Source organism: Ceratotherium simum, chromosome 21, assembly GCF_057802395.1.
Source record: "Ceratotherium simum simum isolate JZ-2026a chromosome 21, ASM5780239v1, whole genome shotgun sequence".
Lineage (NCBI taxonomy): Eukaryota > Metazoa > Chordata > Mammalia > Perissodactyla > Rhinocerotidae > Ceratotherium > Ceratotherium simum.
In genome coordinates this window covers 28,175,661-28,247,749 of record NC_141920.1, presented here as the reverse complement: position 1 = coordinate 28,247,749, position 72,089 = coordinate 28,175,661, and the positions used below count along the sequence as shown (strand labels likewise).

The 72,089-nt window shown below is 36.9% G+C and overlaps 1 protein-coding gene and 1 long non-coding RNA gene across 2 annotated transcripts; one reads left to right on the top strand and one right to left on the bottom strand.

Moving 5' to 3' along the window:
• Window positions 1-16,714: 16,714 nt before the first annotated feature.
• On the top strand, window positions 16,715-64,647 carry LOC147914252 (uncharacterized). Its single transcript, XR_015555610.1, has 3 exons — window positions 16,715-16,864; window positions 39,248-39,363; window positions 64,498-64,647. It is a non-coding gene; the product is annotated as an uncharacterized LOC147914252 (long non-coding RNA).
• On the bottom strand, window positions 33,692-37,599 carry DEFB126 (defensin beta 126). The gene is made up of 2 exons (XM_004442505.2): window positions 37,542-37,599; window positions 33,692-33,977 (listed from the first exon to the last, which is right to left on the bottom strand). Exons 1-2 carry the CDS (start codon window positions 37,597-37,599, stop codon window positions 33,724-33,726), a joined length of 312 nt encoding a protein of 103 aa, XP_004442562.1. The 3' UTR covers window positions 33,692-33,723.
• Window positions 64,648-72,089: the final 7,442 nt, after the last annotated feature.

The window sequence follows — 72,089 nt, the reverse complement described above, 5'->3', positions numbered from 1 at the left end:
TTTGTGTATGATGTAAAATAAGAGTCCAATTTTATTCTCCTGCATGGGAATATACAGTTTCCCAAATCATTTATTGAAGATACTATTCATTCCCCATTGTGTATTCTTGGCACCCTTGTGAAAGATAAGTTGATCATATATGCATGGGTTTATTTATGGGCTCTGTATCTGTTCTGTTGGTCTATATGTCTGTCTTTATGCCAGTACCATACTGTTTTGATTACTGTAGCTTTGTAATATATTTTGAAATCAGGAGATACAAGGCCTCCAGCTTTTTTTTTTTCCCCTTAAGATTGGTTTTGCTACTTGTGGTCTTTTGTTGGTTCCACATGAATTTTAGAATTGTTTTTTCTATTCTTTGAAAATACCATTAAAATTTTGATGGGGATTGCATTAATCTGTAGATTGTTTAGGGTAGTATGGGCATTTTAGCAATATTAGTTCTTCCAATCTATGAACACAGATGTCTTTCCATTTGTTTGTGTCTTCTTTAAATTCTATCATCCATGTTGTTTGTAGTTTTGAGTATACAAGTCTTTCACCTCTTTAGTTAAGTTTATTCCTAAATATTTTATTCTTTTTGGTGCTGTTGTAAGTAGGATCGTTTCCTAGTTTCCTTTTCGGATAGTTCATTGTTATTATGTAGAAATGAAACTGACTCTCATATGCTGATTTTGTATCCAGCAACTTTACTGAATTTATTAATTCTAACAGGTCTTTTTTGGAGTTTTTAGGATATTCTACAACAGTTTCACTTGTTTCTTTCCTATTTTTTTCCCTATTTTTATTTCTTTTTCTTGCCTAATTGCTCTGTCTAGGACCTCCAGTACTATGTTGAATAGAAGTGGTGAGAGTGGGCATCCTTGCCTTGTACTTGATCTTAGAGGAAGTGCTTTCAGTTTTTCACCAGTGAGTTTGATGTTAGCTGTAGTCTTTTCAAATGTGGCTTTATTATGTTGAGGTGCTTTGCTTCTATTCCTACTTTGTTGAGAGTTTTTATCATGAAAGGGTGTTGAATTTTGTCAAATGCTTTTTCTGCATCTATTGGGATGATCATACGATTTTTATCTTTAATTCTGATAATGAGGTGTAATTGATTTTTGCATGTCAAACCATCCTTGCCTGTGAGGGATAAATCCCATTTGGTCATGGTGTATGATCCTTTTAATGTGCTGTTGGATTTCACTTGCTATATTTTATTGAGGATTTCTGAATCTATATTCATCAAGGATATTGGCCTGTAACGTTTTTTGGTGTGTGATGTCTTTGTCTGGCTTTGGTATCAGATGATGTTGGCTTCATAAAATGAGTTTGAAGGATCCCCTCTCTTTAACTTTTTGGAAGAGATTGAGAAGGATTGGCATTAATTCTTCTTTAAATGTTTGGTAGAAATCACCAGTGAAACCACCTATTCTCTTCTGGGAGGGTTTTGATTATTGCTTCAATCCCCTTAGACATTACCGGTTGTTCAGATTTTCTATTTCTTTATGATTTAGTCCTGGAAGCTTGCATGTTTCTGGGAATTTATCTGTTTTGCCTAGGTTATCCCATTTGTCGGCATGTAATTGTTCAAAGTTGTCTCTTATGGTCCTTCATATTTCTGTGGTATCAGTTGTAATGTCTCCTCTTTTATTAATAGTTTTGTCTATTTGAATCCTCACTCTTGTTTTCTGGTTTAGTCTATTTGCCTTAAATTTTAGATGCTCCAATTTTGGATGCATATATGTTTACAATTGTTATATACTCTTGATTAATCGCTCCCTTTTTTCACTATATAGTGATCTTTTTGTCTCTAGTGACTGATTTGGAGGGAATGTCTATTTTATCTGATGTAAGTATAGCTACTCCTGCTCTCTCTTGGTTACAATTTGCATGGAATGTCTTACTCCATCCATTCATTATCAGCCTGTGTGTGTTCCTAAAGCTAACATGAGTCTTTTTAGGCAGTATGTTGTTGGCTCTTGTTTTTTAATCCACTCAGCCGCTCTGTGTCTTTGACCAGAGAATTTAGTCCATTTATATTAAGTAATTATTGAAAGATAAAAACTTACTATTGCCATTTTGTTAATTGGTTTCTGAGGTTTTATAGATCCTGTGTTCCTTTCTTCCTCTCTTGCTGTCTTCCTTTGTGATTTCTTCTTTGTATTTGTATGCTTTAATTCCTTTCTCTTTCTCTTTTGTTTACCTATCATGGGTGTTTTCTTTGTGGTTAACATGAGGCTTACTCGAATCATCTTAAAGATATAACAGTCTGTTTTAAGCTGATAACATCCTACTTTCAATCGCACACAAAATCCTACACTTTTACTTCTCCTCCTCCCACATTTTATGCTATTGATGTCATGCTTTACATCTTTTTATACTCTTCATACATTAACAAATTATTGTAGCTATCATTATTTTTAAACTTTTATACTAGATATAAAAGTGATTTACACACCACCATTACAGTACTAGTGTATTCTGAATTTGACTATATATTTACCCTTACCTGTGAGTTTTATACTTTTATATTTTTTCATGTTGTTATTTTGCATACTTTCATTTCAACTTGAAGAACTCCCTTTAGCATTTCTTTTTTTTTTTTTGATGAGGAAGATTGGCCTCTAGCTAACATCCATGCCCATCCTCCTCTATTTTGTATGTGGAATGCTGCCACAGCATGGCTTGATGAGTGGTGCATAGGTCTGTGCCCATGATCTGACCCTGCGAACTCTGGGCCACCGAAGTGGAGCATGCAAACTTAACCACCATGCCACCAGGCTGGCCCCACCCTTTAGTGTTTCTTATGAGGCGGGTCTAGTGGTTTTGAACTCCCTCAGCTTTTGTTTGTCTGGGAATGTCTTTATCTCGCCTTCATTTCTGAAGGACAGTTTTGCCAGCTATGGTATTCTTGGTTGGCAGTTTTTTTCTTTCATTACTTTGAATATATCATCCCATTCCCTCCTGGCCTTCAAGGTTTCTGCAGAGACATCCGTGATAGCCTTTTGGGGCTTCCTTTATATGTGATGAGTCATTTTCCTCATGTTGCTTTGAAAATTCTCTCTTTGTCTAGAGTATAGGGCTCTTTCAGGACCTCTGGGATGCAGACAGGAGTGTGTCCTACTGGGTCCCTGGACCCACAAGACTGCCAGCAGACTGTAGCTATGAAGGGGCTGGAGCCAAGTATAGAGCCCTGTCAGGATCTCCAGGGGCACATAAAGGAGTGTCTCCTGCTAGGTCTCTGTGCCAGTTCACGGACTACGGCTGGGACGGCTGGAACCCAGTTACAGGGTCCTTTCAGAATCTACATTCTGACTGAGTTTGGCAGGCTTAATTCCAGGGGTTCCCAGACTGCTGCCAATAGGAGTTGGAGCTGGTTCTTGGGCCACTTCTGGATCCACAGCCAGGAACAAGTTCTGTATGCCTATTACCATATGTACGGGTGGGTGTGACTCCTCCTGGCCCCTTGGTGTATGGTGCTGCTGACAGGACCAAGCCAAATGGTAGCTGAGTCCTTAGGTATATGGAGCTTTTTCTGGGTCTGTAGCTGGGACCATGGTGGTTGAGTCAGCCTCCTGGGTGTGTGCCTGCATTCTCAAAACAGCTCTCCTCAGTCTTAGACTGCACTAGGGTTTCACAATCTCCTGCCTGGATCCCAAAGCTTCCACAAAGGCACTTTTATCCATAGATGATGCCAAATTATTGTTGTTCAGAGAAGATATGAGAGGGGGACATCTTATTTGGCCATCTTGTTGATGTCACTCTGTTTTCTTATTGTTATGTTTTAAGAGTTCTTTGTATATATTGGATAAAAGTCCTTTACCAGATATGTGTTTTGCAAATACATTATCCTAGTCTATAGATTATTTTTTTATTCTCTTAACAGTTTTTTTCACAGAGCAGTGGTTTTCAATTTTAGTGAAGTCCAACTTATCAATTTTTTCTTTCATGGATCATGCTTTTGGTATTGTATCTAAAAAGTCATTGCCAAACTCAAGATCACCTAGATTTTCTCTTATGTTATCTTCTAGGTGCTTTGTACTTTTGCATTTTGCAGTTAGGTATATGACTCATTTTGAGTTAATTTTTGTGAAAGGTGTCTGATTTGTGTCTAGATTCATTTTTATTTTTTGCACGTGGATGTCTAGTTGTTCTAGCACCATTTGTTGAAAAGACCGTCTTTTCTCCATTGAATTGTCTTTGCTCCTTTGTCAAAGATCAGTTAACTGTATTTGTGTTGGTCTATTTATGGGCTCTCTATTCTGTTCCATTAATCTATTTGTCTATTCTTTCACCATACCACGCTGCCTTGACTATAGCTTGATAGTAAGTCTTGAAGTTGGGTAGTGTAAGTTCTCCAAATTTGTCCTTCTTCAGTATTGTGTTGGCTATTCTGGGTCTTTTGCCTTTTCTTGTAAACTTTAGAATCGGTCTGTTAATACCCATAAAATAACTTGTTGGGATTTGGATTTCATTGAATCTATAGATAAAATTGGGAATAACTGACATATTAACTTTGTCTCTGCATCTTGTGGAAACCTCCAGGCTTTGTTGGCTTTTCCTTGCCTGCACTGCAGCTTGGAAAATCTCTCCAGGTGGTTAGCTGGAGCAATTGCAGGCTTCATCTTGTGAGTTTTCCTTCTCTCAGAGGTCACTGTCTTGAGCTTCCTGTTTCTCAATGATTTAAAATTGTTGTGTCATGTATTTTGTCTAATTTTTTACTTGTTTGAGGTAGGAGTGTAAATTCAGTCCTTTTGATTCCATCCTATGCACAAGCAAAAATCTTAACATTTGTATTAAAAATAATTCCATGGGTTTCCATATCATATTTTTGGTGGACTAGGTTATTCAGACCTACCTTTTAATTAAAAATAACTGAAAAGTATAGTAATACTTTTTACATTGTCTAGAAAGCATTATGGAGCTGACAAGTGAGTAAAGAAGTTTCTGGCCAAAAGTGAAGGAAAATTAATACAGAGAGTAAGTTGGACATATAAGTTATTTTTGATCTGATGGCCTGCTAATTGTGGTTAATTTAAAAAAATTTTTTGATGCTATCCCCAGGTTAAGGGGATAGAAATCAAAGCTCAACACATACACGACTGTTTTCTAATGGGAAATGATTTTCACAGTAACTGATACCATAGAAAATACAAAGTAATATGCAAATAAAATATTAAATTTAATAAATGAAGTTATATAATACAAAAAAAATCAATTTTGTTTTCCATATACTAGCAAATACAAGTAGAATCAGAAATTTAAAAAAATTACTATCAAAATCTAGGCACAAATTTATAAGAATATTGAGGCAAATTAAAGAAGGAATACACCATGCTACAGGATTGTTAGATTCAATATTGTAATGTTGTCAGACTATAAATTCTACAAATTCAATAAATCTATAAATTCAATCCCAAGCTGTTTAAATTCCATTAAGTTTATTTTTCTTTAACAGGAATCAACAATCTGATCATAAAACCCATATGAAAATTCAAATAGTAAATAATGCCTAAGGTAATATTGTAGGAAAGTACAGAGCTGGAGACTATACATCCAATAACAAGATATAAGGTTGTAGTAAGAAAAGATATAGTTACACCAGTAACAGGGTCACCTATCTTCGTGTGCAGTCACCTAATTGTTGCAAAGCTGGCACTGAAGTGCACCGAATAAAGAATGTCTTTTAAAATAAATGGTTCCTGGTGATTTGAATATTCATATAGCAGAAAATTAACCTTGACTCTTCTTTCACGCATTATACAAAAAATTACTGCCAGATGGCTGCAGACATAAATGTGAAAAGTAAAAGAATAAAGATTTTAGAAGACAGTAGAGGAGAAAGTCTTAAATATATCTTAAATAGGCTATAGGAAGCAAAAATCATGAAGGAGAAATATAATTTGAAATTTATTAAAATCTAGAATTTGGGGTCATAAATTTACAATAGTAAAAGAGAGAAAAGACATAGAGTGGGAGAAAATGTTCACAATACATATCGATCTGATGGAGGACTAATGTATAAGTGTTTTAAAAATGTTTACAAATCCATAAGAAAAAGATCAACCCATTAAAAAAGTGACCAAAGGTTTGAACAGACACTTACCAAGGAGGATGTGTTAATGGCCAATAAATATATGAAGAGGTGGCCAACATCATCAGTCATCAGGGAAGCTCAAATTCAAACCACTGTGATATCCTATTACACATCCAAGAGAATGACTCAAAAGAGAAATATAGTAAATAGGAAGTTTTAATAAGGCTATTCAGCAATTATAAATAATATACATTGCTTGTGCAGAGGGAGTAGGTATAATTACATTGGGAAACTGTTTGGTAGAATCACCTAAAGCTGAAAAGGCAAAATTCCACCAAGCAGAAATTATACATATATTCATCAAAAGGCCTGTTTAAGAATAGTCAATGCTAATCTATTTTGAATGGCTATAATACTTTAAATCTGGAAACTACCTAAATGCCCATCAACAGTATAAGGGATAACTAAATTGTGGTATGGTTTACTTTAAAAATACAATATTGTAGAGCAATGAAAAGGAAAAATTTACAGCCACTTGTGAAAATTTTCTAAAGAATATTTATTAAAAAATATAATTTTGAGGGGCCAGCCCCGTGTCTTGGGGTTAAGTTCGGCACACTCTGCTTCGGCAGCCTGGGTTTGTGGGTTTAGATCCCAGTTGTAGACCTACGCCACTTGTCTGCCATGCTGTGGCAGTGACCCACATACAAAATAGAGGAAGACTGGCACAGATGTTATCTCAGGGACAATCTTCCTCAAGCAAAAAAAGAGGAAGATTGGCAATGGATGTTAGCTCAGGGTGAATCTTCTTCAGCAAAAAAAATATATACACATATATATGTGTGTATGTATATATATATGTGTGTGTGTATGTATATATATATATATATGTGTATGTATATATATATATAAATTTAAGCCAAAGAACCAGAGAATGATAAGTCCACTTATGTAAAGTACAAAAACAGGTAAACTGAACTATATTGTTAGATAACATGATATTGATTATCTTTGAGGAGTCAGTGATGAGAGGGCAGCAAGCAAGGCTTGTGAGGTGCTGGGAGGATTTTGTTTCTTGATCTGGGCTCTGGTTACATGGGTGCACTTAGTTTATCAATATTTAGCAAAATATCAAGTAATGGTAATGCACTTGTCTGTACATGTATTATACTTCAATAAAGAATTAAAAATGAGTGTGAATTTATGAATTTTTATATCAACAAAAAGTGAGAGACTTCATTATCAGTGAGCCAGCAAACAAAGAAATATTCAGCAGGCTGGCCTGGTGGCATAGCGGTTAAGTTCGCATGCTCCGCTTCAGTGGCCCCGGGGTTTGCAGGTTCAGATCCCAGGCATGGACCGGCGCAGCACTCATCAAGCCATGCTGTGGAGGCATCCCATATACAAAATAGAGGAAGATGGGCACAGATGTTAGCTCAGGGCCAAGCTTCCTCACACATACACAAAAAGATATATTCAAGGGAGTTCTTCAGGTAGAAGGAAATGGAGACCAAAGAGACACAGAACTGCAGGAAGGAATAAATATATTATGTTAATGACTACAGAATGTACAAAAGTACTGGTAATGTCCTGTGGGATTTATGTATATTTAAGCTTACAGTGTATAACAACAATAACTCTATAGTCACATGTCAGGGATACGTTCTGAGAAATGCATTGTTAGGTGATTTCATTGTTGTGCGAACATCATAGAGTGTGCTTACACAGACCTAGATGGTATACCCGACTACACAGCTAAGCTACTTGGTACTAATCTTACAGGACCACTGTTGCATATGTGGTCGGTTGTTAACTGAGACGTTGTTATGTGGTGCGTGACTACACAATTAAAGTGTCCTAAGGAAGCATGATAGGAGAAGGTGTAATGGTATTGTATGAGATGTTTATAGGTCATGGATACATGTTATAATCATAGGATAAATATTAAAAGAGTACTAGGGGCTGGCTGCACAGCATAGTGGTTAAGTTCATGCATGCCACTTTGGCAGCCTGGGGTTTGTGGGTTTGGATCCTGGGTGTGGACCTACACACCATGCATCAAGCCATGCTGTGGTGGCATCCCATGTACAAAAAATAGAGGAAGATTGGCACAGATGTTAGCTCTGGCATAAATATTCCTATAAAGAGGCTAAGTCTACAAGTCTGAATAAAAACAAAATTCTAAACTGCTTAAGAGATGTACCTTATTTACTTGTTTTTTTTTTATGAGGAAGATTAGCCCTGAGCTAAAATTTGCTGCCAATCCTCCTCTTTTTTTTTTTTTTTTGCTGAGGAAGACTGGCCATGAGCTAACATCTGTGCCCATCTTCCTCTACTTTATATGGGTCTCCACCACAGCATGGTTTGACAAGAGGTGGGTCAGTACACTCCCAGGATCCGAACCTGCAAACCCCGGGCCACTGCAGCAGAGCGCTATGCCACCGGGCTGGCCCCTAAGAGATGTACCTTAAAGAAAAGTTTGAAGGTAAAATAAAAGCAAAAATAATACTCTGGTGTATCTATGCTAATGTCAGAATAAAGTACACTTTAAGGCACAAAATATTACTTTCGATAAAAAGGGAGAAAACATTAATATAAAGAGGGTAAATACACTAGAATATAACACAATTTTAAATCTATATGTACCTATCAACATGGCTGTAAAATAACTATAGAAAAACCGAAAAGAACCAAAAAAAGAAGTAGACAAATCCAAAATGATAATGAGTTTTTAATAGATCTCTCTACAGTTGATAGAATAAACAGGTAGAAAAGTACAGTAGATCTGAGCAATGTGATTAAGAAATTTTACCTAATTGGCATATAAAACACACAGCAACGATACAACTAACCCCTTTTTTATATGTGTGTGTGTGTGTGTGTGTGTGTGTGTGTGTGTGTGTGTGTGTGAGGGAGATCAGCCCTGAGCTAACATCCGTGCTAATCCTCCTCTTTTTGCTGAGGAAGACCAGCTCTGAGCTAACATATATTGCCAATCCTCCTCCTTTTTTATTTCTTCCCCAAAGCCCCAGTAGATAGTTGTATGTCATAGTTGCACATCCTTCTAGTTGCTGTATGTGGGACGTGGCCTCAGCATGGCCGGAGAAGCAGTGCGTCGGTGTGCGCCCGGGATCTGAACCTGGGCCGCCAGTAGCGGAGTGTGCGCACTTAACCACTAAGCCACCAGGCCGGCCCAACAATTAACCTTTTATTGAAGTATATATTGGACATTACTAAAAGTGACCACATGTTGGACCATACATCAAGCCCATCTCAACAATTTCCTGTGATTAAAATGATGTAATCTATGCAGAAATAGAAGTATAATGATGTACACCTGAAATTTGTACAATGTTATAAACCAATGTTACTGCAATAAACACAAAATTAAAAAAAAAATAGGCCACAGAACCAGCTATTAACCCCAACTGTTCAACAGGGCTTATAAATTTATGAATAATGAATAAAAGTAACATCTGCAAATATACCAAAAAAAAAAAATCAGATCAAATTTCAAACGATTTAAATAATGTAAACCGTGTGTATATTCTCTAGTCACAATGGAACAATGTTTGAAATAAAAAATAAGAAAATAACTAGAAAATACCCAACTGCTTGGAAATGAAATTTATTTCTACATAATCCGTGTATTAAAGAAGTTACAATTGATAAAAGAAAGCATTTTGTGCTGAATACTAATGAAGCCACAACATATAAAAACTTGCAGAACACAGCTGAAAGAGTATTTAGAGGGAAATTGAGAACTTTAAATGCATATGTTGGAGAAAAAGTGGAAAAAACAATGATCCGAGTTTCCATCTCAAGAAGTCAGAAAAAAAACTACAGTAAATTAAATGCACAAATTGTGGAAAAAAAGCAAATAAGGTAAAATTAGAAATAAACAAAAAGCAGAAACACAACCAATAATAAAGTCAAATTTTTTTAACAGAAGAATAAAATTGATAACCCCCTAGTAGGACTGAGAAAGACAGCGACAACAAGACAAGACAGAGAAAACAAAATTCCACATAACTGTAACGAAAATCAGGGCATCGGTAAAGATACTTCAGACATTATGAAGATTAAAAGCAAATTTATGAGAAATTTTACTTTAACAAATTGACAATGTAGATGAATTAGGCAGTTTCCTCAGAATGCAATTTAAGAAATCTGTGAGAAGGAAAATATAAAATTTTCACACTTTAGTACTTTAATAATTACTAAAACCTGTCAATGATATTGTAAGAATGAGTCATTTTATTTTATTTTATTTTATTTTTTTAGCCCAAGAGAAAGCATTTATTGAACACAACGTATATCAAATATGTTGTAGGCCCTGTGGGCATACTTGTAAAATTTTATTTTTTTTTAAATTTTTTGTTTATTGCAGTAACATTGGTTTATAACATTGTAAAAATCTCAGGTGTACATCATTATACTTCTATTTCTGCATAGATTACACCAAGTTCACCACCCAAATACTAATTACAACCCATCACCACACACATGTACCGAATTATCCCTTTCACCCTCCTCCCTCCCCCCTTCCCCTCTGATAACCACCAATCCAATCTCTGTCCCTATGTGTTTGTTTATTGTTGTTATTATCTACTACTTAATGAAGGAAATCATATGGTATTTGACCTTCTCCCTCTGACTTATTTCACTTTGCATTATACCCTCAATGTCCATCCACATTGTCACAAAAGGCTGGATTTCATCGTTTCTTACAGCTGAGTAGTATTCCATTGTGTATATATACCACATCTTCTTTATCCATTCGTCCCTTGATGGGCACTTAGGTTGCTTCCAAGTCTTGGCTATTGTGAACAACGCTGCAATGAACACAGGGGTGCATGTACCTTTACAAGTTGGTGTTTTCAAGTTCTTTGGATAAATACTCAACAGTGGAATAGCTGGATCATATGGTAGTTCTATCCTTGATTTTTTGAGGAATCTCCATACTGTTTTCCATAGCGGCTGCACCAGTTTGCACTCCCGCCAGTGGTGTATGAGAGTTCCCTTCTCTCCACATCCTCTCCAACACATGTTGTTTCCTGTCTTGTTAATTATAGCCATTCTGACGGGCGTGAGGTGATATCTCATTGTAGTTTTGATGTGCATTTCCCTGATAATGATTTTGAACATCTTTTCATGTGCCTGTTGGCCATCTGTATATCTTCTTTGGAGAAATGTCTGTTCAGGTCTTTTGCCCATTTTTTAATTGGGTTGGTAGTTTTTTTGTTGTTGGGATGCATGAGTTCTTTATATATTTTGGAGATTAAGCCCTTATCAGATGTATGGTTTGCAAATATCTTCTCCCAATTGTTAGGTTGTCTTTTCGTTTTGTTGATGGTTTCCTTTGCTGTGCAGAAGCTTTTTAGTTTGATGTAGTCCCATTTGTTTATTTTTTCTATTGTTTCTCTTGCCCAGTCAGACATGGTGTTTGAAAAGATGTTGCTAAGACCAATGTCCAAGAGCGTACTGCCTATGTTTTCTTCTAGAAGTTTCACAGTTTCAGGTCTTACATTCAAGTCTTTAATCCATTTGGAGTTAATTTTTGTGTATGGTGTAAGGTAAGGGTCTGCTTTCATTTTTTTGCATATGGCTATCCAGTTTTCCCAACACCATTTGTTGAAGAGACTTTCTTTTCCCCATTGTATGTTCTTGGCTCCTTTGTCAAAGATTAGCTGTCCATAGATGTGTGGGTTTATTTCCGGGCTTTCGATTCTATTCCGTTGATCTGTGTGTCTGTTTTTGTGCCAGTACCATGCTGTTTTGGTTACTATAGCTTTGTAGTATATTTTGAAATCAGGGAGTGTGATACCTCCAGCTTTGTTCTTTTTTCTCAGGTTTCCTTTAGCTATTCGGGGTCTTTTGTTGTTCCATATAAATTTTAGGATTCTTTGTTCTATTTCTGTGAAAAATGTTGTTGGAACTTTGATAGGGATTGCATTGAATCTATAGATGGCTTTAGGAAGTATGGACATCTTAACTATGTTAATTCTTCCAATCCAAGAACATGGAATATCTTTCCATTTCTTTGTGTCTTCTGCAGTTTCTTTCAGAAATGTTTTATCGTTTTCGGTGTACAGATCTTTCACCTCTTTGGTTAAGTTTATTCCTAGGTATTTTATTCTTTTTGTTGCAATTGTAAATGGGATGGTATTCTTAATTTCTCTTTCTGCTACTTCGTTGTTAGTGTACAGAAATGCAACTGATTTTTGTATGTTGATTTTGTATCCTGCAACTTTACCATATTCATTTATTACTTCTAAAAGTTTTCTGGTGGATTCTTTAGGGTTTTCTATATATAAAATCATGTCATCTGCAAATAGTGACAGTTTCACTTCTTCCTTTCCAATTTGGATCCCTTTTATTTCTTTCTCTTGCCTGATTGCTCTGGCTAGGACTTCCAGTACTATGTTAAATAGGAGTGGTGACAGTGGGCATCCTTGTCTGGTTCCTGTTCTTAGAGGGATAGCCTTCAGTTTTTCACCATTGAGGATGATATTAGCTGTGGGTTTCTCATATATGGTCTTTATTATGTTGAGGTACTTTCCTTCTATCCCCATTTTATTCAGAGTTTTTATCATAAATGGATGCTGGATCTTGTCAAATGCTTTCTCTGCATCTATTGAGATGATCATGTGATTTTTATTCTTCATTTTATTAATGTGGTGTATTACATTGATTGATTTGCGAATGTTAAACCATCCCTGCATACCTGGAATAAATCCCACTTGATCATGGTGTATAATCTTTTTAATGTATTATTGTATGCGATTTGCTAGTATTTTGTTGAGGATTTTTGCACCAATGTTCATCAGTGATATTGGCCTGTAATTTTCTTTTTTTGTGTTGTCCTTGTCTGGTTTTGGTATCAGGGTAATGTCAGCTTTGTAGAATGTGTTAGGGAGCCTCCCCCCTCCTCAATTTTTTGGAAGAGTTTGAGAAGGATAGGTATTAAGTCTTCTTTGAATGTTTGGTAGAATTCACCAGGGAAGCCGTCTGGTCCTGGACTTTTATTTTTGGGGAGGTCTGTGATTACTGTTTCGATCTCCTTACTGGTGATTGGTCTATTCAAATTCTCTACTTCTTCTTGATCCAGTTTTGGAAGGTTGTATGATTCTAAGAATTTATCCATTTCTTCCAGATTGTCAAATTGGTTGGCATATAGCTTTTCACAGTATTCTCTTATAATCTTTTTTTTTCTGAGGTGTCTGTTGTAACCTCTCCTGTTTTATTTCTGATTTTACTTATTTGTGCCTTCTCTCTTTTTTTCTTGGTGAGTCTAGCTAAAGGTTTGTCAATTTTGTTGATCTTTTCAAAGAACCAGCTCTTGGTTTTATTAATTTTTTCTATTGTTTTTTGGTCTCTATTTCATTTATTTCTGCTCTGATTTTTATTATTTCCCTTCTTCTACTGATTTTGGGCTTGGTTTGTTCTTCTTTTTCCAGTTCCTTTAGGTGCATTTTTAGATTGTTTATTTGAGATTTTTCTTGTTTGTTGAGATAGGCCTGTATTGCTATAAACTTCCCTCTTAGAACTGCTTTTGCTGTATCCCATAAATTCTGGCATGTTGTATTTTCATTTTCATTTGTCTCCAGGTATTTTTTGATTTCTTCTTTGATTTCTCGTTAACCCAGTCGTTGTTCAGTAGCATTTTGTTTATCTCCACGTATTTGTGGCTTTCTGATTTTCTTCTTATAGTTGATTTCTAGTTTCATACCGTTGTGGTCAGAAAAGATGGTTGGTATTATTTCAGTCTTCTTAAATTTATGGAGACTTGTTTTGTGGCCTAATATGTGATCAATCCTGGAGAATGTTCCATGTGCATTTGAAAAGAACATGTATTCTTTGGTTTTTGGATGGAATGCTCTGTATATATCTACTAGGTCCGTTTGTTCTAGTTTGTCGTTTAAGGGCAATGTTTCCTTATTGATCTTCTGTTTGGATGATCTATCTGTTGGTGTAAGTGAAGTGTTAAAGTCCCCTACTATTATTGTGTTACTGTCTATTTCAGTTTTTATGTCTGTTAATAATTGCTTTATATATTTAGGTGCACCTACATTGGGTGCGTAGATATTTACAAGTGTTATATCCTCTTGTTGGATTGTTCCGTTGATCATTATGTAATGTCCTTCTTTGTCTCTTTTTACAGTTTTTGTTTTAAAGTCTGTTTTGTCTGATATGAGTACTGCCACCCCAGCTTTCTTTTCATCGCCATTTGCATGGAGTATCTTTTTCCATCCCTTCACTTTCAGTTTGTGAGTGTCTTTAGGTCTGAAGTGTGTCTCTTGTATGCAGCATATAGATGGGTCTTGTGTTTTTATCCAGTCAGCCACCCTATGCCTTTTAATTGGAGCATTTAGTCCATTGACGTTTAAAGTAGCTATTGATAAGTATGTACTTACTGCCATTTTTTATCTTTTTTTTTTCTCAGTGTTTTAGTTAGTCCTTCTCTGTTCCTTTCTTCTTCTATAGAGAATTGATGGTCTCTTTAGTTTGGCCTCTGTCTGAAAGCTGTACTCTTCAACGCCCCTCCTCCCTCCTTTTATGTTTTTGATATCATATCTAACCTCTTTTTGTGCATTTGTATCCATTACATTCTTTTTTTTTTTTTTTTGTGAGGAGATCAGCCCTGAGCTAACATCTGCCAATCCTCCTCTTTTTTTTGCTGAGGAAGACGGCCCTGGGCTAACATCGGTGCCTATCTTCCTCCACTTTATATGGGACGCCGCCACAGCATGGCTTACCAAGCAGTGCGTCTGTGCGCGCCCGGGATCCGAACCAGCGAACACCGGGCCGCCGCAGCGGAGCGCGTGCACTTAACCGCTTGCGCCACTGGGCCGGCCCTGTATCCATTACATTCTTATCATGGAAATAGATAATTTTTCCTATTTGTGGTCTTCTCTTTTCCCCTTAAATCAGTCCCTTTATCATTTCGTGTAGCACTGGTTTCTTGGCGACAAACTCCTTTAATTTTTGCTTGTCTGGGAAAATTTTGATCTCTCCTTCCATTTTGAATGATAACCTTGCTGGTTAGAGTATTCTTGGCTGTAAGTTTTTTCCTTTTAGCACTTTAAATATATTGTGCCATTCTCTTCTAGCCTGTAAGGTTTCTGCTGAGAAGTCAGCTGATAGCCTTATGGGGTTTCCTTTGTATGTAACTTGACATTCTCTTGCGGCTTTTAGGATTCTCTCTTTATCTTTAATTCTGGACATTTTGATTATGATGTGTCTTGGTGTGGGCCTCCTTGGGTTTATCTTGTTTGGGGCTCTCTGTGCTTCTTGTACCTGGATGTCTGTTTCCTTCCTTAGGTTAGGGAAGTTTTCATCTATTATTTCTTGAAATAGATTCTCTGCACCCTTGTCTCGCTCTGCTCCTTCCGGGACACCTATAACACGGATGTTAGTGCGCTTGATGTTGTCCCAGAGGTCCCTTAGACTGTCCTCTCTCTTTTTAATTCTTTTCTCTTTTACCTGTTCACCTTGGGTAATTTCTTCTAGTCTTTCGTCCAGCTCACAGATCCGTTCTTCTGTATCCTCTACTCTGCTTTTGAGTCCCTCTAATGAGTTTTTCATTTCCAGTATTGTATTCTTCATTTCTGATTGGTCTTTTTTCATATCTTCCATTTCTTTGTTGACATTCTCACTGAGTTCATCTATTCTTCTCCCCATATCAGTGAGCATCCTTAACACTCTTAGTTTGAACTCTCTGTTGGGTAGGTTGCTCATTTCTGTTTCACTTAGCTCCTTTTCTGGGGTTTTGTCCTGTTCCCTTACTTGGAATGTATTCTTTTGCCTCCTCATTTTGCCTCTTTCCCTGTGCTTGTGTCTACGTATTAGGTAGGTCAGCTACGTCTCCTGCTCTTGGATAGGTGACCTTATGTAAGTGATGCCTTAGGAGTTATGCAGTGTGCTTCCCTCAGTTCTCAATGTTCCAGGGGTGACCCCTATGTGGGCTACGTGTGTCCTTCTGTTGTGGCCTGTTTGCTCTCCCTGTAGGCACCCAGGGAGGCCGAGTTATGCTGCTGTCCAGCTGTTGTAATGCTCAGCTGCTTGTAGTTGTTGTGGGCCCTTCAGTCCCTTTATCAGGTGTGGGGAGCCCCAGCACAGTTGGCTGCAAGTTCTAATACCACATTTGTGTTGCAGTATTTCTTTTAAGTGAGTAGGCCCCCAGCATGGCAGGTTGTTAGGCTCAGGGCCTTACAATTGCTGTAAGCCTCTAGCCTATTAGGTCTCTTGTCAGCTCTCTGAGGATTGCAGCTGTGTGGGGCTGGCCTCAGGCATGGGAGCACCCAATTGTTTCAGGCTTTGGAAGGTGGGGCAAACCCCCTATGTGGGTCTTTGAGAAGCACAAGTCTTCTGCAGCTGACAAGCCCTGCCGCCCACAGGTCCACACACAGTCAACACAGTCCTGGCCCATGTGCATGCCCCGACCTCCCCAAGCGGACCCAGTCTCTCCATGGCAGGAGCCCCACACACTCCACCACTGCCCCACACTCTCCACCCGCTCCTTGTGCACACCCTGCCCTGCTAAAGTCGGCTCAGTTGCCAGGCTGCAGAGAATCCAGTCACCAATCTATGCAGGCCCACAAGTTGCCTGAGGGCTTGTTGTTGGGTGGGGCCAGTCTCTAGGGTGGGCTGCCTGCCCTGGCTGAGCTGCATTAAATCGGTGCTCTAGCGGGTGGGGCAGACCCTGGGCTAGCAGGCCTCTGGGAGGACTCCAATGGCGTCTATGTCAGTACGCCCAGACCAGACCACAACAATGGCTGCCGCCAATGTCCCAGTCCCTGGAGAGGTCTCACCTCTCACCAAGATGCACTCAGGGCCTATTAGGTGAGTCTCTTTTCACCACAGCACTCTGCACCTTTCTTTCTGGTGATTTTAGGATGCTTTCAGAAATGGGTGAGTTTGCGCGTGGGCCCTTTAAGAGCCGGTTTTAGTTTCTTTGTGAACCGGGTTTTCTGCGGGTAGTCCCCAATGTTTTAGTAGCAGGCAAAGTCAGATATTATGCCGCTGGTCTCGATTGTGCTGGGTCCACAAAATGCCCACAGCGGGGGCTCTCCCGGCTCAGGGCCCCGCTCCTCCAGGGAGGGCTGCGGACCTGTGCGCTGCTCCCGGTGGCTGTGAAGCTGGTGGCTTGTGAAGGCGGTGTTTTTCCTCTCCAGAAGGGAGTCTCTGCCTCTTCCACCTCAGTTAGGATTGTCCGTAGTTGCAGGAGTTCCTCTTATCCAGTTTTCAGTTCTGTCTCAGGGGTAATTTCTCCACGAGTAGTTGTAAATTGGCTGTGTCCACGGGAGGAGATGAGTTCTGAGTCTGCTTACGCCGCCATCTTGACTGCTCTCTCCAGAATCAGTCATTTTAAACCCATCTTCTATAAACCTAGGGCCAAAAGTTGTAAACAAAATATTAACAAATCAAAACCACCTGTATAAAAAAAGAATAATACATTATCACCAAGGAGAGTTTATTCCCTGAGTGTGTCACTTAACATTTAAAAATTCATTAATTTAATTCAATAAAAAAGAGAAATGAAAAGAGAAAAATCATGTGATTATCTCAAAAGATGTAGCTGAAACCTTTATAGTTTGATAAAGAGTATCTTAAAAGAACAGAAAGTATAACACTTCATGGTCAACTACTCAAAGTTATTCCTTGACATCAAGATTATTCAGACATTCTGTTGGGGAGACTATGTTGTGCAATAATATGAAAAAAATAATTTAAAGCATAGATTTGGAAAGAAAGGACAAATCTGTCATTATTTCTTTAATGACACGATTATGTATGTAGAAAATGAAAAAGAACTGGAAAATTACTGGAATACAAAAGTGAATTTTGTGAGGTTACTTGATATAAGATCATTACAAGATAAACAACTTCTTTTTTACAGATCAGCAAAAAAAAATAGAAAATGAAAATTTTATAAAAACACAATTTATAATGGCTTCACAAACATGAAATTCCCAAGAATAAATCTAACAAGGTATGTTCTAGATTTATATACTAAAAACAATTATTTTGGAAGGAATATAAAAAGACTTCAAAAATGGGAACATAATTTGTTCATCAATTAAAACACTCAATATTGTAAAGATGTCAGGTTATCCAAACTAACGCCAGTCTAATCATGAGTGTGTGTGTCTGTGTGTGTGTGTGTGTGTGTAAGAGATGGGAGGAGAGAGGGAGACAGAGAAAGAGAGCAAGAGAGAGAGAGAAATTGGTCATGCAGGAAAAAAGAGAAATAGAAAAACAAAAAGAAAACCCAATGTTACACGCACAAAAATAAATAGCAAATGGTGATCATAATTCCAATAATATTGCTATTTACATTAAATTTCAATGGATTAGGCACTTCAGTTGAAAAGTAGATATTGTTGGATTGCGTAAGAAAAGCATGATCCCACTATATTCTGTCTAAAAGAATATAGACCTGTGATGAAGACATAGAACAATTGGGGAGAAACTGTTTTCATGGAAAAGGCTATATCATGCAATCAGTAAGCATTAGAAAGCTGGAATGGCCATATTAATATCTGACATACTTGACTCAAAGACAAGGAGTGTTTCCTAGAGATAGCAAAGGCCATTTCCTAATGATGAAAGGGTCAATCCATCAGACAGGCATGAAGCAGCTGATAACAGAACTTAAAAAGACATGAAATAACAATGAACAAAACTAAATTAAAAATAGACAAATCCATGATCATAGTTGGAAATTTTGCCATTCACTGTCAGTTATTGATAGAACGACTAGACAAAAAATTCAGTAAGAATATGACAAATCTGAATAATACTAGCAACCACTTCAATCTAATTAGCATTTATAGAACACTACATCCAACATCTGCAGAATACACATTCTTTTCACATGCACATGGAATGTTCACTGAGACAGACAAATGCTGATCCTTAAAAGAAGTTTTTATAATTATAAAAATATTGAAATTTTGATATATGACCCATGGGAGCTGGAAAGAAATATTTATTCTGCTGTAGTTGGGTGGAGTACCCTATAAATGCCACTTAGATCCTGTGGTTGATGGTGTTGTTGAGTTCCTCTGTTGATGTTGACGATTTTCTTTCTTGTCAGTTGCTGAGAATGAGTGGTGATGTCCCCAAATATAATTGTGTTTGTGTCTATTTTTCCTTTTCAACTCTTGCGATTATTTCTTCATATGTTTTGCAGCTTTGTTGTTTGGAGCATATGTATTAGGATTGCTCTGTCTTCTTGGTATAGTTGCCCTTTTATGATTAGGTAATGACTTCTATAATCCTGATAATTTACTTTGTTCTGAAGTCTACTTTTTCTGATATTAATATAGCCACTCCTGCTATCTTTTGATTAATGTTTGCATGGTATATCTTTTTCCATTCTTTTACTTACAACCTATTTATATCATTAAATTTGACGTGACTTTCTTGTAGACACTCTGACAATCCTCATCTTTTAATTTGTGTACTTAGATCATATAAACTTAAGTGTAATTAATGATATGTTAAGGCTTAAACATTTCGTATTATTTTTATTTCCTTTTTTTTTTTTTTGGTTTCTCTATCTTCCTTTTCCTGCCATTCTGTGAGTTACTGGAACATTATTTAGAATTCCATTTTGATTTATCTATAGTATTTTTGAGTGTACCTCTTAGTATAGCTTTTGTAGTGGTTGCTCTCAGTATTACATTTGTACTCATAACTTATCAGTCTACTGATGCATCATTTTACCAGTTTAAGTGAAGTTTAGAAATCTTATCTTCCTTATGTCTCTTTGACCTTCCCCATTTCAAACACAATTGACTTAAATATTTCCTCTACCTATGTTGAGAACCACAATAGAGTGTTATAATTTTTGCTTCAACTGTCAAACATAATTTAGAAAACTAAAAAATACAAGGAAAGTCTATTGTATTTACTCATATTTCTGTTCTTTCTGTTCTATCCTCTTTACTGATATTCCAAGATTCCTTTATTTCCCCACTTCCTTTCCACGTGAAGAACTTCCTTTGGCCATTCATTTAGATAGGTCTTCATGTAACCATTTTTTTTTTCTCCTTCAACTGAGAATGTGTTTATTTGCTCTTCATTCTTGAAAGATATTTTCCTGGATATAGGCAGATATCTGGATTGATACTTAATATTTTTTCAGCACTTTAAAAATATTGTGCCACTTCCTCCTGGCCTCTGTAGTTTCTTATGAAAAATCTGCTTTCCTTTGAATTGATTTTCTTCTATAGGTATGAATATTTTCTCTCTGGCAATCACAAAAATTTTTTTCTTTGTCTTGAATTTCAGAAAAGTGAATTTGATGGGTCTTGGGGTGCACGTCTTGGGAGGGTTTTTCCTGCTTTAGTCACCTTAAATCTGTGGGTTTGTCTTTTTTCAAACTGGGAGGCTTTTGGCCATTATTTCCTTGAATCATTTTACAGCCCCACACTTTTTATCTTCTTTTTTTCTGGGTCACATGAATGTTATATCTTTTGCTATAATCCTATAGGTTACTGAGGCTTGGTTCATTTATTTTTCATTCTATTTTCTCTCTCTTGTTCAGATTGAGTAATTCTTCTGCCTTACCTTCAAGTTTACTGATTCTTTCCTGTTTCCCCTCCATTCTGCTGTTGAACTTATCTGTTGAGTTATTTATTTTTGTTATTGAATTTTTCACTTCTAAAATTTTCATTGGATTCTTCTTTATATCTTCTCTTTGCTGAGGCTTTCTATTTGTTTGTAGTCTTCCCTTCCTTTTGTAAAAATTTGTTTCAAGTGTGTTAATTTTTGCTTGTTGAAGCATTTTTATGATGGCTACTTTAAAATCATTGTCAGATAATTCAAACATCTGTACCATCTCTGTGCTGGCATTCATTGATTCTCTTTTCTCATTTAAGTTGAGATCATTCTGTTTATTAGTATTACAAGTGATTTTTTAAGGTTGAAACCTGGACATTTTGAGTATTATGTCACGAGACCCTGAATCTTAATTAAATATTTTATTTTATCAGACCTGTTTTGATACCACTCCACTGGCACCACCTCATTTCTACCTGTTAAGGGTGGAAGTCCAGGCTCTCTACTAGGTCTCTGTGGACATGGTGGAGAGGAGAAGCTCCTCATTACTATTGGGTAGTGGTGGGATTTCAGGCTTCCCATGAAACTTCCACTGATACAACTCTGGTTGGGAGAAATACCCCATTACTACTCCAAACATGGCCTTAACTGACTTTGACTATGTGTGTTTGTGTTTGTGTGTGCATTGGCCTCATTACCTCTAATTCAAATAGCACACTGAGTTCTCTAGGAAAGGTGGCACATCCTGCAGGGCCAAACTAATGATCCCTTTCTTGGAACATCAATATCTAATTGTGCTGGCAGCCTGCAGGCATATCTTGAGCTTTGTGGAACATCACAGGGGTCAGGTGAGGAACTGAACGTTCATTCCACCATCCATGGAAGGAGAAGGCCAGAGATGTGGCAGATAGAGGAGCTCTGTTGACAAGTGATCAGTGCCACTACTGACAATTTAAGTCAGCTGACAGGTAATATCAACCCACTTTCCCTGGAACATACAGGGGCTCCTCAATTAGCCTGCTATCCTAGGATACTATGTATGGCCAGGGCACACTGTTAGTGTTGGTGAGAAAGTATTCAGAGTTAAAATATTTTCATGCAAGCTACCTATTTCCTGGTTCATTCCTCTGGTCTCAAAAAGCCACCTAGGCTTTTTGTTGTTGTTATTTTTTTTATTTTTGTTTTTTAGCAAATAATTGACAAAGACCATCTAACTCGTTCCAAAGTTTAAAATACGAAAATGATTAGCTTAGTTTCCATGCAAGGATACTGTAAGATAAATGGAAGAAACACGGTAATAAACAGAAGATGGTCAAATCTATGTTCCAGAAAAAATAATGCCACCAAATAAAATAAAATGTTGAATGATTGTTATTTAATAGTATTATGCTACTATAATTTATCGACTTTAGACCTCATCTATTATCTTACAGCTATGGTAGATGAGGATTATGTTATCTATACTTTATCTCTGGAACCTTCATTCTTCTTCTATAGTGTGAACTGGTTGTTGCTATGCTGGCTACAGAGCTGTCATCTTATAATTTTGTTTTTCTAATTTCCTGAGTTGGCACATATATATCATATCTTTGTTTTTTCAATTACTCCCTCTTTTTGCTCAAGTGACTTCTTTTAAAGAGAGAATGTGAGAAGTAAACTTCAGTACCATGCGTTCCAGCATATATATTTTTTCTGTCTTCAAAGTTCAAACATCGTAAATCGAAAGCTAACTGAGGACAAGCTTACACATATAAAAATGGCTCACAATTAGCCTTATTGTGTATATGAACTATGAAGGGGCAATCTAGGGTGAGCAGCTACTTGAGAAAAATCTGCAATATAACTGAAAATAAATGCAAAAAAAGGTCACATCAGAATTATTTGGGAATAAGTCAATAAACAGTGACAAATAAACTATAATTAGTATGTTTGGATAGATTCAAGAGTGTATTCTATCCATAAACAACGATATGTATTCCATCCATAAACAACAGTTATGTAAAATGAACAAGGAGAAGGAGCAAACTTTTGGAAATTAGAAATATGATTATTTAAATAACACGCATGTTCAAAGATAATGTGAGGGGGCTGGCCCGTGGCTTAGTGGTTAAGTGTGCGTGCTCCGCTGCTGGCGGCCCGGGGTTCGGATCATGGGCGTGCGCTGACACACCCCTTTTCAGGCCATGCTGAGGCCGCGTCCCACATATGGCAACTGGAAGGGTGTGCAACTATGACATACAACTATCTGCTGGGGCTTTGGGGGAAATAAATAAATAAATAAATAAATAAATTGTTTAAAAAAAAAAAAACAAAGATAATGTGAGGAAATATTTGAAATGTAAATCCAAGGAGAAAATATAAGCAAAATATATGAGACATAGAGTGACAATTAAGGAAAGCCAGTATCTGATTAATCAGATGTCTGATTACTATCTGGTTTTCAAAGGAGAGGACAGAGACAATTAAGGAAAAGGAATTATAGCAAGTTATATGAATTTGAAAAGATAATAGACCTTGTTTTTTTCCAGAAATGCTCTAAATAACATTATTCCATATAATAAATAAGAATGGTGATCTAGATAAAATCACAAAGGAAGAGAGAAGCTGAAAACAGCCAGAGGGAAAACAAGATGTTTACCTTTAACAGAGTAACTGTTACACTGACAGTGATTTTTCACGAGCAACATCAGAAGCCATAATCCAGTGAAATAACTTCTTCAACATATTTTTAAAAAGTAAATGCAACCTAGAAATCAATATCCATCAAAAATATATTTTAAGAATAAAATACAAATACAGCCTCTTCACGTATTTTTCAAAAAGGAAAATTCCTAGAGGTATGGACATCAGCATATCTCATGAAAGGATGAAAAGAAATTCTAAAGGATATACTTTAGTGGAAAAAACAACCACATTTTTCTGTGATGAAAGTCTGTGATGGGGAAGCAATAAAGAATGTGATAAAAGTGGGTATATCAAATTAAGAGCCGGCAGGATTAAATAAAAACTGTTTTGTGAGACATAAAAACATACTTAAAAGAATCAAAATTATGAAAACACAATAAATAGATTGAGAGGGTTGAGTAGAACTAAAATGTCCTATATTTCATATATTATTCAGAAATAGGGAAAATTCATGGATTAACTTTATAGTTGATAGATTGGATGAAAAATTAGATGGTGTTTACAACAGATGTATGTAAAAACAAAATATAGAGAAAGATTAAAAGTGAAAAGATGGTTAAAGACATTATATGCAAATACCAACTAAAGGGAATCAATCTACTTCTTAATATTGAACAAAATGGCATTTAAGGCAAAAATTGTTATCAGAGAAATATGAGTCACTTTATAAGCATAACTTGTTGGATTCATCCAGAAAATAGAACCATCTCTAATTGGTATGCATGTAATAATATTGTCTTAACATTATAACATATGAAAGTAAAATAAAACAATAGGATATAAGTCTGGAATGGAGATTTGGGGGGTATATGGAATTAAAGTGTTCCACGGATTGTCTGAGAAGAAATATGAGTTATTGTTTAATATTGGATATTAATAGGTTAAGAGTTTATGTCCTGATTTCTAGAGTGACAAAGAATAGAAAAAGATAGTATAAGTTGAAAACTAGTGGGGAGGAAAATAAAATAAAATAAACCACTTAGTTTACCCAGAAGATTAAAAGAGAGAAAAGAAATATAGAAAAGTTGGGGATAATAGAAATCACATTCAACCACAGCCAATTTAAAGCCAAATCCAATAGCAGTGAAGTTAAGATTAAATGAGCTGGAAAACTTCTGCTCTTGGGGAGTAATCAGTAAGTCATTGCAGACCAATGCCCTTGATGCAAAACTTAGAAAAATTGAATACTTTATTAAAATAATAATTTTAAAGGCATTAGAGAACCAAGAAAAGCACACATATCAGACGAGTTGATATTCTAGAGAGAGAGCAGGCTTTTGGTTTCTGGAGAAGGTTGATAATTGTCAGCCATTTTCCCCTTGGGTGCATTTGTCAATTTTGGAACAGAATGAGAATCAGGCTTGTCCCAAAAAGAAAGACTTTCTGGGGGTAGCTGAATCAGCAGAACTAGCAGAGCTTCTATCATTTGTGCAGAGGTGGAATTACAAATTGGAATTGGAGGGACCCCAAACACACGTCAGGGTTCCCCATAGAGCATTGGAATACTAGAGCTGTGTGAGAGGCTGAAGAGCTAGGCAGAAGCTTCCAAAAAGCAGAAAGAGATTTCTTGTACTCTTGAGGTACTTAGAAAACAGATATAATAGTGATCTACAGGTTGCCCCAGGCACACAGATGGTCTCTCCCTTAAGACATTACAGAACCTATATGAGTCAGGAGGCTGGAGAGCAGAGATTGGAAACTCTAAAGGGCAGAGCTGGAATGCCCCATTCTTTTAGGGCCGTGGCTATTGAGACCCATCAGAATCTCAAGAAAAAGCCTGGAGGGCTATCTCTAAAAAACAGGGAAAAATTAGATATAGGTGGAGTCATTACTAATATTGAAACAAAGCCGTGAACCAGCAAAATGCCTTGGTAGATTGAAGTGGTAAGATATTTGCTATCTGGAGAAAGGGAGAACATTTTCTGGTTGAAGATAAATAACATCACTTGGAGCCTTTATAATCCATTTTACCCAATATCTGGCATACAATAAAAATTACATACCATAAAGTAAAACTTATGAACAACGGGAAAAAAACCATATAATAAAAGCCATGTGGTGGACAAACCCTAAGGTGATCCCCAATGACCAATAACTCCTGTGTTCAGGCTCCTGAGCTCCTCTTGAGTGTGGGCAGGACTTGTGACTTACTTATAACTTACAGAATATGGCAAACGTGATGGGCTATCATCTGTGAAATAACATTGTATTATATGAGTTCATTTGGAGACTCATGCTAGTGATTCTCCTTGATGGCTTGAGGAAGTAAATGGCCGTGTTTAGGCTGACTCCAGGAGCTAAGAGTGGCTTCTGGCCAACAAACAGCAACAAAATGAAGACATCTGTTCTACAGTTGCAAGGAAATAAATTTTGCCCAGAATATGAATGAGGCTGGTAGCTGATTTTCTCTCAACTGAGTCTCCAGATTGGAATGAAGCCTGGTCAATATCTTGAAACTCTTATTATACACTCTGGAATAAGCAGCCTTGTGAGGCCCTAAGCAGACATTCCAGCTAAGCTATGCACAGACTGCTGAATCACAGAAACTGTGAGATAATAAATGTGTGTGTTTTAAGCTGCTAAAGTTGTGGTAATTTGTTATGCTGCATGGAAAACTAATGATACCAGACACACTGATGACCCAAAAATTGGAGTTAAGAGACAAGGACTTTAAAAACAACTATAATCAGTGTGCTAAAAAAATAGAGGAAAAATATAGATAAGCTAGATGAAAGGATGGGCAATCTCAACAGATAATTGGATCTGATAAAAAAAGAATCAAATGGATATTTTAGAACTGAAAAATATAATATATAAAAATAAGAACAAAATAGATGGGTTTAACAAAAGATTCAAAAGATGACAGCAGATTGGATTAGCAAATTGAACAGATTAATAGAATATACAAAAACTGAAACCTGGAGAGGAAAAAAAAAAGAATAAAAAAAAAGATAAGTGAGCTTGTGGTAGACAAAATAATGGCTCCCTCAAAGATATTCATGTCCTAATCCCTAGAATCTTTGAGTATGTTATTTCCTACGGAAAAAAGGACTTTACAGACATGATGAAGTTAAGCATCTTGAGATGGGAACATTATCCTGGATTATCTGGGTCAACTCATCTAATCACAATGGTGCTTATAAGAGGGAAGAGGTACATGAGAAAAGAAAAAGGAGATGAGGTAACAGAAACGGAAGTTGGAGTGAGGCACTTTGAAGATGGGGGCATAGGCTATGAACCAAAGAATACAGGTAACCTGTAGAAGCTGGAAGTACAATATTCCTTAGAACCTCCAGGATCAACACAGTTCTGCTGACAGCTTGATTTCAGATCAAAAAAGATCTATTTTGGACTTGTGACCTTCAGAACTAATATTATTAACCTTAGGTAATAAATTTCTGTTGTTTTAAGCCACTAAATTTGTGGTAAACTAGCACTAAGTAACACATAGAGATTTTGATTCCTGGAAGTGAGGTGTTGCTATAACAAATACCCAAGAATGTATAAGTGGCTTCAGAATTGGATGATGGGCAGTGGCTAGAAGAATTATAAGGAGCATGATAGATAAAGCCTTGAACAATTGTTAGAAGGAATATGGATGTTAATAACTTTGTTAGTTAGGACTCAGAAGGAACTGAGGAGCATGGTAGAGAAAAACTAAATCATCTTAGAGAATATCTAAATAATCACAAAGAGACTTTTGGTAGAAATACAGACATTAAAAGTGCTGCTAGCAATGGAATATGTTATTGGAATATGTTATGGAATATGTTATTGGAAACTGGAGAAAAGGTGATCCTTGTTATAATATATAGTGGTAAAAAGCTTAGCAGAACTGTGTTCTACAGTTACATGTAAATCAGAACTTGTAAATGATGAACTTGGATATTTATGTGAGGATATTTCCAAGCAAAGTGTTGAAGGTGTGGCCTGGGTTCGTCTTGCAGCTTATAGTAAAATGCAAGAGGAAAGAGATTGACTGAGGGCAGGACTGTTAGGCAAAAAGGAAACAGGATTTGATAATTTGGAAGTTCTCAGCCTGTCCATTTTGCACAAGACATTAAAATTATGAGATTCACTGTCAGTAAAGCTGGCTCTAGAAAGAAAGCTAAGTGCGTGGCTAGACAACCTTTTGCTAAAGCCTTGGAAGGATCAAAAGGTCATAGTAATCAATCACTCAGAGGCCTCTTTGAAGAGATTAGGCATGTGACTAATGGATCCCCTTAGCCACCTAAGCAGAAGCCATGAATAGAGATAGAGTTATCCAGAAAAGATCTTTGGACGAGTCTCTTATCTAATGGAATGAATCCCAAGACATACACAGGAGACCCACAAGGTTACTGGGAATGTTACATCTGCAGAAAAACTGCCAGCTTGGACTAAAAGTGACAGAAACAGAAATAAATGAAAGAAGACTGTTGGACTCCCAAAATTCTACAGGCAGAGAACAAGCTGATAAAATTACTCAACTGTAAGTATATGCTAAGATTCATGAATTAGGAAGGGTGGGTGACACCAGGGAAAATGACAGAGTAGGCAGCTCCAAGTGCCCATTCCTACATGGAAACAGTGAAAAATCAAGAGAAAGTGTCAGAATTAACTTTGTCAGAACTCTGGAAAATAGTCAAAGGTTTACAGCAACCAAGTGAACACTGAATCAAGAAAAAGGAAATTTAAAGATGGCAGGAAAGTTTTGTGGCATTTTTACTTGCCTTTGCTGTAACCCTTTGTTGACTCAACAGTGGTCTTGAAAATGGTAGCCTACATTCGCAGTGTGTGAGCCAGTCCCAGAGCAGACTTTATTCTCAAAGAATTGTGTTTATTTGTTCTAACCAATCAGGGGTATAACTAAGGGACTGGCACAAGGCATTTACCCTTATTTTACCTGACTCAGAACCCACTCAGGACAGGAACTGTGGGTATTCATTGAAAACTTTGAATGGAAAATGAAAAACTTGCTGCCTCCTGGAGGCAGAGGGTATAGCTGAGGCAAACATTAGGGTGTTGAAAGTCTAGAAGGAAAAACTGGAGAGAGAATTGCTTTGGGAAATTAAGGCATTCAAAAATCCCGGTGTATTCTGGGGAATTTAGAAAGCTACACACACGCAGGGGACCTTCACTCTGATGCATGCGCAGAAAAGAGCCTTCTCTTGTTTTAAGGTTGGAATGACAACTTCCAAGTTCTACATGTTGGGCTGAAATAGAAAGATTGACTTGGTATATAATTACTGGGGTGCAACCTTTTTCTCTCAGAAGTGTGTGAGGACTTCTGTGTGCATTCCAATTTATAAATTGTATTCTCCTATATTTTAGCTTCTAGTCTTGCAGATAAGATGTGAATTGTTGGTCTGATTCTTTTTTCCTTTGTTAATATTTTGCTCCTTCCTATTGGAGGCTTGTAAGGTCTTTTCTTACCCCTAGTCTTCAGGAATTTTACCTGGATATACCTAGGAGAGTGACTTTTATCATCAATCTATCGTGGATTCAATGACTCATTTAGATCTGCAGACTTAAGTTTTTTTTTTTTTAATTTCAGAATTATTTTGCTGTTTTATTTTTTCTTTAATCAATTCAATTTTTCATCCTTTATCCATTCTTCAGGTTACTAAATTTGGTCTGAATAGTGGTCATAAATTTTTACATGGAATATTTTATTTGGGAAATCCTGGTTTTAAACTTGTTAATCTTTTCTCTGCATGTGAATTTGATGCAGTTTCTATCCCATTTGGCCAGCTATATATGAGTGAACAGTCTGCCAGTTCTTTTTTGAGTCACGTGGTGGAAACCTTCATGGCTTACCTATATCTACGCACTCTTAGGCTAAAGAACAGGGAGGGCTCAGCATACTCATTCAACTTCCTTTTTAATCTCTTTGGTGGAAGTGAGCCTCATACACTTGTATGGGGCCAATGTTGACTCTTCAAGGGCTCCATAGGTTTCTGAAAGCCAGAAAATTCTTAAAGACCTCCCGGAATTTCTCTCTCAGTCAAGAAAAAAACCTCACAGCATAGAGCTAAAGTCCTTACCTGTGCACCTGCCTAGAAGTATTAGCAGCTCCTCAACACAGGAGAATTAGATACATTAAAGTTCAGAGTAGAGGTTAGAAAGGAAACAAATCAGGTCACCATGTTCTAAGAATCCCTTGAGACACATCTTCTAACATTATAACAGAATTGACATCCTTGACAATGTAAGCATAATGAATAACTGACAGAGTAGACAGATGTGTTGGGTTGAGGAGGTGAGGTATCTTCAACACCATGAGCAATCTAAAATAATGTCTAACGTTAATAGATAGAAATAAAATATTTTCATATATTATTTCATATTATAAAGCCAATAATAGGAGAACTAAAGAATAATATTACTAGCAAAAAGTGGGAAGAAGAACAGAAAGTGTGGGGATGTAGCAACTAAGTTAAATCCTCACCAGTCAAATCAAGGCTTTCTAGGTACAATTTTAACTTCAAAAATAAAGAAATGGGGTTACACTATTTAGACATGAAGAGAACCATTAGAATATCAATCTTCAGAAATATTTCCCTTTGGGGGATATTTTAGGGGATTTTTACTTCATGTTTTATTTCGTTTTGTAACATTTGGAAATGTTTCAATCATATACATTTATGGCTTAGAATTAATAACTCTTTATGAAATAGTTACATAATAAAATGTAATGGGATAGAGCATTTGGCTAGCAAGAGGCTCAGTTAACACTAGACTGGATTTTGTTTACTTTTGATTGCTGGTCTGCTTTTCTTTGAATGTGACGTTGCAGCAAGACAGAGTGAAATAAGGGATATTATATAACTTATGGTTTAGTATAATAAGGACCATATATTCATATATTTTCATACACTTGGCCTGCTTTATACTAGCCATTGTGAATTAATTTCTTGTGTAATGATCACTTTTTGGTCTCTGTAATTTCTGTGTGCCCAGATATCATTTCAGGAGAGGAGTCAAACTCTTTTTTACTTTCTTTGTAGAAAATTTCTTTTGTATTTTGTTGATTTCTTCTCTTCATCTTTATTATTTATCAGATTTGCTGTATTTGAGTTCGCTGTATTTGTATTTGAGTTGATGTGCTAACCTTTGTCTACTGTTTCAATATGAATCTCTAATAATTTATTTTCAACTTACCTCTTTTTCTAATATATGGATCAAATGGCTTACATTTCCCTCTAAGAACTGTTTAGTTGATATGTTACATCTCTAATATAATTTAGTTCAGAAGATTTTATTTTATCAGCTTTACTGAGACATGGTTGATAAATAAAAATTGCATATATTTAAGGTGTACAACGTGATGTTTTGGTATATGTAAACGTTGTGAAATGGTTACCAAAATCAAACTAGTTAACATATCCATCACCTCACATAGTTACAATTTGTGTGTGTCTGTGTGTGTGTGGTGAGAACACTTGAGATCTACTCTTTTAGCAAATTTCAAATATAAAATATATTAATATTAAATATAGTAACCATGCTGTACATTAGGTCTCTAGAACTTATTAACTTTATAACTGAAGCTTTGTATCCTTTAATCATGATCTCTCCTTTTCCCCCACCCCCAGCCTCTGGTAACCACCATTCTACTCTCTGTTATTATGAGTTCAACTTTTTTTTTAGACTACACATCTAAGTGAGATCATGTGATATTTGCCTTTCTGTGTCTGGCTTATTTCACTTAGCATGATGTTCACCAAGTTCCTCCATATTGGTGCAAATGACAGGATTTCCTTCTTTTTTAAGGCTGGATAATTATTAAATAAGGACTTACTATTGCCCTTTTGTTAATTGTTTTCTGGGTATTTTGAAGATCCTTTGTTCCTTTCTTTCTCTCTTGCTGTCTTCTTTCATGATTTGATGATTTTCTGTAGTGGTATGCTTTGATATCTTTCTCTTTATATTTTGTGCATTTTTCTTCTATAGGTTTTTTGCTTTGTGGTTATCATGAGGCTTGGAGTCAAACTTTTGAACATCATGTTAGGGTCAAATACCAATGGGCATTGAAATCAAATTCTCATTTAATTTATTTAAGGCAAAGATTTATTCAAAGACACTAAAACCTGAATACACACAGATATGAATGTGCATGGTTTACAGAGCTCATTCTTGAGAACTATGTGGCTATGCAAGAGGAAAGGTTAACAAGTTAGAAGTCAGCTTTGAGGATATCTTCAGGATTAGCATGAGATGGGTTAGAGATGTGGGGCCTCAGGAGCAGGCAGAACTGCTTCCCAAACGTGGTTGTCTGTTCTAGTTCAAGATCCTTTTCCCCATGAACTCAGATTTTTCATATTTTAAATGGTAATAACCTATGCCTCACATATCTTTTTAAAGCCTACATTTCTTAGAGTTTCATAGGTGCCAGAGACTGTGCTCAGTGTTCAATGTGCCTCATTTTATTTAATTTTTAGACTTATACTAAGAGGTGGGTGTGTGAGGCAAAAACCTTCTTACCAGTGAAGAGATTGAGGTAGGGGCCACATGACAAGTAAATGTAGTAAAGGGAGAATCTGATCGGTTTTGCTGCAGGTTCCTCATCTTTAATCTTGTCATCATAATGGTTTTATAACAATTCTGTTCAATGAGATTGTGCATCCACGTGCCTGACCCATTGTGGGTTCTCTTACAGTGAAGGTTCCTTTTCTCCCACAAACCCCAAAACAGGGAAAGGTTATTTGCCACCTAAGTTCAAGCATGGGGTGAAGAAGGAATGGATGTGAGGCAAGAACACAGGAGGGTAAAGTTTCAGGCTGCAGCACTAAGATTATCTTCTGCGTCTGTAATCACAGAGATCATCGCTCTAAGGTGTTTTCAAGGTAGTGATCAAGGTGATACTGAGGAGAAAGCACAGTGAGTTCTCCCAGGAGCCTTTAAAACCTTCTGGCTGTGCAAAGAGATCCTGATCCTAATCTCTGTCACACTCTTCTGTGTGTAGTAACGAGATTTTCCCCAGGTCAAATATGGCTTATAATCACCCATGCCCGTGCAGAGCAGCCATGGTCCAGTGGGCAGGCCCCTCGGGAAATGTGCCTTTCTGCTCTTCATCCAGGAATCAGCAACCTGCTGCAGCTAAGTCCCTATGACGTGAGTAAATTTGAATATACTACTCTAGCAACCCTCAAAGTGCCCTGAGTGGGTGTAAATATTTTCTCTGTTCTTCAAGTTCAGAAACTTAGGCTCAAAGGTGGGAAATCAATTTTCCATAGTCCAAGACTGAATAGATGGTGGGACCACGAATGACCTCATATATGTCTGACTCCAAAGCTCGTGATTTTTTCTTCTATCCTCCTCTGCTGAAGCGACCTGCCTCTGTCCACCCACCTTCCTGTGTGAGTTCAGGACTTCTACCTCCAATGATAGCCATGGGTGTAAGAGGCACTGATGTCCTACTAGTTGTGAGGACCCACCCCTCAAATCTCCCCTGCTAGATAATGACATAGGTCAGAGATGTGTCTCTTGAAGGATATAGAGGCCTGTCTCCTGGTGAAGATATAGCATAAATGAAGGTGAGATTTCATTCTGATTACCTTCTCTGACTTGTGTAGGCTGAGCTCTTAAGGGAAAAGTCTTAACGGCTAAACTCATGGCTAAACGTGAGTGCCTATCCCAATATTTAGCTCACACTACAGACCTTTTGATCCCCCTTCCATCCTCTCTAAGTTGGCAGTACATATGAATGTATATTTCCAGAGAGAGAAGAGAGTTGGATAATATCAGGTGTAGTGGCAAAGTGCTCTTGGTAGTCAATTAAGTCTGTCTCCATTCTCATGCCTACAAATCAATATTTCCCTTCTCTGAAGTGAGGTCACACTATCTACATCCCAGGGTTGTTGTAGGACACCCAATAAGACATGAATATGAAAGCACTCTGTGGGAATGCTTTTGTGTTACTAATCACTTCAAAACTACGTAGCAAATGCCTTCAATCTGTAGGAGGGGGTCTTCGATCATTCCATATTATAGGCCAGTGGTTCTCAAAGTGTGGTACCTTGACCAGCAACGTCAGCATCACCTGGGAACTTGCGAGCAATGCTAATTCTCAGGCTCTGCTACAGCATCAGAAACTGGAGATGAGGCCCAGACATCTGTGTTTTAGCAGTCCCTACAGATGTTTCTGATGCAAATTAAAGTTTGATAATCATTGCTGTCGGCAGATTGTGGGCCTGTGGGCTGGGAGCTGTCTTCAGTGACGACACCACTTCCGTCCATCAGTCCTTAGTGAGTGATTTGGACTAACCCTCACTTGTGCCTGGCCTCTGTCTTGTTTGCATTTCTACCCCGGAACTACTGGTGCTATGGAAACGTGATGCCCTTCCAAACATTATCGAGTGGAGGGACAGGGGGAAGGGGGACAGAGAGAGAAGACGGACCCCAGAATAAGCCCTTTTGCTTTAATGAACCAGGAATCCTAGGTCAGGAGACAGAGGCTGGAATGTTCAAACAGTTGAAGTAGTGATTACCATTACTGTAGTTTTTAGTTTCTTAGTAGTTGATAGTTGTTGATTCTTAACAGTTGGCATAGAGGCTGTATTACTGAAAGTTAAGGGTTTAATGTCGTGGTTGATATCCATAACACAGCACACCTTACGTATGGCACATTTCCCTTTAGAATATTTTTGTAACTCTCCAATTCTGCATTTTTTCTTGCAATATCCGGTTTTGTTTTCACACTTTCTTAAAAACCAATTACCTGCGTAAAGGAATTATATAGATCATTAAGCAAAAGATATTTATCAAAATAAATTTAAAACAACAAGCTTTTTCGAGCATTGACTATTCAAGTCTTTACCAGTTGCTTTGTTATATTTGTCCTAATAGTAAAAACATCTTCTGAGGAATAAATGAGATTTTATTCATACATAAACGTATAGATTTGTAGATATATGTATGGACTTACCACTCCTGAAATCAGAATTCTGCATGCAAACTTTCACCAGAATCCTATTTCTCATTTTTTAAATGGGAAAAAATATAACACATCATTACACATCAACACAAGATCCCCAACCAATTTCCTAAAATGTAACCAAAACACATTTAAACTCCTAAATAGAACTCACAGGTATCATTTTAAAATGTGGAATGCTTAAATTATTATTGTAATGCTTCTCAGAATTACCCCAAACACACATGGCTTTTGTTGACACTTGGTGGGATTTTCAAAATGTCTCTACATGTTTCTGAAGTCTTACAAATTATATTTGGAACATAAATTTATGCTTGCGTTACATACTGTCTTTTTCAAAATGTTGTATTGAGTGATAGACAAGTACATATAAACTTTTTGTATATAAACATTGATTATATATAATATTGAGATATGTGCAGGTTTTTTGGGTAATTTTAGGAATAAAACATACGAGAGGCATTTTACTAGGAATATGTCAATCAGAAAGACATTCTACGTGGTGTGCCTGTATATATGTATATGGTCTCCCTTCACATAGTTTAACATATAGAAGGCCTTGAAGAGATGTTGGAACTCTTCCCCACCTTGCTCTATGTTGAGTCATTTATTCTCTTATTCAACCAAAATATATATAACCAACGCCAACTGAGCAGGACAGACAAGCCCAGGAGCCTACATCAGAGAGGAGGAGAAAGACAATAAAGAAGTAAATAAATAACTACAGATTGATATAAATATAATTAAGGAAAAAAATAATGTGATGTAGTAGAGAGTAACCGAATAGAGCTACTATTGACAGGGTGGTATAAGAAATTATCCCTGAGGAAGTGACATTGAAGACTAGACATGAAAGACAAAAAGTATCCAGCCATGTGGCGAGCTAGAAGAAGATTGTTAGAAGTAAGAGAATAGCACATTCAAAGACCGTGAGCTGGTGAAGAGCTTGATGTATCTGAGGAAGTTCTGTTGTTTCATGACTCTTTCTCCTCTTCGTATTCCTCTGCATGCCTCAAGGGCTCTCCACAATGGCGCTTTGACTTAAACTTCCTTTCCAGCCACTCTATTATCCTCTTTTTCCTCACTGTCACAAACATCTCCATGGACATGACACTCAAATGTCTTTCTTCAGCTGGGACATGTGGATGGAAATCTCAGATAAAGTCTATTGTTTCCTTCTTTCCATTCCCGATGTTCCATGTTTCTTGGTGTTTTGTTGATTTTCCCTCCCAAATGTCCTACCTAAATGTTCCATTTCTAATGCCACTGGATCTTGGAGATGGACTGACTAATTTCACAGAATACTCCTGAATTGCTTGTGTTTGTCTAGAAAGGGAACTTGAGTTTTCTCAGGACCCTTCCATTTCCATAGAACACCACTCGAGTATGTGATGTATGACATCAAGTCCCAGAGGCAGAGAGAGAAATCATGTAATCTAAACTCATAGAATTTCAAGGATGCAGTAGACCAGAAACATCATCCAAGGCAACTTTCATACCATTATTAATTTCCTCTTATCCATCAGTTTGAACAGTATGCTATTAGTAGAGAACAAAAACTACTATCTCTAGAGTCAGGCTATACAGTTATTACACAACTCTCTTTCTGTTAGGAAGTTCTTTCTCAAAAAGTTAGTTTGTCACTTTGTGCCATATATTAAAAAATTACAAATCAAATATAATCCCATATAAAAAATAGAACCATAGAAAATATAAAGCTTGGGTGAATAACTGCTCTCAACACAGAGAAGAACTTTCTAAGCTAATAGAGAATGGAAAGAAAAACATCAATACATTTGATATGAAAACAAAAATTTTATGCCTCAATAAATTAATAAAAATTTAAAAAAGTGAACAATAGATGATTGCCTTGGTTGGTTGAGCCAAGTGAGGATTGACTGCTATAGGTACAAAGTTTCTTTTTAGGATGATGAAGAGGTTCTAAATTTAGATTATAGTTGTGGTCACACAACTCTCTAAAAATTCTAAAAGGCATTGGTTTCTACATTTTAAATAGGTGAACTATAGGGTAATTCTACATCGATAGAGGTGTTAAAAATAACTGACATACAATAATTTACAATAGATAAAATGCCAAAGTTAATGTACCTGTCAGGTAAAAGTAACAAATTAGATAGAAAGCACTAATGTACTAACAGTAATCATTTGAAAATGTATAACAGTTCCTTTAAAAAATAATACTTTGTGACATAGATATGAAATTATATATCAATAAAGCTATTAAAAAACCAGCACGTAATATTTACAGTAATATTGAATATCAAAGTTAATATCAAGTAAAATAAACAAATTAGTAAGAAAGCACTAATATACTAAGAGTCACCATTTGAAAATGTATGGCAATTCCCTTAAAAGAAACAATATGCTATAACCTGGAAACAGAGCTTCTAAAATTTGTTTGTATATTAGAAATCCCACAATGATTTATAAAGTAGATTACAACACTGTTTATAATACTGACACGTTGGAAAAAATAACTTAAATGACACAATAGAGGTCTTTCCAAGTAAATATTGGTACAAAAATAGAATAATAAACATCTATTGCAAATTGTATTTTCAAGGAATAAAGGTCTGCAAAATTTCTTTTTGATAAAATATTAAGTTAAAAAATCAGATTAGAAACATGCATACAACTTGGTAAAACTTAGAAAATATAAGAAGTAATGAAATGGTAGCCAATTTTTTATTTCCCAAATACTTGCAGTGTTCCTGTCTTAATTTTGTAAATATAAACTACAGAATTAATTAAAAGGAAGGAACGCTTACACAACTAGGGCTGAAATATGACATAGGACTTCCAGCAGTTCTGAATCTTCCCCCATGTCCACCCAGAATAATTTTCTCCCCTTTTCGCCATATGGTCCTACAGGAACTTAGAAACAGCCTCCCCTGTCCTGTTCACCACATCCAAGAAGAAAAAAAAAAGGGAGACCTTCCCTGTAGGATCAAAAAATTGGAGAAGTAACATCACAGAATTGTTACTTCAGGAGGTAACTCCTGGTGCCATACAAAGTGAAGCAAGGTGACGCTGGACTGGGCTGACACAAAGTGACAGGGTAAAGGGAAATTTGGGATATCAGGGTCATCTCTGCATTTGGATTCTCATACTCCTCTCTCAGCTCCAATCATAGACACTGCTCTATTGTGAGAGCCTTGAGATGTCTTACAACAGAAGTGTTTGTTCTAAGAGAAGAAGTAGGGCAAGGCTCAGCCCCCCTCCTGTGAGTACACTTTCCCCACTCCCATGGACAGTTTGATAATAGGGACTCCATGTGCAGGACTCTGTTCTAGCTGGATGTTTCTTCTTCCCCAAGATGCTATTTACCTGAGATGAACTGGGCCAGGAGCAAAACAATTGTAAGAGTGAACAATAGGGACTTCATGGCTCCTGAAGGACAGTAGGCAGTGGGTTGTATGGCATCCAGAACCCTCTATTCAGTGTGACTCTGAACACAGGTCTTTATTGTCCTCCCTAGCTGGGGTTGGGCTCAGCCAGGGGACGAGAAGGATACAAGATACTGTGCCAAACATAACTTTGGTCCATTGGCCAGCAGCTCTAAGTGAGACACTACTCTTCAGAGTTCTGTTCTAGGCCTGCCTTGGGGGAATGTGAAAGAAGAGATGACGCAAGAATGATATGGTAATTCAGAGAGAAAGGACCCCTCCAAGAGTAATTTATTCTGATCCTCCAAGCCTGGGTACTCCTGCATTTCTTCACAGCCTTTGTGATGGCTCTATCAGTGTTTATCTTACCGCATTGTGGCAGTCTGTTCACCTGTCTCTTCCCCTGAAATGAGAGGTCTTTCAGGACACTGATTACACATGATTCTTTTCTGTTTATCAGTCCTGGGTACAGAGAAGTACCTACATAATTGTTTGTTGAATGTACAAATTAGCACTTTTTTATAATAGGTATTTTAAAAGTCTTTTTTTTTTTTGGAGAGGAAGATTGGCCCTGAGCTAACATCTGTGCCAATCTTCCTCTATTTTGTATGTGGGTCACCGCCACAGCACGGCTTGATGAGTGGTGTGGGTCTGCGCCCAGGATCCGAACCTGTGAACCCAGGCTGCCGAGGTGGAGTGTGCCGAACTTAACCACTACGCCACCAGGCTAGCCCCTAAAAAGTCTTTCTTTAAGGAAATAAATCAATGCTCAAAGATATATATATACAAAGATGTCTTCAAATCCCCATTTGAGTCCATCAAAAGAATATCATTAAATGAAGTGCATCCATGTGATTTAATACTATACATCTGCTAAAAAGAGAGCAGCAGATTTTATCTTTCTAAACGTATTTTTGAGCGAAAAAGCAATGTTGTAGAATAATGTGTATAGTAATGATTCTAATTTGTGTAAAAACGTTTTGTGTGTATATGTCAGTAAAGGCATTAACTAAAAAGAGTGGAAGAATACACATCATTTTAACAATAGTTGTTTCCTCTGGATGGAACTGGGTTTGAGGCAGGCAGTCAAAGCAAACTTTAATTTTGTTAAAATATTTTTGAGCGACTCTCTGGATTGTGACTGGAATCCACAGGATCTTAGAGATTTTCTTCTTTGTGTGGAGATTTTATTTTTTCCCTCTCTTTTACAGCTTTATTGAGATATATCGAACATATATTAAATTGTATTACTTAAGGTGTTCAATTGGGTTAGTTTGACATATGTAAACATCTGTGAAACCATCACTACAATCAAGATAAATGCATACATGCATCACCCTCAAAGATTCCTTGTCCTCCTTTGAAATCTATTTCTTTCTCCTCCTTCCTCCATACTTCTCAGACAACCAGTGGTCTGATATCTGTCTCTATAGATTGGTTTGCAATTTCTAGAACATCATATAAATGAAATCATACACATATATTCTTTTTGTTTGCTTGTCTTCTTTCACTCAGTGTAATTATTTTGAGATCCATCCATGTTATTGCATACAGTAATAGTTCACTTTATTTCATTGTTAATATTCCATTTCATGGATATTCAAAAATTTGTTTGTTCATTCACCTCTTAATTTTGGTTGTTTCCAGATATTAGCTACTACAAGTAAAGATGCTATTGATCATTTGTATGCAAGCCTTTGTGTGGACATATGCTTTTCTTTCTCTTGGATAAACAGCTAGAAGTGGAATGGCAGAGTCACAGGGTAGGTATATATTTTACTTATTAAGAAATGGCCAGGTTGTTTTCCAAATAATTGTGCCATTTTACACTCTTACCAGCAGTTTAGGAGAGTTCCTTTTCTCTTGGCAAAACTTGGAATGATCAGCTTTAAAAATTTAGCTATTTTGGTGAGTGCTTAGTGGTAGCTCATTGTGATTTTAATATGCGTTTCCCAAATAAAAATGTTGAGTATTTTTTCATGTACTATTTGCCGTCATATATATTCTTGGTGAAGTGTCAGTTCAAATCTTTTGCTCATATTTTGATTAGGATTCTTGCTTATCATTGTTAAATTATAAGAGTTCTTTATACATTCCAGGTATGAGAACTTTATTAGGTACATGAATTGCAAATATTTTTCATTTTCACTTACACAACAATGTTTTTTAAAGAGTACAAGTTTTTCATTTTGATGAAGTCCAATTTATTGATCTTTATTTTATAATTTCTGCTTTTTGTATCACATTTAAGAAAATTTTTCTAAGCACAAGGTCCCATAGATTTTTTTCCCTATGTTTCAGAAGAAAAATTGCAGAAAGAAGTTTAATGGTTTTAGATATTACATTTAAGTTTATGTTCAATTTTTGAGTTAAAATTGTATATGGTGTGAGGTAATGGTGAAGAATCTTTTAAAAAAAAAAACCATAGTGAAAAAACACTATGGCTAGACAATTTTCCCAGCACTATTTGCTGAAAATGTTACTTTTTCATTACTGAATGTCTGAGCCCATTTCTGGACTCTCTATTCTGAGGTACATGTCTATCATTATGCCAACATTAACTGTCTTAATTACTATGGCTCTACAAAAGTCTAGCATTCAGGTAGTGTAAGTCTTCTAACTATGTTCTTCTATAAAGTATTTTTGGCAATTGTATGTCATTTGTGTTTCTATATAAATGTGGGAATCAGCCAGTCAATTTTTACAAAGAAGCTTGCTGGGACTTTGATTGGGATCGCACTGAATCTATAGATCAATTTGGGGGAAAGTGGCATGTTAATATTTCAAACCGTGTGCATGGTTTATGTCTCTATTTATCTAGGTCTTGATTAATTTCTCTCAGTGGTGTTTTTTAGTTTTACACAAATCTTGTCGTATTCATTATGAAGTATTTCTTATTTCTGATCCTGATGGATATGTTAATGTTTTCTCTTACTTTCAATTGTTTGTTGATTGCATACAGAAATAAAGTTGATTTTTGTATATTGACCTTGTATATTGAAACCTTGTTAAATTTACTTTTTAGTTCTACAAGCTCATCCTTAGGCTTTTCTACGTGGACGAACGTCTTGTCTGTGAATACAAGGAGTTTTTTTTCTTCCTGTCCAAAGTGGATGCCTTGTATTTATTTTCCTTGCCCTAATGTACTGGTAAGAACATACAGTACACTTTTGAATAGAAATCCTAAGAATAGACAGCTTTGCCTTTTTTGCCAAATTTAGGGGGAAAGCATTCATCTTTTACCATTGGTAGAATATTATCTGTAGGTTTTTTGTAGTTGTCCTTTTTCATATTAGGGAAGTTCCCTATTGTTTCTAGTTTGCTGAGTATTTTTATCATAATTGGATAAAGAATTTTGTTGAAATTTTTTTCTGCTTCTTTCTGACACGATCATATCGTTTCTCTTTTTTGGACTGTTAAAATGTTTAATTACATTGCCAATTAAAGTTTAACTGACCTTGAATTCCTGTAACAATTTCCAATTGTTCATGAGTGTGTTATTTTTGAGTATTTTTGTACTTTATTTTCTAAAATGTTAAGTATTTTTGTTTCCAGGTTCATTTAGAATATTGGTCTGTAGTTCTATTTATTTTTATTTTATTATTATTATTATTATTTTTGGTGAGGAAGATTAGCTCTGAGCTAACATCTGTTGCCAATCTTCCTCTTTTTGCTGAGGAAGATTGGTCCTGGGCTAACATCCGTGACCATCTTCCTCTACTTTATATGTGGGATGCCTGTCATAGCATGACTTGACAAATGGTGCATCAGTCCACACCCAGGTTCTGAACCTTCGAACCCTGGCCTGCCGAAGCAGAGCACGGGAACTTAACCACTACACCGCCACCAGGCTGTACCCCTGTAGTTTTATTTTAACTCTAAAGCTAATGCCTGTTTTTTTTGCTGAGGAAGATTTGCCCTGAGATAAGATCTGTTGCCAATCTTCCTCTTTTTGCTTGAGGAAGATTCGCCCTGAGTTAACACCTGTGCCAATCTTCCTCTATTTAGTATATGGGTCGCCAACACAGCATAGGTCCACACCCGGGAACTGGGTCCGGGCCGCTGAAGTGGAGTTCACCAAGCTTAACCACTAGGCCGGGTGGCCGGCCCTCTAATGTCTGGTTTTGGTAGTCTCAGAGAATAAATTAGGAAATATTCCTTCCTCATCAATTTTCTGGAAGAGTTTATGTAGACTTAGTGTTACTTCTTTATTAAATGTTTGGTAGAATTGACCAGTGAAGCCATTTAGGTCTAAAATTTTCTTTGCTGGAAAGTTTTAATAACAAATAGATACGGGTCACCAGGTTATTTCTTCCTTTCCAATCTGAAGTACTATAGTTAATGCTTTTCAAGAAATTGGCTACTTCATCTAAGTTGTTACACTTATTGCATAAAGTTTATAGTAGTCCCCTGTTATACTTTTAATGCCTACAGGGTTTCTAATGATGTCTCCTGCTTCATTCTGGATATTGGTAATCTGTATCTTTCTTTCTTTTTTCTTCTTGATCATTCTGGCTAGGCTTTATCAAGTATATTGATCTTTTCAAAAACTAGTGTTTGATTTCATTGATTGGTAAATGTCCCATGTGCAATGGAAAAGAATGTCTGTTGTTGATTGGAATGTTCAATAAATGTCAGTTGGGTCAAATTAGTTGATAGGTTGTTCAATTCTCCACCTTTCTTTTTTCTCTCTATTTGTTCCATCAAAAATTAAGAAAAGGTGGTTGAAATATCTGACTATAATCGTGAATTTGTCTTTTTCCTCATAAATTTTATTAGTCTTTGCTTCAAGTATTTTGAGGCTTTGGTATTAGGTCTTTAAACATTTAGGTTTGCTATGTCCTCTTCATGAATTGACACCATTATTATAGGAATGATTCCTTTATGCCTGCTAATATTTTTTGCTCTATAATTTATTTTGTCTGATATTAATATAGCTATTCAAGTTCTTCACCACTCTTTATTTAATGAATATATCTTAAGTCTGCAAATACTTCGGTCTTGCTTATCTATGCAATTCAGCAATTTATTCCTTTTAATTGGAATGTTAAGATCATTTACATTTAGTGCGATTATTGATACCTTGGATTTAAATTTAGCATCTTGCTATTTGTTTTCTCTTTGTCCCAGGTGCTCTTTGTTTTGTTTCCCTCCTTTCTGACTCCTTTTACATGAATGAAGTTTTTTTTATTATTCCACTTTATCTCTTTTGTTCACTTATTAGTTATATCATTATATCTTTTTCTTGGTCTTTTTAAAATTGAAATAAAATTGACATACAACAGTGTGTAAGTTTAAGGTGTACAATGTGTTGATTTGATACATTTATATATTGCCATATGATCACCACCATAGTGTAATAGCTAACACCTCTATCATGTCACATAATTATCATTTATTTTTTGTGGTGAGGACATTTAAGATCTAGCCTCTTACCAACTTTGAAGTGTATAATACAGTATTGTTGACTATAATTACAGCTGTACATTGCATCTCCAGGACTTATTCATCTTCTATCCGCAAGTTTTTACTCTTTGACCCACATATTCCCAATTTACTCCACCTGGCAGCACCTGGTAACCACCATTCTTAACTCTGTTTCTCTGAGTTCGGCTTCTTTACGTTCCGCATATAAGTAATATCAGACAGCCTTTGTCTTTCTCTGTCTGACTTGTCTCAGCGTAATGCCTTCAAGATCCATCCATCTGTTGCAAATGGCAGAATCTCCTTCTTACTCATGGCTAAGAAGCTTATTCCATTGTATACATATACCACATCTTCTTTATCTATTCATCCATTGACAAACACTTAGGTTGTTTCCATATCTTGGCTATTATGAATAATACTGTAATAAACATGGGAGTGCAGATATCTTTTTGATATCCCATTTCACTTCCTTTGGTTATGTACTCACAGTGGGATTTCTGGATCATTTGGTAGTTCTAGTTTAATTTTTTGAGGAACTTCTATACTGTTTTCCATAGAGGCTGTACCAATTTACATTCCCATCAACAGTGCACAAGGTTCCCTTTTCTCCACATCCTCGCCAACATTTATTATTTCTTGTCTTCTTGATAGCCATTCTAACAGGTGTGAGGTAATATGTCATTGTGGTTTTGATTTGCATTTCCCTGATGGTTAGTGATGGACATTTTTCATGTACCTGTTGGCCATTTGGATGTCATTTTGCAAAAATGTCTATTCAAGTCTTCTCCTCATTTTTAAATTAAATTGTTTGTTTTTATTATTGATTTGTATCAGTTATTTATATATTTTTTATATTAACCCCTCATCTAATATCTGATACATGGTTTGCAAATATTTTCTCCCATTCTATAGACTGCCTTTTCCATTTTGTTGATAGTTGCTTTCCCTGTGCAAAAGCTTTTAAGTTTAATGTCCCACTTGTTGATTTTTAGTTTTGTTGCTTGTGTTTTTGGTATCATATCCAAAAAATCATTGCCAAGACCAAAGTCATTTATGTGATATTCTAGAAATTGCAAACCAATCTACAGAAAATTTGTAGAAGTCCAGCTTGCCTGAGGAGATTCCAGCACACCATTGGAGGGGGAAGGATACAAGCTTGGATACAAGCTTGGACACAATGGAGAGGAAGGAATTCCACCCCAGTCATATCCCTCTCCCCACCCCACCCCAGACACTGCACAGGGCTAGGCTGTCCAGCGCAGTGGTGACCTCTCCTGCTGAGGAGGTGGAAAGCAGTAAGTGAGGGCCCGGCTACCCCAGCTGTATGGATTGTGGCTGGAGAAAGCCATTTCTCTCCAGAAGAACGCAGAGTACTGAGGCAGGGCTCCCGTGACTGAGGGGAGGGAGGAGAAAGAGAAGGAAGCAGATAAGAGTATCAAAGGGCATTAAAAGAAAGCGGTTCCTGCGGACTGCTGCAGGACTTCAGCGGGAAGGCTGCCCACAAGCCTCTGGAAGTATTCTACTAGAGGATCTCGCCACCAGGTCCACAGGCACCCACAACTCCCCAGTGCTAAAACAACGCATCTCCCAACTCCGTGGCGGCAACCCTGTGTGGGCCCCGGAGGTTGGCAGCGAGAGCGGTTCCCGCAGAGTGCTCTCAGAAAAACGACCAGGGTCTGCGGGCAAGGGAGAAACCACAAACTGGAGCTGTAGCGCCACCTTCTGGAAACCAAATGGAGGTTTCCAGCAGCCAGCCTGGTGAGTTCTAAGAAGTGAAAACATAAAAGCGTTAAGAATTCTGCCGCAAAAGGGAGCAGGAAGAGGGGAGCTGGTTTAATCATGCGAAACCTAGGAAAGCCCGGATAAGGCAACACCAACGATTAGTAGCCATCCGAAGACGAGTAAAATTTAAGGAGTTTTCTGCTACTTCAAATATGGAAGCAGCAATACAAAAATAAAGGCACATGAAGAATCAAAGTAATATGCCATCACGGTAACATATCAATAATTCTCTAACAAACAAGCTCAAAGCCAGAGAATACTGCGATCTAGGTGATAAAGAATTCAAAATAGCCATTTTGGAAAAAATCCAATGAGCTACAAGAACACAGTAAGACAGTTCAATGATATTAGGGGGAAAAAAAGACGTGAACAAAATGAGCTCTTTACCAAAGAGAGAGGTATCATAAAAAAGACTCAAACAGAAATTCTGGAGATGAACAATTCAATGAATGAAATGAAGAATGCAATAGAGAGCATCTGTAGCAGAGAATAGCAGAGGGAAGTTATTATAAGTGACTTAGAGGATAGGAATTTTGGAACAACACAGACAAGAACAAAGAAAAAAGAATAAAAGGGAGCAAAGAAAGCCCACGTGATATATGGGACTGAATCAAAGGGGAAATATTAGAATAATCAAGATTCTAGAAGGAGAAGGGGGCAGAAAGCTTATTTAAAGAAATAATAACTAAAAACTGTCCAAACTTGGGGAAAGACTTGGACATCCAAATTCATGAGACAAATAGATCACCTTATTATTTCAAGGCCAAAAGACCTGTTCTAAGACACAACATAATGAAACTATCAAAAATCAAAGACAAAGAGAGAATGTCAAAGGCAGCCAGGGAAGAAGAGTGTAACTTACAAAGGAACCCTCCTCAGGCTATCAGCAGCTTTCTCAGCAGAAATCCTAAGGCCAGGAGACAGTGGAATAACTATTCAAAGTGATGAGGGCCCGCCCGGCGGCTTAGCGGTTAAGTGCGGGCAATCTGCTACTGGCGGCCTGGATTCGGATCCCAGGCGCGCACTGACGCACCGCTTCTCTGGCCATGCTGAGACCACATCCCACATACAGCAACTAGAAGGATGTGCAACTATGACATACAACTGTCTACTGGGGCTTTCGGGGGGAAAAAAAAAGGAGGAGGATTGGCAATAGATGTTAGCTCAGAGCCAGACTTCCTCAGCAAAAAGAGGGGGATTAGCATGGATGTTAGCTCAGGGCTGACCTTCCTCAGAAAAAAAAAATTGATAAAAGGTTAAAAGTTGTCAGCTAAGAATACTCTATCTGGCAAAGTTATTGTTCAGATACGAAGGAGACAAACAAAGCTGAGGGAGTTCATCACCACTAGACCTGACTTGCAAGAAATGCTGATAGGAATTCTTCAAGCTGAAATGAAAAGATGTTAATCAGTGACACGAAAACATATGAAACTATATAACACACTGGTAAAGGTGAAAAATATTGGTCAAATATAGAAAACTCTAATTCTATAATAGGATGGTGTATTAAACACTTAACTATAGTATAAGGTTAAAGGAAAAGAGTATTAAAATAACTATAGCTACTATAATTTGTTAACAAATACACAACCTAAAAAGAGGTAAATTTTGATATCAAAAATATAAAAGAGGGGAGCAAAAGGGTAGAGCCTTTATAGGTAAATGAAGATAAGTTGCTATCAGCATAAAATAGACTTTTATCTATGAGATGTTTTATGTAAGCCTCATGGTAACCACAAGGCAAACATCTAGAGTAGATTCATGAAAGGTAAAAAAAAAGGGGCGGGGGGGGGAACAGAGCATACCACCATGGAAAATCACCAATTTACAAAAGTAGGCAGAAACAAAGGGAAAAAGAAACAATGGAAATACAAAACAACCAGAAAGGAAACAATAAGATGACAGTCGTAAGTCCTTGCACATTGATAATTACTTTGAAAATAAGTGAATTAAATTCACCAATCAAAAGGCACAGAATTGTTGGATGGATAAAAAAACAGATCCAACTATATTCTGCCTACAAGAGACCCACTTCAGCTTTAAGGACACATATAAGCTCAAGGTGAAGGAATGGGAGAAGGTATTCCGTGCAAGTGGAAACCAAAGAAAGTGTGGATAACCATACTTATATCAGACAAAATAGGCTTTAGGCCAAAAATGGTAACAAGAGACAAAGAAGGTCATTATATAATGATAAAGGAGTCAATACACCAAGAAGAGATAATAATTTTAAATACATACACAACCAGCATTGGAGCACCTAAATGTATTAAGCAAATACTAACACATCTGAAGGGATAAGAATACAATAATATTAGGGCACTTCAATACCCCACTTTCAGCAATGGATAGATCTTCAAGACAGAAAATCAATAAAAAAACATTGGAATTGAACCATAGTTTAGATCAAATGGACCTAACAGACATATATAGAACATTCCATCCAACAGCAGCAGAATACACATTCTTCTCAAGTGCACATGGAACATTCTCCAGGATACAACATATGGTAGGACTCAAAACAAGTCTTAATAAATTTAAGAAGTTTGTGATCATATCAACTACTTTTTCCAACCACAGTGGTATGAAACTAAAATCAGCAATAAGAAGAAAGCTGGAAAATGTACAAATATGTGGAAACTAAACGGCACACTTCTGAAAAACCAAAGGATCAAAGAAGAAATTAAAAGGAAACAAAAAAATACCTCAAAACAAATGAAAATAGAAATATAACATACCAAAATCTATGGGATGCTGCAAAAGCAGTTCTGAAGGGAATTTTATAGCAATAAGTGCATACATTTAAAAAATAGAAAGATCTCAAATAAAGAACCTAATGTTACACTTCAAGGAACTGGAAAAGAACAAGTGAAGATCAATATTAGCAGAAAGAAGGGAATAAAAAAGACCAGAATTGAAATAAATGAAATGGAGACCAAGAGAAACATCAGAAAAGATCATTTTTCAAAATGATAAACAAAATTGAAAAACCTTTAGCTAGACTAATAAGGAAAAAAGGGAGAAGACTCAAATAAAATCAGAAATGAAAGAGGAGACATTTCAGAAATTACAGAAATGTGTAGCATCATAAGAGACTACCATGAACAATTAAATACCAGCAAATTAGATAATCTAGAAGAAATAGACAAATTCCTATCAACATACAATCTGCCAAGACTGAATCAGGAGGAAATAGAAAATCTGAACAGAGCAATAACAATTAAAGACATTGAATCAAATCAAAAACTCCCCACACAGAAAACCCTAGGAACAGACAGCTTTACTGGCAAATTCTACCAAACACTTAAAGAAGAATTAAGGCTGATCCTTTTGAAAACTCTTCCAGAATATTGAAGAGGGAGGAACACTTCCAATCTTTTTTTGTGAAGCCAGCATCACCTTGATGCCAAGCTAGATAAGGACACTACAAGAAAAGAAAACAATAGACCGATATCCTGGATGAATAGAGATGCAAATATTCTCAACAAATTATTAGCAACTTGAATGCAAGTATACATTAAAAGGATTATACACCAAGTGGGATTTATCTCTGTGAGGCAAGGATGGTTCCACATAAGCCAATCAATAGTTGTGATACACCACGTTAATAGAGTGAAGAATTAAAAAATCACATGATCATCTCAATAGATGCAGAAGAAGCATTAGACAAAATACAACATCCTTTCATGATAAAAGATCTCAATAGATTGAGGGTAGAAGGAACATACCTCAACACAATAAAGGTCATATATGACAAAACTACATCTAACATTATACTCAATGGTAAAAAATTGAAAGCTTTTCCTCTAAGATCAGGACCAAGACAAGGATAGCCAATCTCACCACTCTTATTCGATATTTTATTAGAAGTCTTAGCTAGAGCAGTTAGTCAAGACAAAGAAATAAAGGGCATCTAAGTTGGAAAGGAAGAAGTAAAATTGTCATTATTTGCATATGATATAATTCTATATATAGAAAACTCCAAAGACTCAATCAAGAGTTGAACTATTCAACGAATTCAGTAAAGTTGCAGGATATAAGATGAACATACAGAAATCAGTTGCATTTCTATACACTAACAATGAAACATCCGAGAAAGAAATAAAGAAAACTGTTCCATTGACAGTAGTGTCAAAAATAATAAAATACTTAGGAATAAATTTAACCAAGGAAGTGAAAGATCTGTACAAGGAAAACAACAAGACTTTATTGAAGAAGACACAAACAAATGGAAAGATATCCCAAGGATATTGGATTATGGATAGCGGATATGGATTATGGATCAGAAGAGTTAATATGTTAAAATGTCCATACTACACAAAGCCATCTATAGGTTCAATGCAATTTCTATCAAAATTCCAATGACACGTTTCACAAAAGCAGAAAAAACATTCCTAAAATTTGTATGAAACCACAAAAGGCCCCAAATAGCCGAAGTAATCCTGAGAAAGAAGAACAAAGCTAGAAACATCACACTTCATGATTTAAAACTATAGTGTGAAGCTATAGTAATTTAAAAAGTATGGTGCTGGTATAAAAATAGACATATAGACTAATGGAACATAATAGAAAGCCCAGAATTAACTCCCTGCATACATAGGGAACTATAATTTGACAAGGGAGCCAAGTACACCCAATGGAGAAAGGAGAGTCTCTTCAACAGATGGTGTTGGGAAAACTGCATAAACACATGCAGAAATATGAAATTAGACCCCTACCTTACACCACTAACAAAAATTAACTTGACATGGATCAAAGACTTAAACATAAGACGTAACACCATAAAACTCTTAGAAGAAAACATAAGGAAGAGCTCCTCATCATTGGTCTTGGAAATGATTTTCTGGGTATAACACTTAAAGTACAAACAATAAAAAAAATCAACAAGTGAGACTACATGAAACTTAAAAGCTTCTCCACAGCAAAAGAAACAATCAACAAAATGAAAAGACAGCCTACAGAATGGGAGAAAATATGTGCAAACCATATATTCAATGAAGGGTTAATATCCAAAACTTATAAAGAACTCATACAACTCAACAACAACAACAAAAGCCAAACAATCTGATTTAAAAATGGGGAGAGGACTTGAATAGAGATTTTGCCAAAGAATACATCCAAATGGCCAACTAGTCATGACAAGATGTTCAACATCACTAACCATCAGAGAAGTGCAAATCAAAACCACAGTAAAATATCACCTCATACCTGTTAGAATGGTTGTCATGAAGAAGACAGGAAATAACAAGTGCTGCTGAGCATGTGGAGGGACTCTTGTATACTGTTGGTGGGAATGTAAATTTGTGCAACTGCTTTGGAAAACTATATGGATGTTCCTCAAAAAATTAAAAATAGAACTACATATGATCCAGTGATTCCACTTCTGGGCGTATGCCAAAGGAAATGAAAACAGCATATTAAAGAGATATATGCACTCTCATGTTTATTGCAGCGTTATTCATAATAGCCAAGATATGGAAACAACCTAAGTGCCCATCGACAGGTGAATGGATAAAGAAGATGTAGTATAAAATACAATGGAATATTATTGTCATGAGAAAGAAGGAAATCCTGCCATTTGTGACAACATGAATAGAGTTTGAGGACATTATGCTAAGTGAGATAAGTCAGACAGAGAGAGACAAACACTGTACGATATCACTTATATATGAAATCTAAAATAGTCAAATTCATAGAGGCAGAGAGTAAAATGGTGGTTACCTGGCAGTGGGGGAATACAAGAGATGTTGTTTAAGGGTATAATCTTGCAAGTAGTAGATATGTAAGTCCTGCAGATCTAATGCACAGTATGGTGATTATAGTTAATATTTTATTATAAACATCAAACTTGCTAAGAGACTAGATCTTTATTCACCACCACAAAAAATGATCATTATCATGTGATGTGTAGAGGTGCTAGCTAATGCTACAATGGCACTCATATTGCAATATATAAATGTATTAAATCAACATGTTGTACACCTTAAACTTACACATAGTTATATGTCAAATATATTTTGATTAAAAAAAAGAAAGTTTCTAGATGTAGCAATATGTACATATCATTTGAGGCACTAACTTGCTATTGGGCATTAGTTGAATCTTCCCCAATGACTGAAAGATGTCAAAAGAGATTGACATTTGAAATACTTATCATATCTTGGTATTGTCAGAGAAACACTAGTAAATAAGGCTTTGTCTTCAATTAACTTGGAACCCAGAAATAACCAAATAATAGTAACGATGCCTGTCTATAATAATATCTTCTATATGGTCAAGGGCTATTTCTCTTGGGAAGGCATAGCAAAAATTTCTGTGATCCTTAAATGAACTGAATTGTACCATGACCTACTATGATATGGTGTAACATTGGCATTCTTGGTAAGATTCAACTACCTTATTAAATAAGTCGTGAGATAATACTGATACTGATGATCGAATGTATTGGGAGATTGAGTTAAAGCCTCCTGGTAATGTAGTACCAATGGAAAATGACTAGCCTGAGGAAAAACTGGATTTTGTTAACCATCAGCTAATTTCTGTGCTAAATAGTTCTGCACACATTTATTATAAGGTAAAAGCTATAGACCAAAAGGGAATCAAGTAATCAAATTAGTATGAAAATGTATGTAATGGATTTATAGAGTAGATTAGTTGTTTCTTAAGTCTGTTCCTACCCCACACTGGCTCCTCCAAATGTTAGGCATATTCATCCTGATACTATTGCTATATTTGTTACATGAATGTTATGCTAAATATAAATGCTCAGACAACCAGGATCATTTTGCTGTAAGAGAGCCTAGGCACAGGGCTATGGATGTGGAGTATGAAGTAAAGGGTTAACTCAGTAGACTTGTGGTTGCCCCAAATCTACAGATTTTAAAAGTCATCAGAATTGATCCTTGACCAGCTTCTAGCAAATAACTTCTGAGCTCTTAAAATATCCTACCTGATAAAATGTCTTTGTATACTTGAGACTTGGGCTACGCCAGATATTTTATGCTAGCAATATGATACATGATGAATACCCGTTTTCGTATACCTGGGACTTTTAGGCCAAGCCCTATCAGTTTGAACTCTGGAAGTGGGGCCTGAAGATTGAGTAGCTGATTTCAGTCCTGTGAGTGCTCCATGCCTACATGATTGATCCCCAATAAAAACCCTGGACACCAAGGCTCCAGTGAGCTTTCTTGGCTGGCAACACTTTGCGCATCTTGTCACACATCATGGCTAGGAGAATTTAGCTGTGTCCTGTGACTTCACCAGGAGAGGACAACTGGAATCTCATACCCGATTTCTTCTGGACTCATCCTACATGTCTTTTTCCTTTGTTGATTTCAGTTTGTATCTTTTAACTATAATAAATTTTATACATGAGTATAAAACTTTTTCTTGGTTTGGTGAGTCTGGTGAATTATCAAACCTGGGGGGGGCGGGCGTGGGTCTTGGGGGACCCTCCAAAACAGCTAGACCTATATAACAATGGAATAGAATTGAGAACCTGGAAAGAAACCCCAACATTTATGTTAGTTGATTTTCTAGAGGGTTTCAAGACAATTTAATGTGAGAAAGAAGACTCTTTTTAACAAATAGTATTGGGAAAATTGGAGAACCACGTGCAAAAGAATGAATTTAGACCCCTCCTTTGTGTCATACAAAAATTAAATTAAAATGGATCAAATAGCTAAATGTAGAAGCTACAACTATAAAACTTGCAGGAGAACATATGAGAATAAATCTTCATCACCTTGGGTTAGACAAGATTTCTTAGATATGACACCAAAAGCAAAAGTGACAAAAAGAAGATAAATGGAACTTCATCAAAATTAAAAGCTGATGTACTTTAAAAGACATCATCAATAAAATGAAAAAGAAACCCAGAGAATGGAGAAAACACATATCATACATCTAACATATCAAATCATATATGTAACATGCACAGCGTGGCTCAGGAGATGGGGAACTTCAGACTGGAGCTGGAAACTATACAAAGAGGAACCAAGTGCAAATACTCTATTTATAACTTTATATATGAAGTTAGAGCAATTTGGAGGTCAATTCTCATATAGGGAAGTGATGGCTTATTGAGCTCCAGGGGATCCTGAAGGACAACTATCAAAAGAAAGCAAAAGTTATGATGCTGCATGACGGAGGAAGCCTATATTCATGGAAATGGAATATCAAGTAATTTTAGAAAAACTGGACGATCAGAGTAGCAGAAGAACCATCATCAATGTGCACCAGGTAATGTTTGAAGCCTTACATCAGTGTTAGGAGTGATATCCAAACTTTTTTGAATTTTGAGGGTGTGTTTTACCTAACACAATTTGAGAGCGAGAAATAAAACATTTCATCATAACTTTAAATAATAAAAAGATATGATTACTGGTGTATCATAAAAGTTGACGTGTGAAAATTACAATTTAATATTTCAATTCAATTGGAATGTGTAACAATTTGTTGATGGCAATAATCCATTTAATAAATATGCAAAGAAGCTTTTCTTTAGCAATTAGAAACATTACATCATTTTTTCTTTAAACTTTTATTTCACCAGTTTAAGTTTTTATCTATCCTCTTCGCATAATTAGATCATAATGGAATATTTTTTATGTTTGAAAGGCTATTATGGATTATTTTATCACATTTCTCTGCAACAAAACATGGATATATATTGTAATTTATTATTGTGAAATTCTGTGAACCTAAAGCTCAAAATGTTTAACAAAATATTCAAAATTGAGTCATCAATGTTTGGAACAAAATTGATTAAAATCACATAAATATATTAGCAATCATGAAAAATAATTATTAACCAAAAATAACGTTTTTATTTTACTATAAGTGCATCTGTTAGTAAACAGATGGTGCTTTCTTTCTATTAGTTTATGCATGCATAGATGAATATTATTTCTTACTGGAATGAGGTAAAGGTGAGCATCAACTTTCTTCCAGTTTTTATTTTGAGAAATGTAAACACTAAGACATCTTATTCATATCAATAGGTAGATGTGAAAGTTGGAAGATTAAGCCGCAAATAGAAAGATAGATGATAGATAGATAGATAGATAGGTAGATAATAGATAAATCACACAGTTCTTTTAACTTCTTTCAAGTTATATTCCAAAAATTCCATAGTAAGCTATCATTAAAGTTTATTTTCAAAGATCTACAAACCACCAGCTTGAGTTGCCCTGCTGTTATTGCTTTGGTAAACAAAAAATTGAAAGTCTCTTGCATTTCCAAAGAATTTGTTATCCAAAGTCTATGATTACTCACTTTCTGAACACCAGCACCAATATTTCAATTATCCACTAATTTGACACCTGGAGGTTTTTCCACTCAGGGCAATCCACAATTGTCAGATGAAGGATGGGTGAGAGGCAAGTTTTCTATGCAGAGTGTGAGAAGAGAAATTGAGAAAGTGGAAGTAGAAAAGAAAAGCCAGTTAAGAATGCTCTGAGCATCCTAAGAAATTCAGAAGTTGAAGGTCTTAAAATTGATTCTCTTAAATTATCAATGTGCATATCCTAGAAAAAATTTTGCAATCAGTATCCCAGTTTCAAGACTATTGACTTACAATGTGTGACCGTCTCATATTAATTGAAATGACTGCATGAACACACATTCTCAGATTTTTATTGAGCATCTACCACTTGCAAGGCGCTGGTCCAGCAGTTTAGGACACAGCCATGACCAAGATCAAGGTGTTAGGACTATATGTACATTATGGTGGTGATGACAGGCCATAAATAAGTAAATAACTCCATAATTCAGAAAGAGAGCAAAGAAATATACAAAATAATTTCAAAGAGTTTAAGTGATAGGAAGAAAATAATACAAAATAGAGTGAGGAGTGGTCTCATGGCCAAGGATTTTTTCCAAGGTGATGACATTTGAGGAAAAGATATAGAAAAAGTACTCTAGGCTGAGGCAGAGGAGTGGTCTGGGGAGGTTTTTATGCTGAAAGAATGCCTCTGTGAAGAGATGACATGTGACCTGTGTGATGTAAAGAAATGGAGAAGAGCAATTTAGGCCAAGATACACTAAAGAGAAGGTGTTCAGTTTGTCCTGGTTTGCCAAAGACTTTCTTGATTTTGGCATTCTAATTCCCATGTTCTGGAAAGACTCTCAGTTTCAGGCAAACTAGGATGGTTTGTCAGCCTAACCGGAGGTCTAAGATCTATTGGAATATGAGAGCTACTGAAAGGTCAGTGGTCTGATGGCCAATATTCAACCCATAGCCATGGTCACTAGTAGCTTGACCTAGACAAAATAAAAAGAATTAGAGGAAAAAATCTTCTTGATTCTGAGACATTTGGGCATCTGCGACTGTGGCTTTCAGTAGCACCTCAGCCTTAGCCCAACACATTAATAATTAATTAAGCTTAGAGTTGACAGCTGCTTCTCTGTGATATCAGAGAGTAAACTTGCTGACTCATCAGTTGCCATACAAACAGCACTCACATGCTTGTAGGCAGACAAAGCATAGATACTCTACATGCAAATAGTGCTCATGGACAAAATGAAGATGTGGAGAGCGTACTATGAGACTACCAAAGATGGAAGTTGGACTTTTGGGTGGAAAGAACATCGGAAAGATAGGTAGAATTTGTGATGCAGCTTTTAATTTAACACAATGTGCTCTCAAGTCAAGTCCCATTCTCATCTATATCCATTTAAATCAATGTTTGTTCTCCATGAGGTAGTTTCTAAGTATAACTGGGTCAGTTTCTAGTTGAAGGCTTAAACAAAATTTGACCTCATGATACAGACAGGAATTTGAAATCAAAGCTTACGATAAAAGGTGGGGGCAGGAAAGGGAGGATTTGTCTGGAACTTTTCATGTGCCTTCATAGGCTCTTCCATATATGATAGTAGTAGTTCAGGCATTACTAAAATGAAAATTCTCATTTCAACCATAAAAGCAGCTCCAAACTGTGGCCTCCATTTTTTTTTTCGCATGGAAAAATACACAGACACACAAATGTTCACTTGAGACCAAATATCAGACCATACATTTTAATACATCGGAGGAAGACAAAGAATTAAGCCCAATAAAGAGAATCCTTGTATCTTCTTTACACTTTTCTTTACACAGTTCTAATTGTAAGGTAACTCTCTTGGCTCTTGTCTTGCCAGTAGCTTTATGTCCATCTCCATGTCATCCAATCCCCAATAGAATTGTCCCGGTGAAATAACATCAGTAGAATTGCCTCATGGATATTATTCCCAATGGTCATCTCTAGTGTCCCATACCCAGGAGGAAACGTTAGTTAGTTGTACCATCAGTGCTCTCAAGAGGATGTGTCAAAGCCTGGGAAGAAATTTTTGTCTTGTGAGTAGTGGTCCCAGTTACTGTGCTTTCTTCAGGCTCGGGTGTGTTAATGGATACTGCATCATCAAACATAGATATGGGGGAGTTAGGGAAAAAACCCACAGTATTAAAATCAACAGTTATTTCTTCTGTAGGGATTAGAGGAGGTAGCGGCCATGGATTGTAATCTTCATTACTTTTTAAGGGAATGCAGCATGATAGCTTGTTCTTACAAAGAAGTTTGTGCCTTTCAACATGTAAACATTTTTGTCTGCAGCGTCCTATATTGTTCTTCCAACATCTGTGGACTTCCCAGCCAGCTGCAAGGAATAAACAAGTAGGTCAAGTATTTAACTCTAGCAACAACATGATAAACATTAATTTAAAAATTTGGCAATTGCTACTACTGCCATCTAAAGTAATGTGGTAACAAATACTACAAGCCGTTGAGAAAGACAGAAAAGAAAACTAAAAGTGCATATTAAAAGTTGTGACTTGTGCCACCAAGGAAATTGAGGTGGGGAGAGAGACAGAGATGGAAAAAAAGACAGAATGACGAGGAGGAGGAGGAAGAAAAGGAGAGAGAGTGTAGACACACTTAGAGCTGATATTTAAGCCAAGGCAAGAAGGATGAAAGGAGCCAGCAAAGTCCACAGGGGGTAGAGATTATCTCAGGAAAGGCCGGCAATGCTCAGTCCCAGTGCTGAGAAACTACAGAGTGTCTTTAAGGTATGTGGAGAAAGCTGATGAGTCTGAGGTGCAATGTGCAAAAGAGCAAAGGAGCATGAGATGAAATGAGCTTGAAGTAGCAATGCCATCTCCCAGTCACTTTAGGCTATTATTAAGCATTTTTATTTATTCCAAAACATAATGTGAGCTAATTTACTTTATGTTTTAGATGGTTAGTTAGCATTTCATGTGGAAATTAGATTAGAAAAAGAAAGCATAGAACAGGGAAACATGTTAGAGGTTTGGCGGGTAGGATGCAATGGTGGCTGGAACTGGCAGTGAAAGTCGTGGAAAGAAGAGGACAGATTTAAGGCATCGATTATTTGGATACAAGGTCAGAGGAAGATTGAGAAATCAAAGCACATTACTACCTCTCTGAATTGAGATAAAGGAGATTAGTGATACTTGCCATTCACAGAATAGTGAACTGAGGAAAGGACGGGATTTGGAAGGAAAAGAATCACGTGCGCTAAATACTTGGGACATATAACATATACTATACCTAGGAGGTCAAGAAGGCAATGGGATAGACCTGTAGCATCTCAGTAGACAAGTCTGGACTCTAGATGTAAATTTTGGAATCATTGATAGTGGATAGTGTTTAAAACTACAGTAATGGGAAGGAGAAGTCAAGATGGCAGCATAGGCGGACTCTGAACTCACCTGCTCCCATAGACACAGCCAATTTTACAACTACTATTGGAAAAAGTACCCATGAGATAGAACTGAAAACTGGAAAAGAGGAACCCCTGCAACAAATGACAGTCTTAATTGAGGTGGAAGAGGCAGAAATTCCCTTCTGGAGGCAAAAAAGCCCAACTTCACAAGCTGCAACACTTCACGGCTGCCTGGGAGCAATCCAAAGGTACACAGCCTTCCCTGGAGGAGTGGAGGACCTTAGCTGAAAGCGTTCCTGCTATAGTCATTTTTTGGACCCAGCACAACCGAGATGAGTGTCATAATACCTGGCTTTGCTGGCTACTAACGACAAGGTGGAGTACCCCCAGAAGAGCTGGGACACAAAGAATTTAAAGCCAGCTCTTAAAGGGCTCATGCATAAATTCACCCATTTCGGAAAGCAACCTAAAATCACTAGAAAGAAAGGTGCACAGTCCTTTGGTGAAAAGAGACTCACCTGAAAGTCTCTGGGTTCATCTTGGTGAGAGGTGAGACCTCTCAAGGGATTGGGACATTGGCGGCAGCCTTTGTTGTGACCTGGTATGGGCATGCTGACACAGATGCTGGAAGATGCCATTGGAGTTTTCCCTGTGGCCTGCCAATCCAGGGTCTGCCCCACCCACTAGAGCACTGATTTAATCCAGCTCAGCCAAGGAAAGCACCCCGCCCTAGGGACCGGCCCCACCCAACAACAAGCCCTCAGGCAACTTGTGGGCCTGCTAAGCAAGCTGCCTGGATTCTCTGCAGCCTGGAGAGTGGGTCCACCTCTGTGGGGTAGGTGGGGCATGAGGAGCAGGTGGAGAGTGTGGGGCATTTGTGGAGTCATTGCGGCTCCTGCCTTGGAGTGACTGGGTCCACTTCAGGGGTCTGGGCATGCACACAGAGCAGGACTGTGCTGATGGTGTGTGTGGCCCTGTGGGTGGCAGGGCTTGTCAGATGCAGAAGACTTGTACTTCTCAAACAGCCACATAAGGAATCGGCTCCACCTTCTAAAGCCTGAAACAATTGGGTGCTCCCGTGCCTGAGGCCAGCCCCACACAGCTGCAATCCTCAGAGAGCTGACAAGAGCCTTATAGACCAGAAGCTTATAGCAATTGTAAGCCCCTGAGGCTAACAACAAGCCACGCTGGGGGCCTACTCACTTAGCAGAAAAACTGCAACAAGAATGTGCTATTAGACCTTGCCACCAACTGTGCTGGGGCTCCCCACACCCCATAAAGAGACTGAAGGGCCCACAACAACTACACACAGCTGAGCATTACAACCAGACAGCCAGGGGGTCAGCTCAGCCTCCCTGGGCACCTACGTCAAGAGCAACCCTGTCACAATAGAAGGACACATGTAGCACACACAGGGGTCACTCCTGGAACATTTGGAACTGGTAACAAGAGGGAAGAACACTGCTGGGCTTCATAAGGCATCTCTTACATAAGGCCACCTCTCCAAGATCAGGAAACATAGCTGACATACTTAATACATAGACACAAGCACAGGGAAAGGGGCAAAATGAGGAGGCAAAGGAATACATTCCAAGTAAGGGAACAGGACAAAACCCCAGAAAAGGAACTAAATGAAACAGAAATGAGCAATCTACCCTACAGAGAGTTCAAACAAATGGTCATAAGGATGCTCACTGATCTTGGGAGAAGAATGGATGAACTCAGTGAGAATGTCAACAAAGAAATGGAAGATATGAAAAAGAAGCAATCAGAAATGAAGAATACAATACTGGAAATGAAAAATTCACTAGAGGGACTTAAAAGCAGAGTAGAGGATACAGAAGAACGGATCAGCAAGCTGGATGAAAGACTAGGGGAAATCACTCAAGCTGAACAGATAAAAGAACAAAGAATTAAAAAGAGTGAGGATAGTCTAAGGGGCCTCTGGGACAACATAAAGTGCACTAACATCCGTGTTATATGTGTCCCAGAAGGAGAAGAGCGAGACAAAGGGGCAGAGAATCTATTTCAAGAAATAATAGATGAAAACTTCCCTAACCTAAGGAAAGAAACAGATATCCAGATACAGGAAGCACAGAGAGTACCAAATAAGATAAACCCAAAGAGGCCCACACCAAGACACATCATAATTAAAATGTCTAGAATTAAAGATAAAGAGAGAATCCTAAAAGCCACAAGAGAAAGACAACAAGTTACATACAAAGGAAACGCCATAAGGCTATCAGCTGACTTCTCAGCAGAAACTTTACAGGCTAGAAGAGAGTTGCACAATATATTTAAAGTGCTAAAAGGAAAAAACCTACAGCCAAGAATACCATACCCAGCAAGGTTATCATTCAGAATGGAGGGAGAGATAAAGAATTTCCCAGACAAGCAAAAATTAAAGGAGTATATCACCAAAAAACCAGTCTTACAAGAAATGCTAAAGGGACTTATTTAAGGGGGAAAGAGAAGACCACAAATAGGAAAAATTATCTATTTCCATGATAAGAGGTTAACTGATACAAACGCACAAAAAGAGGTTAGATATGATATCAAAAACATAAAACGTGGGAGGAGGGGAGTAAAAGAAGAGAACTTTCAGATGGAGGTCAAACTAAAGAGACCACGAACTTCATATAGATTGCTATATACCTAGGTTACTGTATATGAACGCCCTGGTAATCACAAACCAGAAACCTGTCATAAATACACAAAAAACTAAGAGAAAGGAACCCAAACATAACACTAAAGAAAACCATCAAACCACAAGAGAAGAGAGCAAGAGAAGAAGAAAGGAACAGAGAAAAACTACTAAAACACTGAGAAAAAAAAGTTAAAAAATGGCAATAGGTACATACCTATCAATAGCTACTTTAAATGTCAATGGACTAAATGCTCCAATTAAAAAGCATAGGGTGGCTGATTGGATAAAGAAACAAGACCCGTATATATGCTGCATACAAGAGACACACATCAGGCCTAAAGACACTCACAAACTGAACTAAAGGGATGGAAAAAGATATTCCATGCAAATGGCAATGAAAAGAAAGCTGGGGTAGCAATAATGATATCAGACAAAAGATACTTTAAAGCAAAAACTGTAACAAGAGACAAAGAAGGGCACTACATAATGATCAAGGGAACAATCCAACAAGAGGATATAACACTCGTAAATATCTATGCACCCAACGTAGGAGCACCTAAATATGTAAAGCAATTATTAACAGCCAAAAATGGAGAAATAGAGTAACACAATAATAGTAGGGGACTTTAACACTCCACTTATACCAATGGATAGATCATCCAAACAGAAGATCAATAAGGAATCATTGGCCTTAAATGATACACTAGAACAGATGGACCTAGTAGATATATACAGAGCGTTCCATCCAAAAACCGAAGAATACACGTTCTTTTCAAATGCACATGGAACATTCTCCAGGATTGATCACATATTAGGCCACAAAACAAGTCTCCATAAATTTAAGAAGATTGAAATAATACCAAGCATCTTTTCTGACCACCACGGTATGAAACTAGAAATCAACTATAGGAAGAAAATCAGAAAAGCCACACATATGTGGAGATTAATAAACAAAATGCTACTGAACAACGATTGGGTCAACGAAGAAATCAAAGGAGAAATCAAAAAATACCTGGTGACAAAAGAAAATGAAAATACGACATGCCAGAATTTATGGGATACAGCAAAGGTGGTTCTAAGAGGGAAGTTTATACCAATACAGGCCTATCTGAGCAAACAAGAAAAATCTCAAATAAACGATCTAACGGTGCACCAAAGGAGCTGGAAAGAGAAGAACAAACAAAGCCCCAAATCAGTAGAAAGAAGGAAATAATAAAAATCAGAGCAGAAATAAATGAAATAGAGACTAAAAAAAAATGGTGAAACTAAGATCTGGTTCTTTGAAAAAATAAACAAAATTGACAAACCTTTAGCTAGACTCACCAAGAAAAAAAGAGAGAAGGCTCAAATAAGTAAAATCAGAAATGAAAGATGAGAAATTACAATGGACACCTCAGAAATACAAAAGATTATAAAAGAATACTATGAAAAGCTATATGCCAACAAATTGGATAATCTAGAAGAAATGGATAAATTCTTAGAATCATACAACCTTCAAAACTGAATCAAGAAGAAATAGAGAATTTGAATAGACCAATCACCAGTAAGGAGATCGAAACAGTAATCAAAAACCTCCCAAAAAATAAAAATCCAGGACCAGACGGCTTCCCTGGGGAATTCCACCAAAGACTCAAAGAAGACTTAATACCTATCCTTCTCAAGCTCTTCCAAAAATTGAAGAGGAGGGGAAGCTTCCTAACTCATTCTACAAGGCCAACATTCCCCTGATACCAAAACCAGACAAGGACAAGACAAAAAAAGAAAATTACAGGCCAATATCATTGATGAACATCCATGCAAAAATCCTCAGCAAAATACTATCAAATCGCATACAACAATACATTTAAAAGATCATACCCCACGATCAAGTGGGATTTATTCCAGGGATGGTACAACATCCTCAAATCAATCAATGAGATACATCACATTAATAAAATGAAGAATAAAAATCACATGATCATCTCAATAGATGCAGAGAAAGCATTTGACAAGATACAGCATCCGTTTATGACAAAAACTCTGAATACAATGGATGTAGAAGGAAAGTACATCAACATAATAAAGGTCATATATGACAAACCTACAGCTAATATCATCCTCAATGGTGAAAAAGTGAAAGCTATCACTCTAAGAACAGGAACCAGACAAGGATGCCCACTTTCACCACTCCTCTTTAACATAGTATTGGAAGTCCTAGCCAGAGCAATCAGGCAAGAGAAAGAAATAAAAGGGATCCAAACTGGAAAGGAAGAAGTGAAACTGTCACTATTTGCAGAAGACATGATTTTATATATAGAAAACCCTAAAAATCCACCAAAAAACTTTTAGAAATAATAAACGAATATGGTAAAGTTGCAGGATACAAAATCAACATACAAAAATCAGTTGTGTTTCTACAGACTAACAATAAAGCAGCAGAAAGAGAAATTAAGAATACAATCCTATTTACAATCGCAACAAAAAGAATAAAATACCTAGTAATAATCTTAACCAAAGAGGTGAAAGATCTGTACGCTGAAAACTATAAAACATTGCCGAAAGAAATTGAAGAAGACACAAAGAAATGGAAAGATATTCTGGGCTCTTGTATTGGAAGAATTAACATAGTTAAGATGTCTCTACTTCCTAAAGGAATCTATAGATTCAATGCAATCCCTATCAAAGTTCCAACAACATTTTTCACAGAAATAGAACAAAGAATCCTAAAATTTATATGAACAGCAAAAGACCCTGAACAGCCAAAGGAGCCCTGAGAAAAAAGAACAAAGCTGGAGGTATCACACTCCTTGATTTCAAAGTATACTACAAAGCTCTGGTAACCAAAACAGCATGGTACTGGCACAAAAACAGGCACACAGATCAATGGAATAGAATCTAGAGCCTGGAAATAAACCCACACATCTATGGACAGCTAATTTTCAACAAAGGAGCCAAGAACAAACACTGGAGAAAGGGAAATCTCTTCAACAAATGGTGTTGGGAAAACTGGACAACCACATGAACAATAATGAAAGCAGACCATTATCTTACACCGTATACAATAACTCAAAATGGATTAAAGACTTGAATGTAAAACCTGAAACCATGAAACTTCTAGAAGAAAACATAGGAAGTAAGCTCTTTGACATCAGTCTTAGCAACATATTTTCAAGTACCAAGTCTGATTGAGCAAGAGAAACAATAGGGAAAAAATAAACAAATGGGACTAGCTCAAACTAAAAAGCTTCTGCACAGCAAAGGAAACCATCAACAAAATGAAAAACAACCTACAATTGGGAGAAGATATTTGCAAACCATATATCTGATAAAGGGTTAATCTCCAAAATATATAAAGAACTCATGCATCTCAACAACAAAAAAACTAACAACCCAATTAAAAAATGGACAAAAGACCTGAACAGACATTTCTCCAAAGAACATATATAGATGGCCAACAGGCACGTGGAAAGATGTTCAACATCATTAACTATCAGGGAAATGCAAATCAAAACTACAATGAGATATCACCTCACGCCCATCAGAATGGCTATAATTAACAAGACAGGAAACAACAAGTGTTGGAGAGGATGTGGAGAGAAGGGAACTCTCATACACTGCTGGTGGGAGTGCAAGCTGGTGCAGCCACTATGGAAAACAGTATGGAGATTCCTTAAAAAATTAAGGATAGAACTACCATATGATCCAACTATTCCACTGCTGGGTATTTATCCAAAGAACATGAAAACACCATTGATCTGTGTGTCTGTTTTTGTACCAGAACATGCTGTTTTGATTACTATTGCTTTGTAGTATGTTTTGAAGTCAGGGATTGTGATGCCTCCTGCTTTGTTCTTTTTTCTTAGGATTGCTTTAGCTATTTGGGGTCTTTTGTTGCCCCATATAAATTTTAGTATTTTTTTTCTATTTCCGTGAAGAATGTCATTGGGATTCTGATTGGGATTGCATTGAATCTGTAGATTGCTTTAGGTAATATAGACATTTTAACTATGTTTATTCTTCCAATCCACGTGCATGGGATATCTTTCCACTTCTTTAGGTCATCATCGATTTCTTTCAATAATGTCTTGTAGTTCTCATTGTATAGGTCATTCACCTCCTTGGTAAGATTTATTCCTAGATATTTTATTCTTTTTAATGCAATTGTAAATGGTATTATCTTTTTGAGCTCTCTTTCTGTTAGTTCATTATTAGCATACAGAAATGCAACTGATTTTTGTAGATTGATTTTGTACCCTGCAACTTTGCTGTAGTTGTTGATTATTTCTAATAGTTTTTCAATGGATTATTTAGGGTTTTCTATATATAAAATCATGTCATCTGCAAATAGTAAGAGTTTCACTTCTTCGTTACCTATTTGGATTCCTTTTATTCCTTTTAGAACATGAAAACACCAATGCGTAAAGATACATGCACCTCTGTGTTCATTGCAGCATTATTCACAATAGCCAAGACTTGGATGCAACCTAAGTGCTCATCAAGGGACGAATGGATAAAGAAGATGTGGTATATATACACAATGGAATACTACTCAGCCATAAGAAATGATGAAATCCAGCCATTTGTGACAACATGGATGGACATTGAGGGTATTATGCTAAGCAAAATAAGTCAGGGGGAGAAGGTCAAATACCATATAATCTCACTCGAAAGTAGAAGATAAAAACTACAACAAACAAACATGTAGAGACAGAGATTGGATTGGTGGTTACCAGAGGAGAAGAGGGGAGGGAGGAGGGTGAAATGTTGGATTAGCCACATGTGTGTGGCGATGGATTGTAATTAGTATTTGGGTGGTGAACATGATGTAATCTATGCAGAAATAGAAGTATAATGATGTATACCTGAAATTTATACAATGTTGTAAACCAATGTTACCGCAATAAGCCACTAAAAAACAAAGCAAAACAAAGCTAAACTAAACTACAGCAATGGAAAAAGTATAGTGAGCTGGAATAATGTGATATAAGGGGGCCATAATTAAATTATGGTGAGTGTCACTATCAAGAGCTCATATAGGAGGAAAAGGCTCAAAAGGAACAACCAGATAAGTCAGAGCAAAACAGGACAACGACACACTAAATTTTTCCCAAAAGCAGACCTTGGGAAAACATTTGAGTATAATAATTGGGTTGAGAGGCATTTCCCACCCCCAAAGTCAGTTTGGAAATAAGGAAGTTAGGGAAGTAAGAAAGTGAAGAAGAGGAGAGTTACACAGTTAGTTATACTGTGGTTGACTAGAGCACAACCCCACGGGGATCTCTGCATTGTCCACCATCGTGCCAGCCAACCATCTTGCCAGTCAGTAGTTGATAGATGATCCCTGAGTGAGCTGATAATTCCCGGTCATTTCTGGACTGCCCTGTGCAGGCGTATTTCACCAGCAATCAACCGCGCTTTTGGATATTGTTAGTGGCAGATCAGGCTGGTGTGCATGAAAATGGCAAATGCCAAAGGAATACAAGGAAAGTTGTATGAGATATGCCTAGGTTATGCCAGAGACGAAAATGTTTCTTAAAAGAATGAGTGGACATTTGTGGGTAAATACTGCTGAGAGGTTGAACAAGATAAGGGCAGAAATGTCGATTGTGTTTAACATGGTGTGTGTCATGGGTAACCCTGAGCAGTTTCAGGGTGGTAGGAAGAAAAGAAACAAAAGTGAAGTTGGCTGTGATGTGAAGGACAGAAGAAATGGAAGTAGCACCTGGAGACAATACTCTTAAGGAGTTTAGCTGTGAGGAAGAGCAGAGAAATAGAGAAGTTCCTGCAGGACAATATGGGGTCAAGGGAGGATTTTTCAGGTTTGTTTTGAAGAATGGGAAGTAACAGAGCATGTTTGCAAGTAATTAGGAAGAAACAAGTAGAGAGGAGAGATTAACGTAGAACAGGAAAAGAGACAACAAAAGAGCACAGTCCTTGATAAGGTGACAAGGATAAAATCATGTAGGACAGTTAGACTGAGATGGAGAAGGCACACTTCCTCAGCTATGTCAAGAGGGAAAGAGAAGATGGGTGCGAAGGCATACTGGTATGGATGTTCGCAGTGGTAAAAAGAAAAAATTCTGTTTGAATTTCTTAAACCATGAAGTATTGGGTAAGGTCATAAGCCGGGGCTGAGAGTCATGTAAAGGAGTGGAGCAGGAGAAGTAAAGAGAAAGATAGGTCAGTACAAAGTAGTTGTCTAGGCAGGAGGGCAGGTAAGCTCACAGGAGAAATACAGTAGGATTTCTAACCAGTGTGATAATTCATTCGATGGGTGAAGATATGAATCCATAGTGAAACTAGTCTGCTCCATTGTACGATCACTTGTAAAGAAACTACATGACCATCTTTCTCAGCAAATAGCCTGAGAAGTACCAAGGTTAGTGTATTCCAGGCAGAGGAAGCAGCTAGAGCAAAGGTTCTATGTTGGAGGAAGCCTGGTATACATGAAGAATGACAAGTAATTCTCAAAACAACCCTTTTTAGATTAAATTTGACAATGTATGAAAAGCACCTTTCATGTGTTGACATGTATAAAGCTCACAATAGTTTGAGGGAGGCTCCTATTGTCTCCCCTGGGACATGTTGGCTTTATCTCATTTCCTCAATGATTCTCTTATTATTTTACTGGCTCAAATTTACTTTGGTAGAATTTTCTCTAAGTTGCAAGTGTAGACTCTCCACTTCTTTTGTCCAAGGCAAACGCTAACACTGCTTCATTCCTCATTTCTACAAAGGTTATTTCTCAATGTGTCTTTTCGTCCAGGTATCCATACTAGAAATCTTAGGGCTCTCAGCTCTTCTCTGCCTTTCCCAAGAACTGTAAATCATCTTGTTCTGTTAATTCTTCTTCAGAATAGTTTCTCACTTACATTGCTCACTTCTCCTTTTTAACTATTCCCTCTGGAGTTACAATTTAGGGCACAGCCCCTCATTTGACAAAGTTTTGAGCCTCTAATTGTGATCCAGACTCTATTCTAAGCTCTGGAGGCACAGTTGTGCTCTAAGCAGACAAAACCACATGGAGCTTACTTTCCAGCAGGGAAAGCAAACAATAAAAAAAACAGGGAAATTATCTTGTATGTGAGAAGGTGATAAGAGGTTTGCAGAAATAAGAGAATAGATGTAAGTGGAATCTCTTTGGAGTGCCATGAGGGCAGATTGCAGTTTCTTAAATAGCAGTTAGCATACATCTTGAGAGAAAGCAACAATTAAACAGTGATTGACGGGGGTGAAGAACTAGTCACACCAGTATCAGGGGCAAGTGCATTCTAAGCAGAGGAAACAAACAGAGCTCTGTGGGTTGAGCAAGCCTCGCATGTTTGAGGAAGAACATTGAGGCCAGTGCGGCTCGAGCGAAGTGAGCAAGGACGAGAATAGTAGGGGATGAGATGAGAGAGGTCATAAGGGCCAGATCATAGACGCCGGATGGGCCACTGTAAGGACCCTGGTTATTGTTCTGAGTGAAGTGGGGCCATTGCAGAGTTTTGAGCAGAAGAGGTGCACAACCTGACTTCCAATGTGAGTGGATCATGCTCTACGCTGTCTTGACAGTAGACTGCAGGAGTCAAGGGTAGAGGGACAGAGACCTGTGAGGAAGCTACAGCAGCAGCAGGTGACAGAGATCTTCACTTGAACCAGAGAGGTAGCAGTGGAGGTGGTGAGATTGGTTGGTTCTGGACATAATTTGCAGTTAGATGAAATAGACTGCCTGATAGATATGAATGTCACAGCTAAAAATATCAAAGATAATTCCAAGAATAAGGCTTAAGCAATACAGTGATGGCAATGGGGAATTGTCTATAATTAACGTATTTTTTTTTTTTAGAATGACAGCAGTCATTTTCCCAAAGCTCCTCAGGCTGGAATTATTATGTTGTTAGGAATTGTGACCTCATCACCAATATCTCAAAGTCTTAAAACTAAAAAATATGAATAACAATTGTATTATTTCAGGCACATGAGCCATCTAGCCAAAACATTATCCCATGAGTGAATTCTCTCTAAAACATATCAGGTATAGAATCAGATAACATCAAATTAAATATAGCTATTGACGGTAGACCACCGAAGGACAGCTTGGCTTGGTAAAAAGTTTCTTTACAAAGCCATCAGATGCTGTCTCACTTGAAAACACACAAAAATAAACTCAAATACATTAAATAGTTAAATTTCAAAACAGAACCTATAAGGGAAAATCTATAAATCAACAGGAATACAAACTACCCCCCAAAATGAAAGAGAAAAATAGGCAGAACCACATAATGTGTGGAAAAACTAAAATACACAATAAATATATATTTGAAGTCTGACTTATCCATACTCAAAGAAATGGAAAAAATTATACATTTAGATATTTTCCTTTATTTTTAAAATTTCTACTGTTCAGAAATTGACAGTACACTAAGCAGACAGGAATAAGGTGCATTTCTAGGAATTTTACATTGAATGGTTTATGTCTAAAAATGGTTACATAGACATTCTTGTATATAAAACATAGATACAGTTATTAGCAAAAGTAATGATATAAATGTCTAATTATGAAATTGGATAAATAATTACAGAGCATCCATTCCATGAAATTTTATTCAATTATTGAAAACTCAGTTTGGGGGAAATATTTAATATATGAGAAAATACTAACAAAGTAATAGAAAATGTAAAAGTAGGCTGTGTATTTTTATTCACATGGTATCCAAGGAATCCGAGGGAGAGCAACAGAATAAAACCTTATTTTTACTTCTTTACTATTTCAAAATTTCAGCAAATAGTTCATAATCAGAATGGAGTGTAGATATTAATTCTTTACCTCACTCACTAAATCAACAAGTCTCCATGTGAATCAAGATATAGGATCATAGGCATATTTATGTCCATTTAATGGAAGTGAATACCTAAGAAAAATACATCTCCAAATTTAAAAAGAGTCCATTTTCTTAGTACATAAAGAACTCTTAAAAATCAATAAGGAAGTGTTCAGAAATCCAATGGAATAGACATTCAACCTCATTTATAATTAAAGTGCAATGAATTCAAACAAAAATGAGACATTTTCACACATCAAAATGGAAAGAATGTGATACAAGTAATGATGAGCGTGTGGGAAGCTGACAGTCTCACACATGAGTGATAAAAGTGAAAACTAGTGTAGCCCATTTGGTGGGTCGTTTGACCTTGTGTGTGTGTATAGTTATAAATAGAAAGACATACATTTATTTACAATGTTGAATTGTTTCTGATAATTAAAGACTGGTTTTCCAGCAATAGTGGACCAATTAAACTAAGTAAGGAAATCCACCCCTCCCCCCATATAAGTTCTATGTATGCATTAAAAATAATGAAGTAGGGGTGGTCCTGGTGGCGCAAGCAGTTAAGTGTGGCACGCTCCACTGCAGTGGCCCAGGGTTCACCGGTTCAGATCCTGGGCGCACACCGACGCACTGCTTGTCAAGCCATGCTGTGGCGGCATCCCATATAAAGTGGAGGAAGATGGCCACAGATGTTAGCCCAGGGCCAGTCTTCCTCAGCAAAAAAAGAGGAGGATTGGCAGATGTTAGCACAGGGCTGATCTTCCTCACACAAAACAAATAGTAATAATGAAGTAAGTTTATATATTGATAAGAAGTCTCTAAGACATATTGCTAGTACTTTGCAGAAGAATCCACATGGTTCATTTACAGTGGATTTTTGAAAATCTAAGATTTGTATATGTGTGTGTATATATATATATTTGTATCTGCTAGAATATATAAGTAATTGGTAAGATTGATTGATTCAGAGATTCTGAAAGGGAAGACTGAAGAACTGTTATTCTAGGGTAGGAGAGTACTTTTCCTTAAACTTGTATAAATCTATCTATCGCTTGATCCTTTTTACCCATTCCAAGTATTATTTATCAATAAAAAGTAGATAATTTTCAAAAGTAACATTATTAAAGAGAGGAAGATCATTCATATTGATCTCATACCAGAAGTTCCCTGTTGGTCACTCGTCTTTTTACTCTGTCTGAACTTATCCCCACTTCTAACTCAAACTTAGGTTGTCTCTTTCTCATGGAAGCTCTGCAGAATCTACAAACAGTGTGATGAACTTGTTCACCATATCTCAGACAAAAATGAGGGCCTCCCTTGAAGGAACTTCCATGAAAAGAGAATTCAAGAAAGCAGTAAGAGTTGAGCTAAGAAGACACAACAATGAAATAGGTACAACAACGAAATCATTAAAATAAAAGTGAAGTGAGGCTGAGTTAACACTGGTTAGTTATATAGACAGACAGAAAGGGCTGCTCAGAGATTGAGGAAATTCTCGCCTTGGAGAAATGTCTCAGAAGACACTCCAGCTTGATGGGTGTCTCCAACAGGTTCTTAGAGAGTAGGGACATGGAGCTGCCATGAGAAGAGCATTTCTGCTGCTCTTTAGTGGCCCAAGGCTTTTCCTGTGGAGCCTCTTTCCCCCTCAAGACACTTGGGAGCTCAAGGTCAACAGCTTATCCTAGTTCCATCATCCCTACATTCTAGGGTTCCATTACCTTTGGTCACCAGAGTTAGTAACCCACAAATAATGAAGGTCAGCATCGGGAGATTCATGGCTTCTGGGAGAGAGGAAGCTCTGTGTCCTGAGGAATCCAGAACACTGCACAGCTAGGACTCTAAGTGGTCACCTTTACTGGCCTACCATGGGTGATGAACCAGAGAGGGGGAGAATGCTATGCCACCCAGAACACCAGACCATTAACTTGCACCATTGAGTGTACATGACAAAACACTGCTCTGTTCTAGAAACCATTAGAGGAAACTGAGGCCTTATGAAATGAATTATAGTCCTTAGGAAGTATAGGGTCTGATGGAAAGAAACAACTCCCAAAGGAAGTTCTCCTTAACCCTGGATTGGGCCAATTGCTTCTCCTCTCTCTTTATGCAACACCATATACCTACTGCATCAATGAGAGCAGAATGCTGTGTAAAAATCCCACTTCTTTCACACCAAAAGCTTATGAAATCCACTAAAGTATCCTCCTTTCCATCTGAGTGATTCCCCCAATCCATTTTCTATTAATTTTTGTGTAAGGTATGAAGTTTAGTTTGAGATAGACTTTTTCTAAACTGAGTTATCCAATTTTTACAGTATCCATTTGTTGAAAGTATTATCCTTCTTCCATTGAATTGTTTTGGCACATTTGTCAAAAATTAGTAGGACTTGCTTGATTCTCTATTCTGTTCCACTGATTATATGCTTATTCTTCTGCCAAAACAATACACTCTTGATTACTGTGGCTGTATAATACATCTTGAGATAGGTTAGAGATTCCTCTCGCTTTACTCTTCTTTTTAAAAATTATTGTAGCTATATCGGTTCTTTTGCCTTTCAATAAAGATTGCAGAATAGTCTTGTGTATGCCTTCAAAACATCTTGCTGGGATTATGATAGCAATTGAGTTAAACCTGCATATTAGTTTTGGGGGAAATTCTTTACTATGTTGAGCCTTCCAATCCATGAACATGTGCCCTCATGCCACTTCATTGAAGTCTTTTTAAATTTTTTTTGTCAGCACTTGTGGTTTTTAGAATATAAGACCCAAAATGTTTTTTCATTGTACACCTAAGTTTTTAATTAATGAATGATTTTAATGATTTTATACTTTTAAGTTCAACATTCACATACCCTTACTAGTATACTGCATTTCAATTCATTTTTATGTGTTGATCTTGTATCCTGGACCTTGTTTTACTCACTTAGTAGTTCTAGGAGGTTTTTTGTAGATTCCTTTACCTTTTCTACATAGACTATCATGTCAGCTGCAAATGGGGACAATATTCTTTCTTCATTTCCAAAATGTGTGCCTTTTATTTCCTTCTCTTATGTTATTTGCTGGGTAGAATTTTCAGGGTACGTCAAATAAGAGTGGTGAGAGTGAATACCCTTGAATTCTTGTGATCTCAGAGGTAAAGTCTTTATTCTTTTGCCATTAATATGAAGTTAGCTGTAGGTATT

Excerpts from the sequence above, each read along its gene's own strand:
- DEFB126 (XM_004442505.2), bottom strand. The coding sequence starts at position 37,599 with ATGAAGTCCCTATTGTTCACTCTTACAATTGTTTTGCTCCTGGCCCAG. Across the intron at positions 33,978-37,541 it reads CCTGGCCCAGTTCATCTCAG|GTAATTGGTTTTTAAGAAAG; the intron begins GTAAATAGCATC and ends TCCTTTACGCAG.